A 71,834-nucleotide genomic window follows, 5' to 3' on the forward strand; every position below is an offset into this window, starting at 1 on the left:
TAATCACCCCCAGACACACCTGGCTAACTTGATGGGTCATGTAATCATTGGGCAAAGTGGAGTCTTTTGTTTAGATATGTAAATTAGCTAGATAGCTAGCTAGCAAAACAATGAACCATTATCCCAATCTATACAGTACTAGGAATACAAACCAATTGCCATAGCTAGCCACGACGCATGAAATGCTGTAGTATGAATCTGCAGGTAGCTAAAGCTAACCAACTAGGTTCCATTTTAGCTATCTAGCTAACATTAGGCTATAACTAGCAATGCAAATGATTTTTTTGAGATATATATAATATTACTAAGCAGATCATGTAATCATCTGGCGAAGTGGAGTCTTTTGTTTAGACATGTAAATTAGCTAGCTAGCTAGTTAAACAATGAAAAATTATCCCAACCAATACAGTACTAGCAATACAAACCGATTGTCATAGCTAGCCACCATGCATGAAATGCTGTAGTATGCTGAAATAATAGATCCCAGAAATGACTATATGCACAAAACGCTTATTTCTCTCAAATGTTTTGCACAAATATGTTTACATCGCTGTTAGTGAGCATTTCACCTTTGCCAAGATGATCCATCCACCTGACAGGTGTGGCATATCAAGAAGCTGATTAAAGAGCATGATCATTACATAGGTGCACCTTGTGCTGGAGACAAGAAAAGGCCACTAAAATGTGCAGTTTTGTCACACAACACAATGCTACAGATGTCTCAAGTTTTAAGGGAGAGTGCAATTGGCATGTTGACTGCAGGAATGTCCACCAGAGCTGTTGCCAGAGAATTTAATGTTCATTTCTCTACCATAAGCCACCTCCTCACCAGGGTCTTGATCTGACTGTAGTTCGGCATCGTAACCGACTTCAGTGGACAAATGCTCACCTTCGATGGCCACTGGCACGCTGGAGAAGTGTGCTTTTCACAGATTAATCCCGGTTTACACTGTACCGGGCAGATGGCAGACAGCGTGTATGAGGTTGTGTGGGTGAGCGGTTTGCTGATGTCAACGTTGTGAACACCCCATGGTGGTGGTGGGGTTATGGTATGAGCAGGCATAAGCTACGGACAACGAACACGATTGCATTTTATTGATGGCAATTTCAATGCACATAGTTACCGTGACGAGATCCTGAGGGCCATTGTCGTGCCATTCATCCGCCGCCCTCACCTCATGTTTCAGCATGATAATGCACAGCCCCATGTCGCGAGGATCTGTACACAATTCCTGGAAGCTGAAAATGTCCCAGTTCTTCCATTGCCTGCAAACTCACCATAAATGTCATCCATTGAGCATGTTTGGGATGCTCTGGATCGACGTGTACGACAGTGTGTTCCAGTACCTGCCAATATCCAGCAACTTCGCACAGCCATTGAAGAGGAGTGGGACAACATTCTACAGGCCACAATCAACAGCCTGATCAACAGCCTGATGCAAGAGGCAAATGGTGTTCACACCAGATACTGACTGGTTTTCTGATCCACGCCTCTATCTTTTTTTAAAGGTATCTGTGACCAACAGATGCATTTCTGTATTTCCAGTCATGTGAAATCCATAGATTAGGGCCTAATTATTTTATTCAATTAACTGATTTCTTTATTTGAACTGTAACTCAGTAAAATTGTTGAAATTGTTGCATATGGCGTTTATATTTTGTTCAATACTATCAGTTGAACATCATCATTGTCATCAACCCCGTATCCATCTTCCTTTCCTCCCTTCTCCCGCATTTTGAGAAAGGGGAAAGCAGAGATGACATGAGGAATCACCCAATTACAATTGAGGGTCACCCAGGGTTCGCAATCGGCATTCCTGATGCTGCTTTGAGATGGAACAATGTAGTAGTGTCACCTGTCATGTGTACTGTAGCTAACTGCCTTTATGGAAATTCGAAGTAAGCTTTATTTAAAAATGGCTTTTCAATGGCTGTATTGTTAAGTGGGTTATTTTGTAAAAAAACATATACATATTATTAGTGTAATCATGTATTATTATTATTATGAAAGAATATGAAATGATGTCAACACCAGGTTATGAAGGTTTTTCATTCCACATTCACAAATGTTTCCAAATTACCATGACTCTCTGTTGCTATGTATGGAGGCATATAGCTGTCGATGTAATTTGCATGTCATTGTCTTCACGCAGTCAGAAGCGCTGTTCACAAGTGTCACCGCAGAGAACAAGTCCATATCTTCGGCCTGTAGTAGTCTGTTAGGCGGCTCGAAAAGTGACAACAGTTTCATAACAAGGTGCGCAATGAAAAGAAAACTGCGCTGCGTAATGGCACGAAGCAGCCCGGTAGCCTCGACGCGCACCTCCGCTCCAAGGCCTCGTGTGTTTTCCACCTCGGTCAGTAATGTGGATATGTCGTGAAAACTCTTCACCACAACTTTGACCGTTGTCAAGTGGCCAGTCCATCTCTGGTTCAAGAGACGTTTCAGGGTATCGCCTTTGTACAGAATAGCCACGGTTGGCTTCCTGATGAAGTTGTACAGCATGTTGCATACTCCAAAAAAATAATCGACAGCTGCTTCACTGGACATGGCATGAATCACAACCAGATGAAGTTGGTGATTAAAGCAGTGAATATATGGTATGTTATGATCCAGCTTGTTTTGGAGCAATTTCTGCACACCACCATGCCTGCCAGACATGAGTGATGCGCCATCATAAACTTGACTCAGGATTTTGTCCGTGCTGAGTCCGGCGCTGGTGAGCTCATCAATGATGACACCTGTCAGAGCCTCTGCATCACTTTTCTCAGATGTGGCCATTACCAAGAGGCGCTCACACAGACCATAGTGTTTGTCAACAAAACGCACAACTACAGATATGTTTTCTTGGCTTAAAGGATCCCGTGTGACATCCACTTTAATACCAGCTATCGCCGACTTGTCTCACTATCTCCTCTGTCACGAGATTGCTCATCATTTCGAGAATCTCGTTTTGTATCTGTGGGCTGGTATAGCGTGCATTCTGTGGGATTGTTTTTGTAATCCGTGTCAGTTCAGGATCTTTGCGCATGGTGTACTCAAAGAGAGACAAAAACAGCCCCATTGAGCAATTATCATCTAGCACACTGGCAAAACCAGCATTATCTCCACGTAACGGCAATTGATTCACCACTAAAAACTCCAGCATATCAATTACAGCTGACATGTAGTATCTGTTGCGAGCCAGTTGCTCTAAATTTAAGAGTGGAAATCTCTTTTCCTGTCTCTCTACGTTTTTCTGAATCTCTCCACATTGCTTCACAGGCTAACTGTTCTTTTGAAGCTGCATGCTTATTTAAGCCCTTGCCTGTTCCAATTGCATGCTTCCAATCATTACATCCCTTAATGGAGAAGTTCGCGTCCGATGATACAGATTTGAATTTCCTGCACGCATAACAAAATGCGGAGTCCTTTTCCACCGAGTACTCAAGCCAGTCCCTGTTCAAATACCAGCTAGAGCAGGGGTGTCAAACGTACGGCCCGCGGGCCGGATCAGGCCCGCAAACGGGTTTAATCCGGCCCGCGAGATGATTTAAAAAATAAAATTTAAATATTTTTTAAGTATAAAAATGCGCTGCAATTTTTCAATAAAATAAACTGCTGTTCCAATTTCGTCCACTGGATGGCGCAATAGCAATTGTGTTAAGCAAGCAAACTGTTTATACCGGGGCAGAGCAAGTAGGTCAAGCACGTGCAGCCAATGAGCTACTTTATTTTGCCCGCGATATTTATTACGGCTTCTACTTTTAACATTATGTGCTTTGGCACCCTCATTGCCCCAATATGTCTCTGTCAAAAAAGTGAAAAGTGGACGCAGAGTGCAGAGTGTTCCAAGAAAAATGGTCATCCTATTTAATCACGGAATTGAATGGGAAAGCTGTATGTTTGGTGTGTTCAGAGCATGTTGCAGTGCTGAAAGAATATAACCTTCGTCGCCACTATGTGAGTCTTCATGCCGACAAATATGACAACTTTCAAGGACAGCGGAGATGAGAGAAGGTGAATGAACTGTTGGCGGGTCTGAAGAAACAGCAGTCTGTGTTTACTCACAGCCGAGACATCAGTGACGCTGCAGTGAAAGCTAGCTACCTCATTGCTAATGAAATCGCAGTGGCTTCAAAACCATTTAGTGAGGGTGAATTTGTAAAAACATGCATGATGAAGGCAGCTGAGATTTGGTGCCCTGAAAAGCGGCAGGCTTTTGCAAATATCAGCCTGACAAGAAACACAGTTGCAGACAGGATTTCCGATCTTTCAGTGGATTTGGACAGCCAGTTGAAGCAAAAAGTAAAGTCATTTATTGCGTTTTCGGTTGCAATTGATGAAAGCACGGACATTACAGATGTTGCACAACTGGCCATTTTTTCATCCGCGGAGTTGATGACACATTGACCGTCACCGAGGAGTTCGTGGAGTTGGTGCCGATGACAGATACAACGACAGCAGCTGATATTTTTACCGCACTGGTCGGCGCGCTGATCAGGGTCGGAGTGGACTGGTCCCGCGCTGTCAGCCTGGCTACAGAAGGTGCGCCCTCAATGATCGGGAAAAAAGCAGGCGTTGTGACAAAGTTCAGAGAGAAAGTGCAATCTGCAAATGGAGGACGTGATTTTTTGACTTTTCACTGTATTTTGCACCAGGAGGCTTTGTGTTGCAAGTCATTAAAGATGGATAACGTCATGAAGGTGGTCATCCAAACTGTTAATTTCATCCGATCCAGAAGCCTGAATCACCGTCAGTTTGACAGCCTTCTCAGAGAGAAAGACCACATCTATGGCCTGCCATACCACACTGAGGTAAGATGGTTAAGCCGAGGTGCTGTGCTGAGGCGTTTCTTTGATTTACGAGAAGAAATTGAACAGTTCATGGAAGAAAATGGCAAACCAGTGTTAGAATTTCATTCCGCAGAATGGATGCCGGACCTTGCATTTATGGTGGATGTTACAGAGCACCTGAATAACTTGAACAAACAGCTGCAAGGGCGCAACAAAGTTGTCACGCAGTATTATGACAGCATACGTTCTTTCAAGTTGAAGCTGTCATTGTGGGAGACGCAACTTGCCGGTGGTGATGCAGCTCACTTCCCCTGTCTGAAAAATGTGTGCGCGACCCAACATGTGGCAGACATGAAGCGGTTCAAAGATAAAATAACTGGACTGTTACGGGAGTTTGAGCAACGCTTTCAGATTTATGTTTATATGTTTTTATGTTGATGTGCTATTGTTTTTAATTGATTTTATTTTATTTGTATATTTAACCTATTCTTGACTCTGTGGTTCTTGCACTTGTTTGGGGAACAGGATTTCATTATTTTTATCTACATTTCTGCCTGAGAAATGACACCCTGATATAGTTCTGTGATCTGTGAAACAGTTCTGTTAATCACTGAGGCATTGTGTGTTTGTGTGTTCTTTTTCTTTAAAATTTTCAAATAAACTTGACGTGTTTTATGATTAATAGTGATGTTGTGCTTGTACTATTTTGGACACACTGTCCTCAGGCTCCAGCTTTATGTTGTATGTTGATCGTATTAAAACAAAGAAAACAATCTGAAGTTGTTGTTTTTAAGTTATATATACCATGATTTTTCCGGTCCGGCCCACTTGGGAATAGATTTTCCTCCATGTGGCCCCTGAGCTAAAATGAGTTTGACACCCCTGAGCTAGAGGAAAATGATCGTTTTTTTTAACCAAACATTTTGACTGAATATTTCCTCAACACAACCTGTTTGGGTTTGTCCATGCCGAGGTCACTCATACCCACTGATTCAACAGGCAGTTGTGGCCCAAATGCTGCCCCGGACTCCACGGAGCTACTAGCATCAGGCTCAGACTGTCGTCCAGGGTCTCCTTCTCCAACTACAACATCAGGAAGCGTCGGTGTCGTATCCAATTTGGCAGAGGAGACTGTTGGTGGGCTTTTCAACCACTTACGGATATATATGACGAACTGAAGCGAGTAAGCCGGCGAAAACTCATCCAGCTTTCAAAAATGCGCGGTAACTGTTGAGCGGCTACACTGACGTAGGCTACGTCACGTACGTAGCCTAACTTTCTTTTTATTAAGGCCGTGATAGGCTGTTGCAGTGTAGATTCCCATCAATCAAACAAAATCACACCATTGTTTCTTTATATTTTTTATGTTTTAATGATAAAGAATGCAACATTAATGCAACACAAAATTAGCAACTATTATAATATATATATATATATATATATATATTTTTTTTTACATTTACATTTACATTTACGTCATTTAGCAGACGCTCTTATCCAGAGCGACTTACAAAATTGGTGCATTCACCTTACAGCCAGTGGATAACCACTTTACAACCATTTTATTTTTTTATTTTTTTGTGGGGTGAGGTAAGGGGGGGGTAGAAGGATTACTTTATCCTAACCCAGGTATTCCTTAAAGAGGTGGGGTTTCAAGTGTTGTTCCACCATTGGGGTGCGAGAGCAGCGAACAGTTTTGACTGGGCTGAGCGGGAACTGTGCTTCCACAGAGGTAGGGGGGCCAGCAGGCCAGAGGTGGATGAACGCAATGCCCTCGTTTGGGTGTAGGGACTGATCAGAGCCTGAAGGTACGGAGGTGCCTTCACAGCTCCGTAGGCAAGCACCATGGTCTTGTAGCAGATGCGAGCTTCAACTGGAAGCCAGTGGAGTGTGCGGAGGAGCGGGGTGACGTGAGAGAACTTGGGAAGGTTGAACACCAGACGGGCTGCGGCATTCTGGATGAGTTGTAGGGGTTTAATGGCACAGGCAGGGAGCCCAGCCAACAGCGAGTTGCAGTAATCCAGACGGGAGATGACAAGTGCCTGGATTAGGACCTGTGCCGCTTCCTGTGTAAGGCAGGGTCGTACTCTCCAAATGTAGTAGAGCATGAACCTACAGGATCTGGTCACCGCCTTGATGTTAGCGGAGAACGACAGGGTGTTGTCCAGGGTCACGCCAAGGCTTTTTGCACTCTGGGAGGAGGACACAACAGAGTTGTCAACCGTGATGGCGAGATCATGGAACAGGCAGTCCTTCCCCGGGAGGTTCAGCTTGACGTGGTGATCCGTCATCCACACTGATATGTCTGCCAAACATGCAGAGATGCGATTCGCAACCTGGTTATCAGAAGGGGGAAAGGAGAAGATTAGTTTTGTTTCGTCTGCGTAGCAATGATAGGAGAGGCCATGTGAGGATATGACAGAGCCAAGTGACTTGGTGTATAGCGAGAATAGAAGGGGGCCTAGAACTGAGCCCTGGGGGACACCAGTGGTGAGAGCACGTGGTGCGGAGACAGATTCTTGCCACACCACTTGGTAGGAGCGACCTGTCAGGTAGGACGCAATCCAAGAGTGAGCCGCGCCGGAGATGCCCAACTCGGAGAGGGTGGAGAGGAGGATCTGATGGTTCACAGTATCAAAGGCAGCAGACAGGTCTAGAAGGACAAGAGCAGAGGAAAGAGAGTTAGCTTTGGCAGTGCGGAGAGCCTCCGTGACACAGAGAAGAGCAGTCTCAGTTGAATGACCAGTCTTGAAACCTGACTGGTTTGGATCAAGAAGGTCATTCTGAGAGAGATAGCAAGAGAGTTGGCTAAAGACGGCACGCTCAAGAGTTTTGGAGAGAAAAGAAAGAAGGGAGACTAGTCTGTAGTTGTTGACATCGGAGGGATCGAGTGTAGGTTTTTTTGAGAAGGGGGTGCAACTCTCGCTCTCTTGAAGACGGAAGGGACATAGCCAGCGGTCAAGGATGAGTTGATGAGCGAGGTGAGGTAAGGGAGAAGGTCTCCGGAAATGGTCTGGAGAAGAGAGGAGGGGATAGGGTCAAGCGGGCAGGTTGTAGGGGCGGCCGGCCGTCACAAGTCGCAAGATTTCATCTGGAGAGAGAGGGGAGAAAGAAGTCAAAGCATAGGGTAGGGCAGTGTGAGCAGGACCAGCAGTGTCATTTGACTTAACAAACGAGGATCGGATTTCGTCAACCTTCTTTTCAAAATGGATTCAGCAGGGAGGTGAAGGTGGTAAAGAGCTTCCTAGGGTTAGAGGCAGATGCTTGGAATTTAGAGTAGTAGAAAGTGGCTTTAGCAGCAGAAACAGAGGAAGAAAATGTAGAGAGGAGGGAGTGAAAAGATGCCAAACCCGCAGGGAGTCTAGTTTTCCTCCATTTCCGCTCGGCTGCCCGGAGCCCTGTTCTGTGAGCTCGCAATAAGTCGTCATGCCATGGAGCAGGAGGGGAGGACCGAGCCGGCCGGGAGGATAGGGGACATAGAGAGTCAAAGGATGCAGAAAGGGAGGAGAGGAGGGTTGAGGAGGCAGAATCAGGAGATTGGAGGGAGAAGGATTGAGCAGAGGGAAGAGATGATAGGATGGAGGAGGAGAGAGTAGTGGGAGAGAGAGAGGGAAGGTTGCGACGACGCATTACCATCTGAGTAGGGACAGAGTGAGTAGTGTTGGAGGAGAGCGAGAGAGAAAAGGATACAAAGTAGTGGTCGGAGACATGGAGGGGAGTTGCAGTGAGATTAGTAGAAGAACAGCATCTAGTAAAGATGAGGTCAAGCGTATTGCCTGCCTTGTGAGTAGGGGGGGACGGTGAGAGGGTGAGGTCAAAAGAGGAGAGGAGTGGAAAGAAGGAGGCAGAGAGAAATGCATCAAAGGTTGACGTAGGGAGGTTAAAGTCACCCAGAACTGTGAGGGGTGAGCCATCCTCAGGAAAGGAACTTATCAAGGCGTCAAGCTCATTGATGAACTCTCCAAGGGAACCTGGAGGGCGATAAATGATAAGGATGTTAAGCTTGAATGGGCTAGTGACTGTGACAGCATGAAATTCAAATGAGGAGATAGACAGATGGGTCAGGGGAAAAAGAGAGAATGTCCACTTGGGAGAGATGAGGATTCCTGTGCCACCACCCCGCTGACCAGATGCTCTCGGGGTATGCAAGAACACATGGTCAGACGAGGAGAGAGCAGTAGGAGTAGCAGTGTTTTCAGTGGTAATCCATGTTTCCGTCAGCGCCAAGAAGTCGAGGAACTGGAGGGTAGCATAGGCTGAGATGAACTCTGCCCTATTGGCCGCAGAACGGCAGTTCCAGATGCTGCCGGAGACCTGGAACTCCATGTGGGTCGTGCGCGCAGGAACCACCAGGTTAGAGTGGCAGCAGCCACGCGGTGTGAGGCGTTTGTATAGCCTGTGCGGAGAGGAGAGAACAGGGATAGACAGACGCATAGTTGACAGGCTACAGAAAATGGCTATAATAATGCAAAGGAGATCGGAATGAAATGAACTAAACATCTGGGAAAGCGAGAGAGCGGGGCCTCCTTCACTTACGTTTCACTGAAATATAACTCTCCCAACTTCCACCTCAGAAAGATCCACCTCACTTTTTAAGAGATCTGTGCCTCAAGTGGGGGTTGCCAAGCATTTTTGGGGGCGGGCCCGGCCCCCTATGGCCCGCCCATAGCGACGGGTGTGGTCCTCTTAAGCACATTATTTCAATATTTCCTAGCTCTGAATTGACGCAGGTTACACTTTTGCAAAACTACTCGGTTAAAAATAAGAGCATGAATGACAATAAAGGTATGACTTTAATTATATGCATAATGATGTAGTAAACAACATCGCTCAGCGTGGGAACTTTTGGTGGGGGGGAAGTAGCCTTTATAAGTCTCCATGGTGGGTAAAGACCATCACTTCGTTGTCTTGTTGGGAATAGTAATAATTTGTGACAGTACGCATTGTATTAGTCTAAGAGTTGTTTTTCATTTTATTTCTCACATTAAAAAGACATTTGAGAAGGATTTGAGAAGCGAATTGCTTGCAGTTGTACATATGACGCACAGACACACTAAAGCTGTACAGTGTAGTTAGAAAAGACAGTTTACATTATTTGCAGATGTGTTCCCTTTTATTTACAAATCGAAAAATTTAACATTTGAAATGAATGTGGCAGAACAGTTAAGCCAAGAGTTCCTGTGGGAGTCTTCTCCTTCAGTCTTTTTGCCTCCTATGCCTCGTTTCCCATTAGATGGGATTTTCCCAATGCCAACTTCACCTGAGACAGCCGCTATCCAGTGTCATGTGTTGCTGAATTACAGATCTCGCTATCCCAATGTCGCTGCTGTCCATGGTGCTGAAATATCCAATCTCGGCTATTTGCATACATAGGACCATTCACACTTGACACCACACAAACAAGTTAATGCTTTTTCTCTCACACACTTTTGAACATTGTACAACCTGCAACAAGACACTGAAACAACACTTAATTTCAAGTTTGTTTCTTTCTGAATAAAGATGAAATCAATGTGTGGAAGGAGATTGGACAATGTATAGGCATTCCCTATAGCTGTTTTTGACTGGAGCATGATCCGATTGCTTTGTTTGAGCCAGAATGGAAATTTGGTCTGAGAAACGACGCCCATTATAGCATGACTATTTCAGAGAGAATTAACTTTATGTTATATGTAAAAATATAAATAAGGCAGTGTTTATATGACCCCCCTTTCAAACAGTCACTTATTTATCACTTTCTTGCAGATATACAGTGCATTCAGAAAGTATTCATACCCCTTAACTTATTCCACATGTTGTTTTCTTACAGCCTGAATTCAAAATGGATTCAATTATAATATTTTCTCTCACGCAGCTACACACAATACCCCATAATGACAAAGTGAAAACACGCTTTTGAAATTTCTGCAAATGTATTGGAAATTACATACAGAAATATCTCATTTACATAAGTATTCCCACCCCTGAGTCGATTAAAGCTGTGTCTTTCTGGGTAAATCTCCAAGAGCTTTGCACAACTGGATTGTAAAATATATGCAATATACATTATATAGACAGCCATTTTTTTTTTGCCATAGGTTTTCAAGCCGAATTAAGTCAAAACTGTAACTAAGCCACTCAGAAACATTCAATGTCGTCTTGGTAAGCAACTCCAGTGAATATTTGGCCTTGTGTTTTAGGTTATTGTCCTGCTGAAGAGGGAATTTGTCTCCCAGTGTTTGTTGGAAAGCAGACTGAACCAGGTTTTCCTCTAGGAATCTGCCTGTACTTAGCTCTATGCCGTTTATTTTTATCCTAAAAAAGTATCTAGTCCTTGCCAATGACATGCATACCCATAACATGATGCAGCCACCACCATGCTTGGAAATATGAAGAGTGGTACTCAGTGATGTGTTGTGTTGGATTTGCCCAAAACATTACGCTTTGTATTCAGGGCATGAAGTTCATTTCTTTGCCACATTATTTGCAGTTTTACTTTAGTGCCTGATTGCAAACACAATGCATGTACAGGTTTCCTTCTTTTACATTTACATTTTAGTCATTTAGCAGACGCTCTTATCCAGAGCGACTTACAGTTAGTGAGTGCATACTCTGTCAATTAGGTTAGTATTGTGGAGTAACTACAATGTTGATGATTCATCCTCAGTTTTCTCCTATCAAAGCATTAAACTTTCTAACTGTTTTAAAGTCACCATTGGCCTCATGGTGAAATCCCTGAGCGTTTTCCTTCCTCTCTGGCAGCTGAGTTAGGATGGACACCTGTATTTATGTGGTGACTGGGTGTATTGATACACCATCCAAAGCGTAATTAATACCTTCACCATGCTCAAAGGAATATTCAATGTCTGCTTTTTTTGTACCCATCTACCAAAAGGTGCCCTTTTTTGCGAGGCATTGGAAAACCTCCCTGGTCTTCATGGTTGAATCTATGTTTGAAATTCACTGCTCGACTGAGGGACCTAATAGATAATTGCATGTGTGGGGTACAGAGATTGTGTAGTCGTTCAAAAATCACTATTATTGCACACATAGTGAGTCCATCTAACTGATTATGTGACTTGTTAAGCACATTTTTACTCCTGAGCTTATTTAGGCTTGCCATAACAAAGGGTTGAAAACTAATTGATTAGATTACTAGATACTAGACTCTGTCAATATGTTTTTGGAAGTGGCTCTGCATTTCTTGCATACATATCATATTTATTTAAGGATTATGACGACTTTCTAAAAGGACAAAGCTGTTTCTGTGTGCTCCCTTGTCTCCACTGTCACTCACCACATCCCTCGATGCGTGCAAACAGAGCATCTATATTAGGGATGGGCAACTCCAGTCCTCGGGACCTGATTGGTGTTAAACTTTTTCCCCAGCCCCAGCTAACACGTTTGACTCTAATAATCAAGTACTCATGGGTTTCAGTTTAGAATGCAATAAGTTTAATCATCTGTGTTTGCTAGGGATGGGGAAAAAGTGTGACACCCCTCCGACCCCCAAGGACTGGAATTGTCCATCCCTGATCTATATGGTAGGACCAGTACCAGACCTGAATGAATGTGTCTGTTTTGAATATTCACGGAGACAGAATGATGTGGTTGATAGCAGAGACGTCATGCCCAAAGGGGGCACAGGGTCACTTGCCCCCTCAGATTTGTGATGTTTAAATTTGTCTTGTTATATTTTCTCTGTCATACTACTAACCATGAAGTTGGCTTTAGCTAGCCCAGATAGGATCCCATTCTCCCAACCTAATAACTACACTGAACAAAAATATTAACGCAATATGTAAAGTGTTGGTCCCATGTTTCATGAACTGAAATAAAAATCCCAGAAATGTTCCATTCGCACAAAAAGCTTATTTTTCTCAAATTGTGTACACAAATTTGTTTACATCCCTGTAAGCGAGCATTTCTCCTTTGCCAAGATAATCCATCCACCTGACAAATATGGCATATCAAGAAGCTGATTAAACAGCATGATAATTACACAGGTGCACCTTGTGCTGAGGACAATAAAATGCCACTCTAAAATGTGCAGTTTTGTCACACAACACAATGCACAGATGTTTCAAGTTTTGAGGCAGCGTGCAATTGGCTTACGGACTGCAGGAATGTCCACCAGAGCTGTTGCCAGATACGTTTATGTTTATTTCTCAACCATAAGCCAAGGCGGCTTTAGAGAATTTGGCAGTACTTCTAACTGGCCTCACGACTTCAGACCACTTGTAAAGCAGCGTATGGGCGAGTTGTTGGCTGATGTCAACGTTGTGAATGCTCCATGGTGGCAGTGGGGTTATGGTATGGGCAGGCATAAGCTAAGGACAATGAATACAATTGCATTTTATCGATGACAATTTGAATGCACAGAGATACCGTGGGATAGTGTACGTGCACAAAGTGAATTTGTAACATGTATATCATTCTTACTTGTTGTTCTTTATATTTACTACCATTGCCTATTGTAAGTTGCCTCTCTGTGTTTTACTGTGTTGTGTAATACTCCGCAGGTAGCATTATGCCATTAATACAGCCCTTCCTTTGTTAATAGCGTTGTTGCTCTACTTGTGCTATCAGTTATTGTGCATATTCATTACCCCTGTTATCTGTCCATTACAGGACCACTATCATTCCAATACCTTTCCATGTCCATTTCATCCGTGTGTGTCAATAAAGTATCCTTGAATGTAACTCTGAGGTTGCCTTATTCCCCTCTTACCGGGGGAGGTGAAAGCGCAACCTGGTCTCAGAACATTTCGTATTATTCTGTATGTACAAAGCTGTGATCAAGGCAAAGGGTGGCTACTTTGAAGAATCTCACATCTCAAACATATTTTGATATGTGTAACACGTTTTTGGTTACTACATGATGCCATATGTGTTATTTAATAGTTTTGATGTCTTCACTATTATTCTACAATGTAGAAAATACACAAGACACAGAGGAGGAGAAACTATCCAACACCCTGGGAGAGAGAACGAGTGACCTCAGTCGAACTCACAGCCAGAAAGATGGGTTAGATACAGGAGAGGAGGAGGTTACCCCGGATGCCATCACCCCTGCTCCTGTGAGCAAGGAATGAGAGGGGAAGCCTTCTAATCAGGCCAACGGGCAGGCGGAGCGAGAGGTCATAGTGATAGTGATTCACACCCAGAGAGAGACAGACAACCCATACAACCTCTTGGCTGAGATTAACCACACAGAGGTAGAGGCAGAGGGCCTTCAGGGCAAGCCAGTCAGCCTGCCTGCTCTGATCCTCAAGTCAATTGTATTTAAATTCATATTCATTAAAGATTTTTAGTCAAGACTTGAAAAGTGCCATTTATTTCAAATGATAATTATTCAGTGTCTGCAACCCTCAAGAACCAGGGTGAGTCTGGGTCGCCCTTTAACTGGGCAAACACAACTTGCATATCGTCATAGACTAGACCGAAACGTTAATCTTTTAACCTTGCTTAAATAAAACAATGCATTTTTAATAGTGAGCAAGAGTTTTCTATGATGATTAAAGTTTTTTTGTCGCGCCCTCCACTTTTTTGTCAAATAATACATCTAAAAAAAATGTAATAAGTTAATTATTAAAAGCATTAAAATTGCGATTGGGATGTTTCCCACTTATTTATACAACCTACTCCACAAAGTTTAGAGAAATGTTCTGAAATTAATTAAGAATTAAACAGAAGAAAATCAGAATTGAAGGCAACTATAATGCAAAGAATTTAATGGTCTATGGTTCAATCCTGTTTCTGGTCTAATGAATAATTAATATTGTTCCTCCTATTCCTTGTGGCAAGCGCAGCAGCACACTGCCCTCCAAAGCCTGCAAAAAAAACGCTGGACTGCCCCTTTCCTCGCCCTGCATGGAACATCCAGGGTCACGTCCTTGGTGACGTGTGGGGTGACGTCCAGGGTGACCACAGCAACATCCTCTGGAAAGGGACAAAAGCAGGACAGAATGTAAATAAATGCAAACCGTAGGTTCTAAACACTGGCCAGTTGAATGGGATCTTTTATTTCAGCTCATGAAACATGGGACCAACACTTGACATGTTATCATGATGAACGGCACCTGTCAGAGTGCTTTCTATAAGTCTTACTCACCTGCTTGGATGTCAGATGGCAGAGTGGCGTAGACGGCCACCATGAGAGGCTTTTCTTCAGGTGTGACGTCCACAACCTCCAAGAGTGAAGAAGCAGGGTATGCATCTGTGTTAGGGGTGAGGTCCACAAGCTCCAGGTGGGAAGAAGCAGGATCTGCCTCTGTGTTTGGGGTGATGTCCACAACCTCTAGGTGGGAAGAAGCCGGGTCTGCATCTGTGTTAGGGGTGATGTCCACAAACTCCAGGTGGGAAGAAGCAGGATCTGCCTCTGTGTTTGGGGTGATGTCCACAAGCTCCAGGTGGGAGGAAGCCGGGTCTGCCTCTGTGTTAGGGATGATGTCCACAACCTCCAGGTGGGAAGATGCTGGGTCTGCCTCTGTGTTAGTGATGATGTCCACAACCTCCAGGTGGGAAGAAGCTGGCTCTGCCTCTGTGTTAGGGTTGATGTCCACAACCTTCAGGTGGGAAGAAGCCGTCTCAGCCTCTGTGTTAGGGGTGATGTTCACAACCTCCAGGTGGGAAGAAGCCAGGTGTGCCTCTTTGTTAGAATTGATGTCCGCAATCTCTAGGTGGGAAGAAGCCGGGTCTGCCTCTGTGTTAGGGGTGATGTCCACAACCTCCAGGTGGGAAGAAGCCGGGTCTGTCTCTGTGTTAGGGGTGGTTTCCACAACCTCCTGATAGGAAGAAGCCGGGTCTAACTCTGTGTTAGGGGTGATGACCACAAACTTCAGGTGGGTAGAAGCCGTCTCAGCCTCTGTGTTAGGGGTGATGTCCACAAGCTCCTTGTGGGAAGAAGCCAGGTGTGCCTCTTTGTTAGGGGTGATGTCCACAACCTCCAGGTGGGAAGAAGCAAGGTGTGCCTCTTTGTTAGGGGTGATGTCCACAACCTCCAGGTGAGAAGAAGCCGGGTCTGCCTCTGTGTTAGGGGTGATGTCCACAACCTCCAGGTGGGAAGATGCTGGGTCTGCCTCTGAGTTATGGGTGATGTCAACAACCATACGGTGGGAAGAAGCAGGGTCTGACTCTGTGTTAGGGGTGATGTCCACAAACTTCAGGTGGGTAGAAGCCGTCTCAGCCTCTGTGTTAGGGGTGACGTTCACAACCTCCATGTGGGAAGAAGCCAGGTGTGCCTCTTTGTTAGGGTTGATGACCGCAATCTCTAGGTGGGAAGAACCCGGGTCTGCCTCTGTGTTTGGGGTGATGTCCACAAGCTCCTGATGGGAAGAAGCCAGGTGTGCCTCTGTGTTAGGGGTGATGTCCTCAACTTCCAGGTGGTAAGATACTGGGTCTGCCTCTGTGCTACGGGTTTTGTCAGCAACCTCCAGGTGGGAAGAAGCCAGGTGTGCCTCTGTGTTAGGGGTGATGTCCAAAACCACTATGTGGGAAGAAGCCGGGTCTTCCTCTCTGCTACGGGTGATGTCAACAACATCTAGGTGGGGAGAAGCTGGGTCAAACTCTGTGTTAGGGGTGAATCCCTCAACCTCCAGGTGGGCAGAAGCCGGGTCTTTCTCTGTGTTAGGGGTGATGTCCACAACCTCCGGGTGGGAAGAAGCTGGGTCTGCCTCTGTGTTATGGGGGATTTCCACAACCTCCAGGTGGGAAGAAGCCTGGTCTGCATCTGTGTTAGGGGTGACAATTAAAATCCTGATTGGCTCTACTACTACAAGGCACCAGGATGTCATGACAAAAGGCATCTGTCAGAGTGCTTTCTATGAGTGCTACTCACCTGCTTGGATATCAGCTGGTAGTGTGGCGGAGAAGGCCACCACTAGGACAGGGGGAACTCGCAGGGTGTCTGCAGTAGGCTGGAAGTAGCTTTTCACCTCGTCCGCCACAAAGGCACAGACAGAGCTCATAAAAAAGGGGTCTTGAGGTCATCCAGGGAGAAGGACTGGCTGATTCTCCCGAGGATCGACCTCACAGAGTCAAAAGCAGCAGCCCGGGAGAAAGGGGTGTGAGGAGAAGAGGCCTTCAACGTGTTGGAGAGCTTCTCCCCTACGGCCACCACCATACTCACAGCCATCCCGCTTAGGAGGATGGGGTGATCTGAATGGCCTTCCTCTGGCTGAAGCCACAGGGCCAGGAGGATCCTGGGCACCAGCTCCACCACCACCTGGGATGGGCTGAGCAGGTTGCTACAGGGCTTATTGGACAGCTTGTCCAGAATGCTCCTCACAGCTCTCTCCACGATGATGTGGACCTTGGGGTCGCTGAAATCAACAAAAAGCAGCAGAGAACGCTAAACGATGTGCAATGTTCACACAGAGAACACTGCCCTAGTTATTTTCTGCATAGCTCCAGATGTGTAGATGAATGGAGCAAGCTGTATGCAGGGCAGTACATGGAACTCACATGTCAGCGCCAGCTGGAGAGGTGGTGTGCATAGAGCGGCGGAGCTTGCAGACAGCCTTGTGCTCCATGTCAATCATTTTTAGGCAGGTGTTTACTTCCCAGGTCTGCCGTAGGGAAACAGGAAGTCCCATTAGTGTAATTTCACAACAGATATATTCTGCTGTACTGACTAGTTGTTGAAAGGCTAGAAAGGAGCTCACTGACTGATAGTCTAAGTCTCTAACTCTCATTCTCTTACCAGCCGTGCGAGTTCGTTCCCCTCCTCCAGGGTTTCCTTCCACACCCTTCAAATAAAACACAAAGCATTTCAACTTTCCTGGCTTCCTATTGATCTGTTGTTTATTTTACCCACACCTCCTGGAGTGCTGCTGGTGACAGAGAATGGCAGTGAAGGTGAGAGCTGACGTGGTACTCACCTCTCCCTAAGGGATTTTTTGCCCTGAGACACCAGCCAGTCGCTCATGTGCTCCATGGTGACATGGGGCGAGACCTGGCCTCGACTCTGGAGCAGCAGATAGTGGACCATGAACTTCTTCTGCAAGATGAGGTAAGGTGTGAGACCGTGCCACTAAAGACCATATAATGTGCTTTCAGAAGGGCCTCATTTCACAACTGCTCATGTCTCACAATTTGCAAGTGATATTAAAAACTCTTATGACCATCTTCTCTAAACTGTCTTGAAATAAAACTCTTGTTTTGGGATTAAATCTATCTCTTTTTTTCTGTGGTTACTTTTTTTGTGGGATGAATCTTACCTGTTTATTGTAATATGCTTCCTCCCAGCAGGCCTGCAGAGTCTGAAAATAAAGGCTGCTTCTACAGAATTCCTTTGAAGATAATTAAAACAATTATGCTTTATTAGGTACATTATGCACAGGCATTTACAGTATGCCAAAAGGAATATCTCCTAAGATTACCTTAGTGGGACCATAAGTGAACTCAGGAATGCTCCCAACCCTATCCATGGTCAGAGGGGGACGAAATGCAGCGCTATAAATATACGGGATGCTCTAGAGATAACAGGAATGACTTAAAGTCGCGAATGATCAATGCCTGTGGAGTCGTCCAATATGCTGCGCTGAGAATTGAGTTGTAGGCGATATTTGGATATGTTTGGCGCAATTTACATGTTTACATTCTATTGCCATGGAGAAATTGAGTTTCTAGAACCTGTTTTCTTCTATGTCTTTATTTCGTGAAATATTAAGATCTTTATTTTGTCATAATGTGTATATGAGGACGTTGGAGCCCGTTCCGATTCATGACGCGGTTATCCAGGTGCATGTTGCATAGACCTACTAATCCAACCTTGGCTTACAAGTTAAATTAAATTAGTATATATGCCTATACAAATCTATTGACCACATCCATTTAAATCAATGATTGTCAATTGAAAATGTGGTAGTTGTGTTATCCTGTTGTGCGTGTCAGGGCTCCTCTTAAGCACGTTATTCCAATATTTCCTAGAATTGACGCAGGTTACACTTTTGCAAAACTACTAGGTTAAAAATAAGAGCATGAATGACAATAAAGGTATGACTTGAATTATATGTGTAGTAGTGTGATGTTGTTCCCCTAGATTATGCACCAAATTGCACACAAGGACAGTTCAAGTAGGCCAGGTCAAGAGGGGATGTTAATAAGTTAATAATAATAATAATTCAATGTGGTTTCTTTATTTAATTACAGCTGCATAGCTAATGTTATTTTTTGGTGTACAAACATTTTTATGTATCTATATTGCAAATAGACCTAATTGTAAAAGTTGTGTATATTTTGGTTTGGTCCATCGCGGGTTATCTGTATTTATGTACCCTCTTATTGTTCTCTTTTGCCTGACCTTCAACTAGCAAGGTATGTTGTCCTTGGCGCCGTAATTTGTCGATATAAAACTGTGGTAAAGTTACACAAAGTGCTGTTACGCAACTACAGGTTTTGTTACAATGTGGACAATATAAAGATGTATGTTAACAACTTTCACCGAGCTCGCTAATTAGGGTACCTATTGTAACTCGGGAGTATTTGGGTCAGTGTTTGAGTGAGTTTCTATGTGCTCACGCAGGTGCCCGAGAGCTGTGGCTGCACCAAGGGCTAAGCTATTGTGTGTTGTCTCTTCGTGTACAGGTATGTCATTTATTTTGTCAGAATTATGTTGTATATCATTTTACTTGTATTGTATAGTGTGTTGTTAGGCACTGAATGTGTGCATGCAGCACCTGTTCATTTTTGCCTGACCTTCAACTAGCAAGGTGCCCGAGAGCTGTGGCTGCACCAAGAGCTAACATATTGTGTGTTGTCTCTTCGTGTGCAGGTCGAATAAAAATTATCCAACCATCAGAATTCCAGTTGTGGCAGTGTCCTAATTACGTGACCTGCCGACTGGTCAGCCTCGACCGACCGGAGCTGTGCATGTGGATGAGGTGCACGACCTGCGCATGTGAATTTGTTGATGGCTTACTGTAAGTGAATATATACTGTAAACAGTGAAAGTGAATGTAGAATATTCATTAGATACAGGTATTCGTGCTTATTTGTATGTTTTGGATGAATTTGTTTATTGCATTAATTTTTTTTGGTATTTGAATGCACTAAATTACATTGTATTTTAGTGCTCTGTTGAGCCATGGAAGATTCTCAAATCCATAAGACGTGTTATGCTGTGGATTTTAGTGTGGGTAGAGGGAGGGGTGTCCTTCCATTTACACCAATTGTACAGTCAGCTCCTGGGAGTAGAGCGTTTGCTTGTCCTGAGTTTGCAAGCACTGGGAGGGGTAGGCTGTTTGTTCCACCTGACCAGGGTATCCCACCTCTGTCTTTTGATGTACCATCATCCACAGTACTCGGTGATAATGGGACGCCTCCGAGTCAGCTTAGTGACCTTATTAAGCAGATTGGTTCAGAGATAGGAGAATCTATCAGAGCGAGTTTACTGCAGCCTGGGGTTTCAAGTCTTTCTCCTGCCCGTCCCCCTCACCAACCCCAGCAGTTTCCCCTGCCTGAGCAGTGTGGGTCAACCTTTATTGATGCGTCCAAGCTGAATCTGGTTGTGAAGTCAGATGTTAGTGCTCCACCTCTTTTTAGGGGTGATGGCTCAGATAAGTACTCTGTCCTGGAGTGGGAGGAGTTAATGGAAGTCTACCTAGAGAAGAGGGGTTACACTGGGTCTGGGAATGTTGGGGAGGTGATGTCTAGGCTCATGGGGAGGGCACGGGATGTGACCAAAGTCTGGAAGCGTAACAACCTTGTTGTCACAGATGTTAAGGCGGTGTTCAGTGTTTTCAAGCAACACTTTGGGGATACTGTCTGCTCAGGTATGCCATTAGCTGATTTCTATTCAATCAAACCATATGCTAATGAGGGTCCAATAGATTTCTGGATTAGGCTTAACAAAGCTGCAGAGGCAGCCGAACAGTACCTTGTGAGTGAGGGCAGGACCTTACCCAATCAGTGCTCAGAGTTGGCAGTCATGTTTGTACGCAACTGTCCTGATAAAGAGTTGGCCCAAGTGTTCAAGAGCAAACCCATTCGTGACTGGACAGCCAGTGAGGTACAGGATCGGTTGGATGAACTGTTAAGGGAACGTAAAGCATGTAGAACACAACTTTCACAGCAGGTTGCTGCTGTTTTTGACTGCCCTCAGGAGGGAGTGGGTCCTGTGAAAAGACCTAATGTGTCATCTTTTTCTCAATGTGGCCGTGAACCAGACCAGGCATCATCTGTATCTGAGGGTGGGACATTAAAGAAAGTTTTGACTTTGTTAGAGAAGGCTCTGGTCAGCAATACTCAGCAATACTCAGTCTGTGAGTGGCACAGTGGTCTAAGGCACTACATCGCAGTGCTAGCTGTGCCACTAGAGATCCTGGTTTGAATCCAGGCTCTGTCGTAGCCGGCCGCGACCGGGAGACCCATGGGGCGGCACACAATTGGACCAGCGTCGCCTAGGGTAGTGGAGGGAATGGCCGGCTCAGTTCGTAGAGCATGGTGTTTGCAACGCCAGGGTTGTGGGTTCGATTCCCACGGGGGTATGAAAAAAAAAAGTAACGTATGCACTAACTGTAAGTCGCTCTGGATAAGAGCGTCTGCTAAATGACTTAAACATGTTAAATGTAGAGGGCCCCGTAAACAGTTCCACAAACTTCAGCATGAGTGCGCTGACTGTGGAAGCACTAATCACTGGACCAAAGCTCAGTGTCAGATGCACCAGCTGTGCGTCAAGTGCTTTTCTCCGGGCCACATGAGCTTTGACTGTAGTGAGGCTGGGCAGCGACAGAACCCTGGATGTGGACAGACTGGCAGGTCTCAGGAAAACTAGAAAGCCTCCGTTCTGAGGAGGGCAATGTGGGGCATTCTTATTTTTCCTCCACTGATGATGATATCCAATCTGTTTATTCTTACTTTTGTGAGTCAGTACCCAAGAACAACACAGTCATTTTTCAGAACACAATGAGAATTACTCAGAATGACAGTTTGTTTTACACCACTGTGCTAGTACAGGATAAAGTTGAGCTGAAGGGGATGTTAGATAGTGGGTCCATGGCTACTACTCTGCGCGCAGATATTGTACCTCGGTTGAGGGAGGCAGGAGTGGTAGAGGGGAACTTTCTAGCTCCTTCAGACATCATCCTGGTGGGTTGTGGTGGGAACAAACTAGCCCAGTGGGCATGTGTGACTTAAAAATTCAACTTTATGGCTTCTGTTATGTAGTCCCAGTGCTTATTGTTGATGGGCAGGTTGATGAACTCATTGTGGGAACTAATGTGTTGAAGTCTCTGATTAGACAGTGAGTTTCTATGTGCTCACGCAGGTGCCCGAGAGCTGTGGCTGCACCAAGGGCTAAGCTATTGTGTGTTGTCTCTTCGTGTACAGGTATGTCATTTATTTTGTCAGAATTATGTTGTATATCATTTTACTTGTATTGTATAGTGTGTTGTTAGGCACTGAATGTGTCCCCTGTCGGTCTGTCCCCCTGTCGGTCTGTCACCTGTTTTTCTGTCTGTGTCCCAGGAGCCAGAGTAAATGCCAAAGACAACAAGTGGCTCACTCCTCTGCACCGGGCCTTGGCTTCCTGCAGTGAGGTACGTGTAGTGATACTGTCAGCCCTCACACACACTCCTGTGCATATGTGTTTGACTGTTAAGTGTGTTGTGATTTTTAAATGCACTTTAAACAAAGTTGAACATGATTTGAACTGTGTTCCTGTAGGAGGCTGTCCAGGTGTTATTGAAACACTCTACTGACGTGAACGCCAGGGACAAGAACTGGCAAACGCCGCTCCACATCGCTGCGGCCAATAAGGCAGTCCGCTGTGCCGAGGCCCTGGTCCCTCTCCTCAGCAACGTGAACGTGTCAGACCGGGCCGGGCGCACGGCGCTGCACCATGCAGCCTTCAGTGGACACCAGGAGGTTAGCAATTAGCATGGACATGATTACACACTGTAGTCTACACTTTATACCTGCCCTATCCCCACGTTGAGCTTACTGTGCATCCGATTACTTACAATGGTTGTATGTAGGGCTGTGACGGTAATTGGATAACCGTGACATTGACGGTTTTGGATGAAGAACACCATGAAAATAAAATTACCGTCAAAACCAAAAAGAAGTATGATTTTCTCTCCATAAAATGTTTTATCACCTTTATTTTAATGTAGATATACTTTATCCATAGCGGGAGTGTTAACTATTGATTATATGGTATTGTTTTGCTGACTTAGTTGGAGGAGATATAGACAGTTTAATAGATGGACTATCTTTTGATGCACCGCAATCACCAAATCTGCTCTATGCGCGAATAGGAGAGAATCTTTGAAGGTCAATTCAGGTTAATTGAAGAGGGGGGGAGGTGAAAAGTGGGGACCGGGGGTAACTATAGTACCTCTAGATCTATAGCCTACAGGCTGGGGGTGGGTGGGTAGCCTCTGACCTCTGACCTTCACCTCTGACTTTTTCATTGTTACAGTAGATCAGAGGAGTGAGGTGAAAAAGATGGCTCTCATTGCAAAAAAACCCCATAACAACCTGTTTGGGCACATTTCAGTTTCACACCTAACGACGATGGAGAACCAGATGACTTGGCCAGCCTGTTTGCAGAATATGCGAAAAACCCATAGGCTCTCTAAGAAACCCCCCCAAAACCGGAATGTCTCAAACAGCGGTCCCTACCTTGTTCAACAAGGTGAAGGGGGAGGTTCAGGCAGAGCTAAAGGACGTAGATTTGTTTATTTTTGCACTGAATATGGACATGTGGTCAAGTGTAAATATGACTCCTTACATGAACCTAACAGTGCACTATCTGACGAAAGACTGGACACTGAAATCCAACTGTTTGGAAACAACCTACATTCCGGAATTCCTTGACTGGGCCCTTGACGAAAATCTAATGTCCTGTATCGCCACAGACAACAGGGCCAACATTGTGGCTGAAGTGAGGCAACTGAACTGGCCTTGGCTAAATTGCTTTGGCCACAATCTCCATCTCGCTGTCACCATCAATGTGAAGCCAGAGCACAGGCCGTGTTCTAGGCCTATGTAGAACTCTGGTGGGCACTTTTTAGCAGAGCTGGCGATTTAAAAGAGGGACCTAGTAAGGCCCAGACCGAGCTGAACCTCCCAATTCACAACCTCATTCTTGTGAGAAATGAAGTTTTAATAACTAAGCTGTAATAACCATTTATAGGCTATTCAATGTTAAAAGAATAAGCTATGCAAAATTATTGTTCATGAATAATTGTAATTCAGATGCCCGAGCAAATAAACAAACAAAATAGGCTAGTTTCCTTGAATCACTTAATGTTGCATTACCATAGGCCCATTGTTTTATTTAGCCAATCATACTCTAATTAAACCACTGATTATAATGAGTTAATAATGAGAATATAGAACATATTCTGGGAATCCTACATGTTACGTGTGTATACTATACCAGAAAGCATGATCATTAGCTTCTTCTGGATTGTTTTAAATCGCGTAGCCTGTCGGAAGGCAGCGGGTGCGGCGAATAGGCTTCCAAATAGATGACTGTTGAGTTGTGAATGTCAGTGAAAGAGAGGCTCAACCAGGCATATCGCAATTTTTCAAAATACAATGGAGGGAAAACAGTTTGGAAAGCAATTGGCTTATTGCTTCAAAGAGAAGAAGATGAAAATACTAATGTCTTTTTAATGATCAAAATCCTCAACTTAATTGAGGGAACAGTATTATTGGCATCGGCTATACCCCGGTGAGTGTGCATATTCACTGTCTTTATCACTGGGTCAGTGCCACTTGAAAGTCGTGTTGAAAAAGATTCTGCTAATCTCTCTAGTCATATAAAGTGTAGTAGAATTGCGTGATTTTAAAATAATAAAAGGCCACATTTTTCCAGTGAAAAGAAACCTACTCCACCACCCGCTGCATTGAACAGCCTGTGATTGAGTTATATTATTAGCCTAAATTATGACTATCCAATTTACTAATCACATTAGGAATAGTCAGCTATTTTACATAAGTTCCGAGCTGGTCATGGGTGCACTTCAGCCACGCTCAAGGTCCTAAACGATATTATAACCGCAATTGATAATAGACAGTACTGTGCAGCCGTCTTCATCGACCTGGCCAAGGCTTTCGACTCTGTCAACCACCGCATTCTTATTGGCAGACTAAATAGCCTTGGTTTCTCAAATGACTGCCTCGCCTGGTTCACCAACTACTTCTCAGATAGAGTTCAGTGTGTCAAATCGGAGGGCCTGTTGTCTGGACCTATGGCAGTCTCTATGGGGGTGCCACAGGGTTCAATTCTTGGGCCGACACTTTTCTCCGTGTATATCAATGATGTCGCTCTTGCTGCTGGTGACTCTCAGATCCACCTCTACGCAGACGACACCATTTTGTATACATCTGGCCCTTCATTGGACACTGTGTTAACAAACCTCCAAACGAGCTTCAATGCCATACAACACTCCTTCAGTAGCCTCCAACTGCTCTTAAACACTAGTAAAACTAAATGTATGCTTTTCAATCGAACGCTGCTGGCACCCGCCCACCCGACTAGAATCACCACTCTCGACGGGTCTGACCTAGAGTATGTGGACAACTACAAATACCTAGGTGTCTGGTTAGACTGTAAACTCTCCTTCCAGACTCACATAAAGAATCTCCAATCCAAAGTTAAATCTAGAATCGGCTTCCTATTTCGCAAACAAAGCCTCCTTCACTCATGCTGCCAAACATGCCCTCGTAAAACTGACTATCCTACCGATCCTTGACTTCGGCGATGTCATTTACAAAATAGCCTCCAACACTCTACTCAGCAAACTGGATGTAGTCTATCACAGTGCCATCCGTTTTGTCTCCAAAGCCCCATACACTACCCACCACTGTGACCTGTACGCTCTTGTTGGCTGGTCCTCACTACATGTTCGTCGTCAAACCCACTGGCTCCAGGCCATCTATAAATCACTGCTAGGCAAATCCCCGCCTTATCTTAGCTCATTGGTCACCATAGCAGCACCCACCCGTAGTCTGCGCTCCAGCAGGTATATCTCACTGGTCATTCCCAAAGCCAACACCTCCTTTGGCCGCCATTCCTTCCAGTTCTCTGCTGCCAATGACTGGAACGAATTGCAAAAATCTCTGAAGCTGGAGACTCTTATCTCCCTCAATAACTTTAAGCATCAGTTGTCAGAGCACCTTACCGATCACTGCACCTGTACACAGCCCATCTGAAATTAGCCCACCCAACTACCTCATCCCTATATTGTTATTTATTTTGCTCTTTTGCACCCCGGTATCTCTATTTGCACATAATCTCTTGCACATCTAGCATTCCAGTGTTAATACTATTGTAATTATTCTGCACTATAGCCTATTTATTGCCTTACCTCCATAACTTGCTACATTTGCACACACTGTATATATATTTTCTGTTGTATTTTTGACTTTATGTTTTTTTACCCCAAATGTAACTCTGTGTTGTTTTTATCGCACTGCTTTGCTTTATCTTGGCCAGGTCGCAGTTGTAAATGAGAACTTGTTCTCAACTGGCTTACCTGGTTAAATAAAGGTGAACAATTTTATTTATTTTTTATAAGTTTGCAAATGTGATGATGCATGGAATGCTTGATATTTTTCATGGAGAAAATTAGCTTCCCCAAACTTGAGAGCAAGACTGGCCTAAACGCGCTAATGTTTTCCTTTGCTAATGTCCGTCCCGCCCCCCTGTCAGCTGTCAGTTTTGTCGATGACCACGTACATAAGACACGCCAATCACCGACACCTGAAGTTCCATGACCATCACAGCCCTAGTTGTATGCTTGAGTTTGTTCAGAGGAGGCTTTGAATAAAATCCGATCTGAGTGTGAAATGCCTTACTGAGGGTAAATGGAAGCTCCTCTTGTGCCCGGCTCAGCCTTATACAGTTTAAGGTACTTTACCGTATCCATTTCAGTAAGGCCAGATTGTCCAAATTCTACCCAAATATTGATGGTACATGTGACAGGTGTAAAAGCTCCTTGGCGGACTTGACCCACATGTTCTGGTCCTGTCCCCGTCTGGCAGATTATTTGTCCACTATTTAAAACCCTTTCTGAAGCATTTGATATAAAGTTGCAGCCTAGTGCAGAAATTGCTATTTTTGGAGTACCAAACAACAATCCTTCTCTGACCAATAGACAGCTAGATGCCATTGCCTTTGCCTCCATGTTAGCCCGCAGAAGGATTTTATTGGATTGGAAATCTATCAATCCTCCCTTAGCCTCTCTTTGGCTCAAAGATCTGAAGCTGTTCCTAAAATGAGAAAAAATGAAGTTACCATTCGAGGGTCAACCAACTCATTTTATTCCTCCTGGGACCCGATGATATCCTATTTTGAACAGCTCCAAACACTTCCTCCAGATTAGTACTCTTGGCCCCACCTTGAGATTACTGCTATATAGGCCTATAAAATCACTTAATCACCTGAAATTGTTAGGCTATTACATTTTTGCTTGAAGTAACGTTGTTGTATACTTTTGTTTTGTTTTCTGACATGTAACTCAATTACTTTCCCTTTCTTTTTAAATGTGTTTGGAGGCATTCTGGGGGAGGGGGAGGTCAAAGGGGGACTAAAAGGGGAGAAATGTACCATGTCTTTACATGTTATCTTTCATTCATTGTGAATACAAAATATATAATTTTAAAGGGAAGGCTTTGAAGCCAGATTTAGCGGATTTTGCTGTTTAGTTTTCCTCAACCTGTGTTTTGTTTCTCTCTCCTCTCCCTGTTAGATGGTGAGGCTGCTTCTCTCCAGAGGAGCCAACATTAATGCCTTTGACAAGAAGGATCGCCGAGCAATCCACTGGGCTGCTTACATGGGTGATGAGTTTACCACATCATTTACATTCTGACTAATGTCCTTTATACCAATGAATGAATGAATGAATGGACTGTGTGTTAGTCTCACAGCTCAGCTGTATGAGCCACGTCTAGTGTGTTATTATGTCAGAATCATGTACTAAGTAGGTTGATTAGATGTTTTCAGTTGTACTAACATGATGTAGGTGTTGCTTATGGTGCTGTGTACCACTGTAAACTAATCTATCTCTCCCTCTCTCTGCCTATCTCTCTGTGTTTGTATCTCTGTTTCTCTCTTAACCCCCTTACTATCTCCCTCCTCTCTCTCTCTCTTTTCTCTCTCTCTCTCTCTCTCTCTCTCTCTCTCTCTCTCTCTCTCTCTCTCTCTCTATTTATCCCTCCCCTTCTCTCTCTACCATAGGGCACATTGAGGTGGTGAAACTGCTGGCCTCTCATGGATCAGAGGTGTCCTGTAAAAACAAGAAGGCCTACACCCCTCTCCACTCTGCAGCCTCCAGTGGAATGATCAGTGTGGTCAAGTACCTCCTGGACCTTGGTGTGGATGTGAGTCAACACGCATTCAAATGTGTAGGGGGTTTTCATAATAGTAATGAAGAGAGAGAGGTTAGAGCAGTATTGGACCAGGGGTTTTCATAACCAAGTAATGAAGAGAGAGAGGTTGGACCAGGGGGTTTTCAGTAACCAAGTAATGAAGAGAGAGAGGTTGGACCAGGGGGTTTTCAGAACCAAGTAATGAAGAGAGAGAGGTTGGACCAGGGGGTTTTCATAACCAAGTAATGAAGAGAGAGAGGTTGGACCAGGGGGTTTTCATAACCAAGTAATGAAGAGAGAGAGGTTGGACCAGGGGGTTTTCATAACCAAGTAATGAAGAGAGAGAGGTTGGACCAGGGGGTTTTCATAACCAAGTAATGAAGAGAGAGAGGTTGGACCAGGGGGTTTTCATAACCAAGTAATGAAGAGAGAGAGGTTGGACCAGGGGGTTTTCAGAACCAAGTAATGAAGAGAGAGAGGTTGGACCAGGGGGGTTTTCATAACCAAGTAATGAAGAGAGAGAGGTTGGACCAGGGGGTTTTCATAACCAAGTAATGAAGAGAGAGAGGTTGGACCAGGGGGTTTTCAGAACCAAGTAATGAAGAGAGAGAGGTTGGACCAGGGGGTTTTCAGAACCAAGTGACCTGATCAGGAATGTATTGTTTTGTTCCCCCCCTCTCTCTCTCTCTCCACTCTTTTCCCTCCCTTGCTCCCTCCAGATAAATTAGCCCAATGGGTACGGTAACACCCCCTCCACGTGGCATGCTACAACGGGCAGGATGTGGTGGTGAATGAGCTGATCGAGTGTGGCGCCAACGTGAACCAGGTGTACGAGAAGGGTTTCGCCCCACTCCACTTCACGGCCGCCTCGCGCCATGGGGCGCTCTGCCTGGAGCTGCTGGTGGGCAACGGGGCCCTCGTCAACATCAAGGTGAGGAGACCGGATGACCAACACTGTGTCTGAACTAAATAACACCCTATTCCCTATGTAGTGCACTACTTTTGACCAGGGGCCCATAGAGCAAGGAGCCGTGATGACACTGCCTGTGTCCCAAATGGCACCCTGTTCCCTTTATAAGTACACTACTTTGGTTCAAAAAGTAGTGTACTTATAAATAGGGTGCCATTTGGGACGCACACACTGACGCAGCACATGGCTTAGTATTTGGCCCTGGTCTACATTCAAATACCAATGGAATAGGCCTAACAATGCAAACTAAATGCCATCAAGCGCTCCTCCAATACGTGTTTGATTTTGCCTGTGGTCAGCAGCACAGACTGCCGTGTGAACCATCTTTGTCTTTCTATCTGCAGAGTAAAGATGGAAAGACCCCCCCTCCACATGACGGCCATCCACGGACGCTTCTCCAGATCTCAAGCCATCATCCAGAATGGTGAGTCGCTGTGAATGCTCTCAACTGAATATATATGAACCAGTAGGCTCTTCAGCATTGTCTTTTGTCTTCAAACCATGATTCACTGGCACAGAGCAATGTTACTTGCAATGTGGTTGAACATGAAGCTTCATGAGGCCTCTAGGGTCAAGTGGTTGACGTGTGTGTGTGTCTGTGTGTGTGTATGTGTGTGTATGTGTGTGTGTGTGTCTGTGTGTGTCTGTGTGTGTCTGTGTGTGTGTGTGTGTGTGTGTTCTGTAGGTGCTGAGATCGACTGTGAAGAAAAGAATGGAAACACACCTCTGCACATCTCTGCTCGCTACGGCCATGAGTTACTCATCAATACACTCATCACGAACGGAGCTGACACAGCCAAGTGAGAACACACACAGTTTCCAGCAAAAATGCAACATGCATCTGCAATTCTGTCATTGACCGAATTCCCGCTTGGAGACTATGCTCAACACATTGTGGTGTGGGGGGGGTTGATAGACAGGGCATTGCAGCATGCTGATGTGTTGATCTGCTGTGGGGTTTAATGAGGACTGTGATGTGGTGCTGTTTCCAATCTTAGCTGAATCAACTGTAAGTCGCTCTGGATAAGAGTGTCTGCTTAAAGTCTAAAATGTAAAAATGTGTTGCAGGCGAGGCGTCCATGGGATGTTCCGCCTCCACCTGTCTGCTCTCAGTGGGTTCTCTGACTGCTGTCGGAAGCTCCTCTCATCAGGCTTTGATATAGACACCCCTGACGACTTTGGAAGGACCTGTTTACATGCTGCAGCAGCTGTTGGGTGAGTGGACTGGTCCAGGCTTTACACCAAGGAATATTTAGTTCATGAACTGGAAAGCCACCAGAAAGAACAAACACATATTCACACTCTTACATTTCACATTGTTTAGCAGTATAAAAAAATCGTATAGATCATTAGTGCGGTATAATTTCTGTATAATGTGGTTCCATGCCATGGTGGTATTGACTTGCGCTCTGGTCTAAATTGTCTTTATATCTTCTTGAAAGAGAAGAGAAACCTGCAAACTGTTCTTGCTAGTATAACTTTTTATTATTGCTTTTATTAGCATTATAAAAACAGTGATACTAGCAAGAGCAGTGTACGGGTTTCTCTTTTCTTTAAGGTTCTCATTGTTACCATCCACCTGATAGCTCAGATGTGAAAGGGCCTTTCTGAACTTGATATCTTGTTACCATCCACCTGATAGCTCAGATGTACGAGAGCCTTTCTGAACTTGATATCTTGTTACCATCCACCTGATAGCTCAGATGTACGAGAGCCTTTCTGAACTTGATATCTTTTACATTCACTGATAGCTCAGATGTACGAGAGCCTTTCTGAACTTGATATCTTGTTACCATTCACCTGATAGCTCAGATGTACGAGGGCCTTTCTGAACTTGATATCTTGTTACCAGGAACCTGGACTGTCTGAATCTGCTGCTCAACACAGGGGCAGACTTCAACAGAAAGGACAGCTTCGGAAGGTCTGTCTGTGGCATCAAATAACTTTCATATGTGATCTTTATGATAATGGGGAATATAGTATAGGGGCATATAGGAATTATTAGGGGAAATATTGGGCGGCAGGTAGCCTAGCGGTTAAGAGCGTTGGGTCAGTAACCGAAAGGTTGCTGGTTCAAATCCCCTAGCTGACTAGGTGAAAAATGTGTCTATGTGCACTGCAGCAAGGCACTTAACGCTAATTGCTCCTGTAAGTCGCACTGGATAAGAGTGTCTGCTAAATGACGTAAATGTAAAATGTAAATGTTTTACAGCTCCAATAAGTTGTTTCTGTTGTTGATGTTGAATGGTTTCTGTGCGTTCTTCTAGGAGTCCTCTGCATTATGCGGCAGCCAATTGTAACTACCAGTGTCTGTTTGCCTTGGTGGGGTCTGGGGCCAGTGTGAACGATCTGGATAAAAGGGGTTGCACCCCGCTCCACTACGCTGCTGCCTCCGACACAGACGGAAAGTACGTCTCACACCTCTCTTACTGTTGTGTGTGTTGTGGTGCCATGACCTTTCACATTTCACTGTAGTCTGGAGAGTATGTTGTGGTGCCATGACCTTTCACATTTCACTGTAGTCTGGAGAGTATGTTGTGGTGCCATGACCTTTCACATTTCACTGTAGTCTGGAGAGTATGTTGTGGTGCCATGACCTTTCACATTTCACTGTAGTCTAGAGTATGTTGTTGGCCGTGTTTGAATACATACTAGTGTTAAATCTGCAGTGTGAAAGCTTGGCCACGTCTCCTTTGGGAAAGTGTCTCTGCTTGCTTATCTGTCTGTCTTGATGTTGGTATAATGATTAGTGAACTCTTGACCTCTGACCTCTAGGTGTCTGGAATATTTGCTGCGAAACGACGCTAACCCAGGGATCAGGGACAATCAGGGCTACAACGCAGTCCATTACGCGTCTGCGTACGGACACCGCCTCTGTCTGGAGCTGGTGAGTCAGAACCACAGGGGACTAGACGCCCTGCATTCACAGACCATTTTGTCTGCGTCCCAAATGGATGTAGGGCCCATAGGGCTCTGGTCAAAAGTAATGCACTATATAGGGAATAGGGTGCCATTTGGGACAGACGTTGATATTCAGTAGGTTTTAAGGTGTGGTTGCATGTTTGTCGTGGGCCGCATCGTCACTCTTGATGTTCTTTTTCCAGATTGCAAGTGAAACACCTTTAGATGTGGTAAGTACCAGTTGGTTACTTTTCCTCACACTAGCTTGTTTAAGATACGAATGCAACACCCCAGTATGTCTGCAGGGGCTGGTCACTGAGATTTACAACATGAAACATGCTACTAGACTAACCTTCAAAGTAAATATGTTACAAGTCTAAACTGGCCCGTCCTTGTCTTTCCCCAGCTAATGGAAACCTCAGGGACAGACATCCTGAACGACTCTGATGTCAGAGCTCCCATCAGCCCCCTACACTTAGCTGTGAGTAAAGCCTACCTGCTCCTGTAGGGGTCTCGCCACATGACAAATGGCACCCTATTCCCTATTTAGTGCACTACTTTTGACCAGAACCTTATGGGCCCAGATCAAAAGTACTGCACTACATGGGAAATAGGGTGCTATCTGGGATGCAGGCATGGTGTTGTTTTTCCACGAAAAGTTGATTGTCCAGACACTCACACACCATGTTCCTATCTGTTCCTGATTAGTGTAAAATACATGCATATTTTGACACGGTGATGATGAGGATGATTTCCTTATTTTGCCATTTGAGTTAATCAACCTCCAACAGAGGAGTAGTAGTGTGTTTGTTTCTAAATCTCACGCTTGGCAGGGACCTTCGATGTTGATGCTGGGCGGGAGAAAAAATGGGCACCCGATTTGAGAGACACTGGTCTACTTTAGAGGTCTAGGACTGTTTCTGTTCAGGCATACCACTGGTCTACTATAGGACATTGAATATATTAAGAGTGTATATCTGTTCAGGCGTACCACTGGTCTACTATAGGACATTGATTATATTAGGAGTGTATTTCTGTTCAGGCATACCACTGGTCTACTATAGGACATTGATTATATTAGGAGTGTATATCTGTTCTGGCATACCACTGGTCTACTATAGGACATTGATTATATTAGGAGTGTATATCTGTTCTGGCATACCACTGGTCTACTATAGGACATTGATTATATTAGGAGTGTATATCTGTTCAGGCATACCACTGGACTTTGCTTCAGACTGTGTGTTTGTTTCCATTCAGGCGTACCACGGCCACCACCATGCTATGGAGGTCCTGGTTCAGTCTCTGCTGGATCTAGACGTGAGGAACAGCCAGGGGCGCACCCCTCTGGACCTGAATGCCTTTAAAGGCCATGTGGAGTGTGTTGACGTCCTCATCAACCAGGGAGCCTCCATCCTGGTTAAAGACTTCACCCTGAAGAGGACCCCCATCCACGCTGCAGGTACGCATAGGATATCACGTAAGACCTAGAGATTCTGTAATTCAAAAGTTTTCCTTACCAAGATGGACATTTGTTTGGTCATGTTGCTAGGACGCCAATGTCCACTCTAGGGATATTATATAGCATAGTGTGAAAATGCCCACTACACACTGATCTAAGGTCATTTTTTGTCATTATTGCTGAGGATCTGGGGAGGGTAAGCTGATCCTAGATCAGTGCACAGGGGGACTTCTATCCAGAGCCAGGTACACAGCTAGCAGGTGACAGGCTTCGAGGGCCTCAGTCCCAAAATGTTTTATTATCTGCTGTGTTAACATCATGAGGATGTCATCTACCAATACCACTGTTCTAGAAATCTGTCTGTTCATGTGAAGGTAATAGTCGTCCAGCAATCAGCTCATATCCTCTCTGTTTAGCCTCCTCTAGCTACCAACGGTCAATCATCTCACATTCTTATATCCTCTCTGTTTATCCTCCTCTAGCTACCAATGGTCAATCATCTCACATTCTTATATCCTCTCTGTTTATCCTCCTCTAGCTACCAACGGTCATTCGGAGTGTTTGCGTTTGCTGATTGGAAATGCTGACCTCCAGAGTCCAGTGGACGTTCAAGACGGGAATGGACAGTAAGTCAATTGGGTTTTGGATACAATTCCTGAAATAAAGAGATTTTGACACTAGTTCTACGTCCCAAATGGCACCCTATGCCCTACTTGGTGCACTACTTTAAACCAGAACCCTATGGGCTCGGGTCAAAAGTAGTGTACCATATAGGGAATAGGTTGCCATTTGGGACTCAGCCTGGTTATTACCAGTTTGTAATATGACCTTGTTGTCTTGTGTATCAGAACCCCTCTGATGCTGTCGGTGCTGAGCGGACACACAGACTGTGTGTACTCACTGCTCAACAAGGGAGCCAGCGTAGAAGCCAAAGACAAGTGGGGCAGAACAGCGCTACACAGAGGGGGTGAGGAGGAGAGCTGGCTGTATACGCTCACACACAGAAAGAGACGGGGAGGCTCAAATATACATATTATCTTCAGAAAAGTAGTTGTCCATGGGTAGTGGTGTATTCATCCCTGTAGGGGACCTGTCTCCAGACATCATTTGTAATAATTGATGATTCATTATTATATCATTGATTATTAGTTATTCAAATCCATTCTTGTCTCCCCGCCCTTCCTCCCAGGCGTTGACGGGTCATGAGGAGTGTGTGGAGGCCCTGCTGCAGCACAGCGCCAGCTTCCTGGTTCGGGACTGTAAGGGGCGGACCCCTGTCCACCTGGTGGCGGCATCCGGACACATCGGGGTGCTGGGGGGGGCTCCTACACGCCGCCCAGTCAGTGGAGACCCTCCCCGTCATCACAGACAACCAGGGCTACACGCCACTACACTGGGCCTGCTACAACGGTACGTACTGGACTAACGGAACACTAGATCTTTTCTGATTTTCTCTCTTCAGCACCGTAAACATGTCCCTGAATTAGGCAGGCCATACAACTAGGGGTGTAACGATTCGATTTGTATCACGATTCGTGGTTGTCGATACGATTCAAGGGACGATATTGGTTCATTTAGAACGATACGATCCGAAACGATTCAGTGACTTGAAATCGATTCAGTAACCTTTTAGCCAAAAAATTCAACCAGTGTGACTGAAATAAATACCTGGATACTGGACAGTGCAGGTGAAGTTTCCTAGATTCCTGTTTCTTGTAAGGACCGCAATGGTGGCTTGATAATTTCTCGCTCGTCGGCTTCTCCTCTGTCGTCCGCCATGCTATGTTTTGTTGTCTTTGCGCCTTTGCGCTGCTGCTGGCGTGGGGCGATGACGTCACGGATAGGCAGACTGAATCGAGTAATGTTTAAAGCCTTTATCATTAAAAGTGCTAAGAAAAAACATCCATATAAAGTCTGACGTGCTTAAATCCAATGGGTTATTTCCTAGTATCGATACAATCGATTTATTACATTTTAAAACGATGTTAGAGTGATATATGTTGTCCAAAAGGCCAACTCGCCGAGCACAGATCGATGTAGTTGGATCATAGGAATATAAATCGATACATCGATGTAGTAGATGGATCGTTACACCCCTACATACAACGGTACGTACTGACTAACTGGACTGTAGCTCTGTTCTCTCCTCCATGAAGTGTACACTCATTCACTCCCTCTTGTGGCTTGAAAAGCATTCGATTGGTGTGGACGGAGCCATGTGGGGGGAATGAACAAGACTACAACAGAATTAGGGGTTATGACTCTCAGTGGAGGACCTTACACTGAAACAGGACTTTGTCAGGGATTGACATAGCATATGTTGTAGCTAAAACATATTTTGTGACTTCACCATTGTCAGATGTGTAGCTTTCTCTGAGAGTATTGTTGTGGTCTGCAGCGACGTCATCTTTTTCCGGTATGAATCAATCTTCCACTAGGCCATGACACGTGTGTAGAGGTGCTGCTGGAACAGGAGGTTTTCCACAAGACCGAGGGCAACCTCGTTCAGCCCCCTCCACTGAGCTGTGATCAATGACAACGAGGGGGCTGCAGAGATGCTGATTGACACTCTGGGGCCGGCCATTGTCAACGCCACTGACACCAAGAACGGGTAACTACAGCACATGACAAAGTCCTTTTCTTCTGGAGAATAATGTTGTCTTGGGAATAAAATGACCTCTGGGGTTGGATGAGGGATTGTAGATTACTTTTAATACATCTATTAGTGATTTTATATTTCTATGGTATAAACAGGGTTAATTGAACAAACTTGTTTATAACAGTCCTACATGATATCGGTGAAATAAGTTTCCTCTCTCTCCAGGACCCCCCTGCATGCGGCGGCTTTCACGGACCACGTGGAGTGTCTTCAGCTGCTGCTAGGCCACAACGCCCAGGTCAACTCCCCCGATGCCTCCGGGAAGACCTCCCTCATGATGGCTGCTGAGAACGGACAAACCAACGCTGTCGGTACGCAGCCCCCTCTCCTCCGCTTTGCCTCGCCCAGCCGGCTTAAGTTCAACATGTCTGTTTTACATTTTAATAAGTCGCTTAATTTCCTAATTGAGTTTCTTTATGTTTCTCTGTCTGTGTCAGAGCTGTTGGTGAGCAGTGCCAAAGCAGAGCTCACCCTGCAGGATGCAGTCAAGAACACTGCTCTTCATCTGGCCTGCAGTAAGGTGAGCATCCCCACATGAAGATGACGTTCATCTGAACAGTTGGCTCTCTCTGGTTGAAATTTTGGTCTGACATGTTTGACTCTGGTTTTTAAAGGGGCATGAAACCAGTGCTTTGTTGATATTGGAGAAGATTACAGACAGGAACCTCATCAACTCGACTAACGCAGCCTTACAGACGTACGTATGGTTCAGCTGTATTAATTGGGCCAGAAGAATTAGAAGAAGTGCACTATATAGGGAATAGTCTGGCATTTGGGAGGTATCCTCATTTGCTGCTGGCTAATCTGACGGTACTTTCTCCTCAGGCCGTTACACGTTGCAGCCAGAAATGGTCTGACGGTGGTGGTTCAGGAGCTACTAGTGAAGGGTGCTAGCGTGCTAGCAGTCGATGAGAATGGTAAGATCCATAACGCTAACACCGTTTTCTTCTGTACTTCTCTTCTCAATGTGTCCACAAATGTTTCTCTCTAGTCCACTGCTTGGTTATTGTCTTAACTTTGTATCTCCTAGCCTGCTGTTATTTCATGTTTTTCACCAAAAGTGTTATAGTAAACGGTGATGCTCCTGAAGTGACCCTCTGCTGTTCTGTTTGAACCCCTCAGGTTACACGCCTGCCTTGGCCTGCGCCCCCAACAAAGACGTGGCGGACTGCCTGGCGCTGATCCTGGCCACCATGATGCCCGTGTCCCCCTGCAACCCGGCGCCCAGCCTGTCCTTCAGTGCCATTAACCACTACACCACCAGCCCCTCCAAGAGTGTGACCTTCGACAGCCTGCCCGTGCTGCGCAGCGAGCACAGCTCCTACTGCAGCTTCAACAACATCGGCCACCGCGACCACGATGGAGGCTTCTACAAGGATGAGGAACTCAACGACTCAGACTCAGAGACATACTGAGGGGGGTGGTGGTCGCTGCCCAGGAGGGGAGCCAAGGGCAGGCGGATGGACAGTGAAGTGGGGCAGAGGCCACAAACAAATCCACACATACACACCGTGTCTTAAATCACCACAGCCAGCTTTGGGAGGGCACGAGCCGAGACAGTCCGCACAGGAGCCTTAAGAGTCCCGCAGTTGGAGAGAGAGAAATGGAGGGAGGGAGGGAGGGGGGAGGCACAACAGGCTGGCTGGCCACACTCATCCTCTCGTACCACCAGGTGTCCTTCCAGCAGATACTGGACTTCGGACCTGGAACTGCTGCTGCTATACCCCACCTTTACCTTTACCCACAAAGGTCCTAAACGGTAGAAACTGTCCAGCCAACAGACAGACGGACACCTTATGGCGGCAATAACCTGTAGTCCAAGGGGATAGTAGCACTTCACTGAGTGAAAAACAGACATGGACCAAAAGATGTGGAAGAAGCCTTTTCAAAACCTGTTTTGACAGTAGAAATGGGATTGAGCGTTTTGGGCTGAGAAAAAACATAAGGAGTGATGTTTCATTTAAGTTTTATGAGAGTGATGGTCATGTTTATCCGCACACTAAGACAGTCAGAACGCACCTAGCCTCTTGTCTGTAATCCATGTGGGAGGAGGGGAAATCATTTATTTTTTATGAACAAACATTTTAATAAAATCATTCATGTCTTAAGCTCCTGACCCTCTGTGGGAACCAAAGAATCGTAGTATTTGCTCTCATGAGTAATTTCAAAGAATTTCCATCCCCAATGGCACCCTATTCCCTTTATAGTACACTACTTTTGACCAGGGCCATAGGGTTCTGGTCAAAAGTAGTGTACTCTATAAAGAATAGGGTGCCATTTAGATTTTGCATTTGTATGTGAGCGACAGGACTTTTTACATTTGCGTTATTAAACCTACCTGTCCTTTGCCCTCTAGAAAATATTTTAGAAAGTAAATTATTAATTCATGTATTCTTTCTTGTGATATTTATGTCATCATTTTGTGCCTTCTTTAGTTACTGAGGGGAGGTTAGGAGAGTAGGGGCAGCTGTATGAGCGAAAACAATGATGCACACTAAGTACTACAACGTTTGTGAAAAGCACTGATACTATTCCGAGGCATACGAGGGGGGAAAACATGCCTCCCTTGGAGAGGAGAAACACTGTAAACCAATGGTAGGACAGCAGCATTTAGATTTTCTTCTGTTGAAAAAAAATATATATATATTATTTGTCTTGGTCTTATAATCAATGTATTTTGACAGGTTTTGCTTGCTTAACTTCTTCAAAAAAATGAAACCACTCAATCCTTTTATGTGATTGCTTGTTCAAACCCCCGTTTTTGTCTCTTTTTGAAAATAATTTTAACTGGAAATATGTACAATACATATGCTATGTTCGTCAAATCAGGATCAGGAGGTTCACAGGTTTTTTCGTGTCCTTTTTTTTTCTTTAAAAGGATGAAACTAGCATGTACATATGAAATAGTGACTGAATTCGAAACTCCCATGAATTCTTTCAGTATCTGAAGATTGCTGTATATTTTATGAGTAATAAAATAAAGAAATGAGTTATGTTATTTAATAATGAACTATGGGTTATCTGTTTTATGTGACAACCGCAGTATCAATTTCTAGGTGACAGTGGTGCTAATCCCAAAAGAAAGGCTACATACAAAAAGGAACAAGAAGTCTATTGGCAAAGTGATGAATATTGCATGTACCTTGGCCTAACGGTGTGGGTTATGTATTTTATTTTTCATGGCGTCCTCAACATTACAGTTTTAAGGGCAACAATAGCCTAAATTTGTTTACAACTCGCAGGATTTCCATACGTGAGCTTTCAACAACACAGAGTGTTGCATCAGCACGAGATCGAAAGTGCGTCAAATCTGTACAGCATTGTTACGTCATCACTGATAAATGTTGAAACTGATCAAAAACCGCTGGAGCGAGTGCTGGAGGATTGCGTTTGTTTTCGCTTTGGATGCGCGTTCATTTTGGCAAGGAAATGTGCTGATTTTGCAAGGAGATGGAGAATAAAGAGTTCAAGGTAGACATGTTATTTATTTTTAAATCTTCAATTATATTAATTACTGTGTAATATTTATTTATTTAATTTATTTATTTAATATTATTACAAAGTAATATTGTTTAACAAATGAAATAATGTGCTATTCATGCTGTAATATCAAACTAGAAAGTATATGGCCGGGGAGTCATGAGAGTTGGCTAAAGGTACAGTAGGGTCAAATGGGGGTCAAAGGTTATGACAGCACCTTCATAAATTCGTCCAAAATGGCACCCTATTCCCTATGTAGGCTAGTGTACTACTTTTGACCAGGAGCCATAGAAGGGTTGGCTGACGTCACGAAAATGATGCTCGCGCATCGATGGCCGGAAGTCGTGTATCTTGTTATGATTCTGTACCTCAGCTAACAACAAGCTGCCATGTGGGGAATCGTAGCTCTATGGCATGTTTCAGCTCGTTGTATGGTGTTATTGATACCATGTCTTGTTTTGAGGTGTTTTGACTGATATCATGTCTATGCAATGACTAAAATTCGCTACCTAGCTAACCAACAACAACTGTAACAATGTATTTGAGACGAGTTCATTGTTCAAATGTATTTATGTTTGCATTAAACATTTAGAGACTAAATATAGTTTACATGTTGTCTAAGTCAAACCCTGTCTATTTTGCCCCATAGTTGCATGCCAGTTTTGTTGCTAAACAACCAACCCCTCTATAGAGTGTTACAGTGGAGGTGTGATAATACCCATAAAACCTAGCGGTCAAACAGGGAAATGGTTCCAATCGTTTTTCCACCATTAATTTTTCCCATAGGCGATTTTAGAAACACATAAAATATTTTATTTTATTTATTTTTTTATTTTATTTCACCTTTATTTAACCAGGTAAGCCAGTTGAGAACAGGTTCTCATTTACAACTGCGACCTGGCCAAGATAAAGCAAAGTAGTGCAATAAAAACAACACAGAGTTACATATGGGGTAAAAAAACATAAAGTCAGAAATACAACAGAAAATATATATACAGTGTGTGCAAATGTAGCAAGTTATGGAGGTAAGGCAATAAATAGGCTATAGTGCAGAATAATTACAATAGTATTAACACTGGAATGCTAGATGTGCAAGAGATTATGTGCAAATAGAGCTACTGAGGTGCAAAAGAGCAAAATAAATAACAATATAGGGATGAGGTAGTTGGGTGGGCTAATTTCAGATGGGCTGTGTACAGGTGCAGTGATCGGTAAGGTGCTCTGACAACTGATGCTTAAAGTTATTGAGGGAGATAAGAGTCTCCAGCTTCAGAGATTTTTGCAATTCGTTCCAGTCATTGGCAGCAGAGAACTGGAAGGAATGGCGGCCAAAGGAGGTGTTGGCTTTGGGAATGACCAGTGAGATATACCTGCTGGAGCGCAGACTACGGGTGGGTGCTGCTATGGTGACCAATGAGCTAAGATAAGGCGGGGATTTGCCTAGCAGTGATTTATAGATGGCCTGGAGCCAGTGGGTTTGACGACGAACATGTAGTGAGGACCAGCCAACAAGAGCGTACAGGTCACAGTGGTGGGTAGTGTATGGGGCTTTGGAGACAAAACGGATGGCACTGTGATAGACTACATCCAATTTGCTGAGTAGAGTGTTGGAGGCTATTTTGTAAATGACATCGCCGAAGTCAAGGATCGGTAGGATAGTCAGTTTTACGAGGGCATGTTTGGCAGCATGAGTGAAGGAGGCTTTGTTGCGAAATAGGAAGCCGATTCTAGATTTAACTTTGGATTGGAGATTCTTTATGTGAGTCTGGAAGTTGAGTTTACAGTCTAACCAGACACCTAGATATTTGTAGTTGTCCACATACTCTAGGTCAGACCCGTCGAGAGTGGTGATTCTAGTTGGGTGGGCGGGTGCTAGCAGCGTTCGATTGAAAAGCATGCATTTAGTTTTACTAGTGTTTAAGAGCAGTTGAAGGCTACTGAAGGATTGTTGTATGGCATTGAAGCTCGTTTGGAGGTTTGTTAACACAGTGTCCAATGAAGGGCCAGATGTATACAAAATGGTGTCGTCTGCGTAGAGGTGGATCTGAGAGTCACCAGCAGCAAGAGCGACATCATTGATATACACGGAGAAAAGTGTCGGCCCAAGAATTGAACCCTGTGGCACCCCCATAGAGACTGCCATAGGTCCAGACAACAGGCCCTCCGATTTGACACACTGAACTCTATCTGAGAAGTAGTTGGTGAACCAGGCGAGGCAGTCATTTGAGAAACCAAGGCTATTTAGTCTGCCAATAAGAATGCGGTGGTTGACAGAGTCGAAAGCCTTGGCCAGGTCGATGAAGACGGCTGCACAGTACTGTCTATTATCAATCGCGGTTATAATATCGTTTAGGACCTTGAGCGTGGCTGAAGTGCACCCGTGACCAGCTCGGAAACCGGATTGCATAGCGGAGAAGGTACGGTGGTATTCGAAATGGTCGATGATCTGTTTGTTAACTTGGCTTTCGAATACTTTCGAAAGGCAGGGCAGGATGGATATAGGTCTGTAGCAGTTTGGATCTAGAGTGTCACCCCCTTTGAAGAGGGGGATGACCGCGGCAGCTTTCCAATCTCTGGGGATCTCAGACGTTATGAAAGAGAGGTTGAACAGACTAGTAATAGGGGTTGCGACAATTTCGGCGGCTAGTTTTAGAAAGAAAGGGTCCAGATTGTCTAGCCCAGCTGATTTGTAGGGGTCCAGATTTTGCAGCGCTTTCAAAACATCAGCTGTCTGAATTTGTGTGAAGGAGAAGCGGGGGGGGCATGGGCAAGTTGCAGCAGAGGGTGCAGAGTTGGTGGCCGGGTTAGTGGTAGCCAGATGGAAAGCATGGCCAGCTGTAGCAAAATGCTTGTTGAAATTCTCGATTATTGTAGATTTATCGGTGGTGATAGTGTTTCCTAGCCTCAGTGCAGTGGGCAGCTGGGAGGAAGTGCTCTTATTCTCCATGGACTTTACAGTGTCCCAAAACTTTTTGGAGTTAGTGCTACAGGATGCAAATTTCTGTTTGAAAAAGTTAGCCTTTGCTTTCCTGACTGCTTGTGTATATTGGTTCCTAACTTCCCTGAAAAGTTGCATATCGCGGGGGCTATTTGATGCTAATGCTGTACGCCACAGGATGTTTTTGTGCTGGTCAAGGGCAGTCAAGTCTGAGGAGAACCAGGGGCTATATCGGTTCTTAGTTCTGTATTTTTTGAATGGGGCATGTTTATTTAAGATTGAGAGGAAATTACTTTTAAGGAACAACCAGGCATCCTCTACTGACGGAATGAGATCTATATCCATCCAGGATACCTGGGCCAGGTCAATTAGGAAGGCCTCCTCGCTAAAGTGTTTTAGGGAGCGTTTGACAGTGATGAGGGGTGGTCGTTTGACCGCGGACCCGTTACGGACGCAGGCAATAAGGCAGTGATCGCTGAGATCCTGGTTGAAGACAGCTGAGGTGTATTTAGAGGGTATGTTAGTCAGGATGATATCTATGAGGGTACCCATGTTTACGGATTTAGGGTTGTACCTGGTAGTTTCGTTGATAATTTGCGTGAGGTTGAGGGCATCTAGCTTGGATTGTAGGATGGCTGGGGTATTAAGCATATCCCAATTTAGGTCACCAAGCAGTACAAACTCTGAGGATAAATGGGGGGCAATCAATTCACATATGGTGTCCAGGGCACAGCTGGGGGCTGAGGGGGGTCTGTAGCAAGCGGCAACAGTGAGAGACTTATTTCTGGAAAGGTGGATTTTTAGAAGTAGAAGCTCAAACTGTTTGGGCACAGACCTGGATAGTATGATAGAGCTCTGCAGGCTATCTCTACAGTAGATTGCAACTCCACCCCCTTTGGCAGTTCTATCTAGACGGAAAATGTTATAGTTGGGGATGGAAATTTCAGAATTTCTGGTGGCCTTCCTGAGCCAGGATTCAGACACTGCTAGAACATCAGGGTTGGCAGAGTGTGCTAACGCAGTGAATAACTCAAACTTAGGAAGTAGACTTCTGATATTTATGTGCAAGAAACCAAGACTTTTGCGATTACAGAAGTCATCAAATGATAGCGCCTGGGGAGTAGGAGTGATACTGAGGGCTGCAGGGCCTGGGTTAGCCTCTACATCACCAGAGGAACAGAGGAGGACTAGAATAAGGATACGGCTAAAGGCTTTAAGAACTGGTCTTCTAGTGCGTTGGGTACATAGAATAAAGGGGGCAGATTTCCGGGTGTTATAGAAAAGATTCAGGGCATTATGTACAGACAAGGATATGGAAGGATATGAGTAAAGTGGAGGTAAACCTAAGCGTTGGGTAACAATGAAAGAGATAGCATCGCTGGAGTCATCAATTGAGTCGGTCTCCGCGTGTATAGGGGGAGGTGCAAAGGAGCTATCTAAGGCAGGTTTAGCTAGGCTGGGGGGTCTACAGTGATATAGTACAATTAGAAATAACCGAAACAACAATAAACTAACCATGTTTGGGCTGAGGCTAAACATAAACAGGATGTAGTACCGTAAAAAGGAACAGTCCAGCAGATATCAGCTGTATAGCTGAGTTATCATAAGGTCCGGTGGTGAAGCACTAGTAAGAGGCCACGGCTAGCGTGTGCTAGCGGGCCAGGGCTAGCAGATGGATGGAATCTTCGTGGTTAACGTCGTAACCACATCAGACGATTTCGTCGGCAGACCAGTCGTGTAGGATCGGCGGGGCTCCGTGTCAACACTAGGTGGTCCCGTCCGGTTGACAGAGAGGTAGATAGCCGGGAGATGGGCCTAGCTCAGGATGATTAGCCAGACCACAGCGTCCGTTTTGTTGTAGCCAGCTGGTAGCGATGAATCCGGAGTTAAAGGTCCAGTGATTCAGTGATTCCGGCGGAAAAACTGATATGTTCTGGGTCGATAACGCGCTGTGTTTTTTCCCGCGGAAAAAAATCCAATGTTCTGGGTGAAACACCGCTAGCTGTGGCTAATAGCAAGTAGCTAGTTAGCTGGCTAGCTAGTTTCAACTGGAGATTCTAGATTCTAGATAAAGGTAAGTCGATAATAGAATCCGTTCCACATTGAGTGAGGCGGGTTGCAGGAAAGTATATTTTGTAGAAGGATGAAAAGTCTGATAGGGAAATATGTACGAAAAATACAAAAAACAGGGTATTTACAGGCTATTTACAGACACACGACAGAAACAGGACTGCACTACTTCGCCATCTTGGAAAAAAAGTGGCGTGACGTTTTTGTAACCATGTAAATCTCTGTCGGACAAGTTGATGTATTTGATGTATTTTTCTATTACATGTATGACATTTCATTGAGATATTTTGTGTTTTAATGACGCAAAATTGAATTACAGCCTAACTCTGCTTTCTGTTGTCGCCAGCAGGCTGCAGTGGTGACCTTCACTACCGTGACCCACAAGGATGAAACTTCCCAGACCAGCCTCACCCTCAGCAGGGGAAAGAGAAGCTACCCAGACCTACACACCTTTGTGCAGGGCATGAAGGACGAGTAAGTTGCTCTTTGGCTTCCCCATGCATCCCCTAGATATGTTCCCTATCTCAATTGCATACTCCTCGTGTCCTCTCTTCTCAAAACCCATTGGATGAGAAAGCCAGAGGTCCCGCCCTTCTGACCTTCTCATCCAATGGGTTTTGAGAAGGAGGCGAGGAGATTGAGAGTCTCCCATAGTCTCGGGCCAATACAAAGGACTCAACGGACCAAATAACCAATCAGGGATGTCTGGGTGTGGCCTAGTTCCATAGAGGTCCATCCATAACGTAGTCTAAGATAATAGAGGTAATGTCCATCCATAACGTAATCTAAGATAATAGAGGTAATGTCCATCCATAACGTAATCTAAAATAATAGAGGTAATGTCCATCCATAACGTAATCTAAAATAATAGAGGTAATGTCCATCCATAACGTAATCTAAAATAATAGAGGTAATGTCCATCCATAACGTAATCTAAAATCATAGAGGTAATGTCCATCCATAACGTAATCTAAAATAATAGAGGTAATGTCCATCCATAACGTAGTCTAAGATAATAGAGGTAATGTCATGTAGTTCATTGTGTACTTGCATTTATTTACTTTTCAGCCATTGGAATCTGCTGAGTGAGAATATGCGTGCCGGGGTGAGTTATAGTCACCTCTAAAGTAGTTAATGTTGGTAAAATGGACCAAACATTAATTTGTGGAAATCCTGCAGGACCTTTAATCCTGAACCACTGCTTTAATTGACTAGCTTGAGTAAATGGTTCTACGTTTTATATCAGTGCAGCCCCTTTAACAAACTAACTCTGTATGGTCTTTTAACATTGCAGATGAGCAGACATGAGTTTAGTGCCAAGTGCATGGATATTGTAGCATGGGTGATGGAGTCTACATCCACTGTGGTTGTTCCCGCCCTTGACCTCACCATGCAGATAGAGCTCTCTGATTCGCCAAGCTCTTCTGGATCAGGAAGTAATGAGGCAGGAGAGGTGACCTCTCTTGGCCGCAGCGTCAGATTCAGCTGTAGTGGAGGACCCAGCAGGTGCACCAGCGCCAGAACCGCCTGCAGCACACGCACTCCCACGCCTTTCCCCTCCTCTCACAGGTACCTAGCCCTATCCATGCCTCTAACAGGTACCTAGCCCTATCCATGCCTCTCACAGGTACCTAGCCCTATCCGCTCCTCTCAAAGGTACCTAGCCCTATCCTCTCCTCGCACAGGTACCTAGCCCTATCCCCTCCTCTCAAAGGTACCTACCCCTATCCCCTCCTCTCACAGGTACCTACCCCTATCCACGCCTCTCAAAGGTACCTAGCCCTATCCCCTCCTCTCACAGGTACCTACCCCTATCCACGCCTCTCAAAGGTACCTAGCCCTATCCCCTCCTTTCACAGGTACCTAGCCCTATCCCCTCCTCTCACAGGTACCTACCCCTATCCACGCCTCTCACAGGTACCTAGCCCTATCCCCTCCTCTCACAGGTACCTAGCCCTATCCCCTCCTCTCACAGGTACCTAGCCCTATCCCCTCCTCTCACAGGTACCTACCCCTATCCCCTCCTCTCACAGGTACCTACCCCTATCCACGCCTCTCACAGGTACCTAGCCCTATCCCCTCCTCTCACAGGTACCTACCCCTATCCACGCCTCTCACAGGTACCTAGCCCTATCCCCTCCTCTCACAGGTACCTAGCCCTATCCCCTCCTCTCACAGGTACCTAGCCCTATCCATGCCTCTAACAGGTACCTAGCCCTATCACCTCCTCTCACAGGTACCTAGCCCTATCCACGCCTCTCACAGGTACCTAGCCTTATCCATGCCTCTCACAGGTACCTAGCCCTATCCATGCCTCTAACAGGTACCTAGCCCTATCCATGCCTCTCACAGGTACCTAGCCCTATCCCCTCCTCTCAAAGGTACCTAGCCCTATCCTCTCCTCTCACAGGTACCTAGCCCTATCCCCCTCCTCTCAAAGGTACCTAGCCCTATCCTCTCCTCTCACAGGTACCTACCCCTATCCCCTCCTCTCACAGGTACCTACCCCTATCCACGCCTCTCAAAGGTACCTAGCCCTATCCCCTCCTCTCACAGGTACCTACCCCTATCCACGCCTCTCAAAGGTACCTAGCCCTATCCCCTCCTTTCACAGGTACCTAGCCCTATCCCCTCCTCTCACAGGTACCTACCCCTATCCACGCCTCTCACAGGTACCTAGCCCTATCCCCTCCTCTCACAGGTACCTAGCCCTATCCCCTCCTCTCACAGGTACGTAGCCCTATCCCCTCCTCTCACAGGTATCTAGCCCTATCCCCTCCTCTCACAGATACCTAGCTCTATCCCCTCCTCTTTTTGCAGGTATTTCCTGTTATAGGTACAAATATCCATTCCAGATCCACTTAGTGAGAAATACTACTTAGATACTACACAACCACTCTAAAACGTTTACTCTGAATGTTAATGTTTGCTCTGAGTGTGGTTTGAGATGGTTCACAATGCTTCCTTTGAATAACAATAACAAGGTTGAGTTTGTGTCCCAAATTCTTGGATCATATTTTTTATTTTGTTACCATATACTATTCATTTATGTTGTGCATTCTGCAGGTCCATGACCTCTTTGCTAAGTGAGAATGAAGAGCGATATGTCTCCTCACCTGAGGGTGGCGATAGAGAGATGAGACACAGACAACACTCAGCACCACTGAGATCTGTGTTTGGCATCTCTGAGGACTCTGTCTTCGACATGGTCCAGAGCGGCCAGTCGCAGGGTGACATCGTACCGCTGCCCAAACGGAGTAGACAGGAGAAATACAGACCTAGCAAAATGTCAACGGATGGCAAGTTTATGATGGGTATTGTCGAGTTGGTTATAAACCTTCTCAACTCCAGATTGGCTGAGCTAATGCGAAGTGTCAGTCAGGGAACTCTAGTTCTGCTGACTGGAAGTATCTCAGCAAGTCAACAGTTTGCCCAAGAGATGCTAAGCATGGCGACTTCTAAGATGTATTCCCATGCCATAGAGCATATTGCGCTCGGCCACAAGTCTCCCCTTGAGTTAGAGAGGGAGCTTGAGGCCATCTTGGGTCCTCTGGCTGGACAGGTCATAGTCATCATCATAGATAGCATCATCAAGGCTAAAGCCAACGGAGGAAATGAGGGGAGAGCGTCCAGCCCCTTGACCTATTTTCTAACTGCCATTTCGGCAGAAATACAAAGCCTAGTGGTTCACAGATCGGCTAGCAGACCATCCACCAGACTGTCCAACAACGACCCACTGCTGAACATTTCCAAGTCAAAGGTCTTAAGATCAGTTCTGCTCAAAATGGCAGAGCTCTTTGGCCAAGGTCCAAGTGAAACCTGTCTAGTTCCACTAGTCCAGAGTCAGTCCAACAACTCAATTTGCGACTGGACTGTGAATGCAGGCACCATTCATCCAAGTACATTTCTGTCCGACAACAGAGTGACAGAAGTGTCATCCGATGTTGTGGATCTTGTACTTGAGGTTTTTTGGATAACAGGATTTTTGGATAACAGGAACCCGTCAAGGCCACAGAGTGCCTGCTCCCACAACTCAGCTAGTGGAGCAATAGATATGAGAGCTCTTGCTGGGGACTTGGTCAGACAGGTGTCTGTCAAACTCAGCCCATTTGTCTCTGAGAGTCAACTCTCCACCATGTCCATGACAGATCTGTCATCATCTTTTTCTGACTCCACCTTGAAGCAGTTGTGTTCTCGCTCTGTTGTTGCTCTGGCAACTGCCTGTCAAGCAATCAAAACAGAGCTCGAGAACCAGAGACCTACCAACCTGGCAGCCAGAGACCTACTATCGTCTCTGGTAGAGACCATTGAGGACATGGATATCTCTGACATCCTCCAGGGCCCGTCGGCCATTTTGGAGGAGGCTGCTGTGATAAAGCACCCAGAGATGTCCACCTCGACAATATACAGATCTCTGCTTCTCGACTCATCTCTCGCCTCCTCTAAGATGGTCACTGAGAGCATTATCTTCAACAACCCATGCCCATCAGAGGAGAATGTGAGTATTCAGAAGGAGCTCCCTGCTGATAAAGTTGACATCCTCCATGGTCAACCAGTGGAGGAGTATATTGTCAAAGCTGAGCAATGCATCACTCAGGTCATTCAGGATGCAGCTGTGACATATACTGCTGCGCTGGATAAAACCGACACTTGTGGAAAACTGTCGGAAATCCTATCTGTCCATGTTTCCTCAGAGAATATTGAGGAGGCATCCTCTGATCTCTTTGGTGGAATTATTTCCGAACTGCATGAGGTATCTGAGGTCAATAAGGCCTCCATGCGTACGAAATCAGGTCGCAAAATGTTCTGGGTGGAAGTGAGTTCAGGTTCCCAGAAGATTTATACCAAAACCCTGGACAAACTAAGGAAGCTGTTCACCTCCCACCATCTCACTGAGGGAAAAAAATACTCCTGTGCAAATCGAGCTTTCTGCAACTGGACTACTTGTAACTGAGGCCACTGTGCAGGAATCTCCTGTAACTGAGGCCACTTTGGCAGTGTCTCCTGTACAGAAGACAGACAGTAAGACCCCTTCTAAGTCCCCAGCCTCAGCCTACCAGCTCACCCTCGACACCTGCACTAAAGGGGTAATCAAACAGGTGATCTCGGTGCTGAGGGTGGACACTTCAAAGGAAGACTGCTCCGCTTCCGTTGGGGAGAGCACGTCAAATTCATCCTTCGACTTCAACCAGAAGTTGGACTCGATAATTTCGAAATTGGAGGACCTCACCATTTCGAGTGATGTGACGTCAGCCGAGATTGCCACACTCACGCGATCTCTTAGTGCAGCCAGCAGAACCTCTAACATTTCCATCCAGAGCTTTCACAGTGCTGAGTTCCGAGCTAAGGCCAAACACATTGTGAGTGAGACCATTCTCAGAGCTGCTAGCAAAGCCAGCCATTCTTTGCTACAGAGCATGCCTAGCACCACCTTCTCACACCATGCGGTTTCTACAGCCGAAGATATAGTAAATATTATCATGCAAGACCTTGAAAGTGTATCCCAGTACACTGTGGACGACGCAGACTCCTTCCCACTAGGATAGAAAAAGCTGGAGTTCCAGCTCAAACCCAGAGTTGTCTTTGACAACTTATTGGATGCTGCTCAAACCATGTACCACAGAGTAAAGGATAGACTGAACATCTTTTTCTCTTTTCCACCAGTGTCAGTCACCACAGCCAAATATGTGCTGGACTCCGCCCCTGTGGAGACACTCAGACGTTCTAAGTCCGCTGACACTGCTCTTGTTGAGGACAGGAGCCGCCCTCCGTCTGTGAGAAGTGAGAAGCCTTTGTCAAAAGTCTGTTTGGCTAAAAGGTCTAAAACCCTTCTGTCTTCGAGTGGCTCTTCAACAGACCACCATGTAATTGACACATGCAGTGAGGATGTCACTCTGCCCACCAGGAGTATGTCAGTTGTGAGCAACAACAGTTTGAAGAGAGCCTCTCCTCTCCACGGCAGTGGATTGAGTGAAAATTGCAAACCTCTTGTGGCTCTAAAAGACGTAACAGTGGCAGTCAGCCAAGAAGGCTTTAGCAAAACTGCAAAGAAGACGCTCAGCTTGATCCTAAATGTGATCAAGTGTAGAGTGGCCAACTCTGAGAGTTCATCTGTTGGGCAGATTGCAAGTGAGGAGTGTCTGATAGCCACTAACATGTTAGACTCTGTACTGGAGAGCCTTGACCAGTTGCCTGACATGAGCGCTGCCGATGAAATCACAAGGACAGAATCCCATACCTCTATCGCAATGGACGAGACAGGTTCACGGTCAACGCTTGTGAGCCAACAAGAAATAAACATATCTGACACCAATATCATAGTGAAAACTATAATGGACACATTGAAGACGGACGACCCAGAGATGACTTCAGCAGAAGAACATCTGGATAGGCTCCTGTCAGTTGAAGCCCTTCAAGGTGCATCTGGCAACCTGATCGCAAAGGTCCATGGTCTCATTCAGGAGATAACCATAAACCGCCAGCTTCAATCCATGGTTGGCCACAGAAGCCTCTCTCAACCAGCGCTGCCTAAACCAGCCCTGAGGAAGCTGTCAAAGGACGATGCCTCAGAGCTCATTTACAACTTTGCCCAGACTTCTGTTAGGAGACTCCTGGGGCAGTGTATGGGAAGGCCTATGCCACCATCGGCTGAAATGGTTTTGGATCAGGTCATCAAGTTGATGACAGACGTGGTGATGGACAGCCTGACTTATGTGTCCAAGTCTACAATGGAGGATGGTAAGTGAAAGTACCTATTTTCATCTGCATAGGACTTAATTGTAACATGATGCTCAATACATTGCGTTTTATGATGTGAAATTCACTGGTTGTGTCCAAAATGGCACCTTCTTCCATATTTAGTGCACTACTTTTGACCAGACCCTATGGGCCCTGGTCAAAAGTAGTGCACTATAAAGTGAAGAGAATGCCATTTGGGATGCAGTGACTGACTTCAATGGCTGCGTCCTCTTCTCCCAGTTATTGTACACAGGTCGGTCACACTAGCGTGCTCTTCTCACTCAGACACCAGCAATGCCACAAGTGACATCACTCATGGTGTTGTAGCTGACCTTAATGCTACTGAGGAATTCCCTGCCAGGAGCCTTAGCCCGGCTGATGTAAAGGCTGACGGCATGGCCCGTCTTCCCTCTGCCAGAGGGGAAGAGACTAAGAAGAACAGGAAGTGGCGTTTCCTACCGAAAATGCATAAGTTTCCAAAGATCATGATTAAGGTAGGGTGCTCTGTGTTTTGAGATTACCTCTGTAAGGCAGGGCTGAAATTTACCCTACAGATTCACTACACCCCTATTGTCTCTCAGCATTAGAACAAAACTGTTGTCATTGTCTTTAGGAGGTTGAGTGAGGACGCTGTAATGCAATCCTAATACACATGGGAGAGAGTCAATGGTTATGTCCCAAATGGCACCCTATTCCCTATATAGTGCACGACTTTTTACCAGAGCTCTCTGGGCCCTTGTCAAAAGTAGTGCCTTACGTAGCGAATAGGGTGCCTTTTAGGATGCACACTCTGTATTTTACACAGGCTCAGTTGTCCTGATGTGTTTTGTCAACAGCTGTTCAAGACAAAAGGGAAACCGAAGAGACATCCAGAACAGGATGCTCTGCCTACCAAACGTCTCAGAGAGACTCATATTTCACAGGGTAAGTGATAAGCATCGATAATGTCATATTGATGTATCACCCTATGACAAGCTTGTTAAAACAGTGACAACAGATACAGGCAGACCGACGGACAGACATGCAGACAGACAGGCAGACTGACAGGCAGACGGACGGGCAGACAGACAGACAGGCAGACAAAAAGACAGGCAAACAGGCAGACAGACAGACGGACAGGCAGACGGACAGGCAGGCAGGCAGACAGACAGACAGACAGACAGACAGACAGACTGACGGACAGACAGACAGACAGGCAGACAGGCATACAGACGGACAGACAGGCAGACGGACAGACAGGCAGACAGGCAGACAGACGGACAGGCAGACGGACAGACGGACAGACGGACAGACACAAACACACACATTCATTTTCTGATTATGAAATGTTCTTATGACAGATGCTGAGTGTGAGGTTCCAGAGGTTCCATCCACTTCCCCACCCAAGGAGGACCTGACAACCACACCGGCCCCTGCTCCCCAGGAGTCCCAGTCCCGTAAACGCCCACTCATAGTCAGGGTGTTACACGCTCTCTCCAGAGCCATCTCCAAACCATTCAGAGGAGCTTCTGGGAAGAAGAATTAGCCAAATGCCTGATTTTATTAATATGATATTTTAATCAGAGCCTTTATTTAATAAAACATTACTGCATTGATTTCTGTCTATAGTAGTCTTCATGTATGTGCAAGATAACGGTAAAGTACTTCAAACCACATAGTCAAAAGTATTCATAGTGAAGTACCGTTTATGATTATTGATTGTGGAAATACACATAATACAGAAAAGTTGTTGTCACATATAAAGACAGACATAAAGGAGAACTCCGTAGACCAGTCACATTCTCAAGCCATAACTAAATCCATGAATGGATCTCCTATAAGATGACAGGAGAACATTTGTAACACTTTCTATGAAGCCTATATCTATAATGCATACACTCAAGTCATTTACATTTTACATTTTAGTCATTTAGCAGAAGCTCTTATCCAGAGCGACTTACAGTTAGTGAGTGCATACATTTTTTTTTCATACTGTCATACACTCATAATGACTTAATTGAGTTAAGTGTTAAGTAAAGTGCAGTTATAAACACATAATGAGGGCTTATTATGTATTTCTTGCAATAAAAAAAGAAAAATGCTACTAGTTTATTAAATATTCATGACTGCTATTGCACGGCTCATGTCCACACTTCTGTACAATAGGGGGCAGTAATGCACCATAACGTTGGATGCCAACTGCCTATAAACCCCACTGAAGAAGAAAAAGCTACTCATGTAATGCATGCTGGAAAGCAGACAAAACTAATGATTTGCAAGAGATCTAAACACGATTTATAAGCTACTGAACAACAAGTCCAAGAAATCATTGCTAACCGCGTTTGCACTTTGAACAGATTTCTCGACAATAATAATGGAAGATGTGACTGGGGCTCAGCTCATTGCAGAGGCACTAAAAGCTCAGGTGAAGTGTGTGCAATATATATAAAAGAGTGTTATACTGTGTAACCGTGTTGCTAATAATATATTAGTCGCTGATCATGTCCTTGGCAGTGAGAATGTAACACTATGAGTTGTGAAAGTGTGCCATAGGTCATTGCACTGGTATAGCTAACTATTAATATTGTTGTAGAAAAACATTTAGATGTTTATGTGGAATAGTATATGTTAACACCCTTGTTGATGCATGCCAATGTGTGTGTCAATGCAAAGAAAATCTAAACTACATTGTAACAATTCATATACAATTCAGTATGAAAATGTATGCACTCACTAACTGTAAATCGCTCTGGATAAGAGCGTCTGCTAAATGACTAAAAATGTTTAAAAAAAAGGTAAATATACTGTATCTACATGTAACTCTCTACAGAATGTAGAATATATGTTTGGAATAGTTGGTGTTCCAGTCATTGAAGTAGCTAAGGCAGCTCAAGCCTCAGGAATCAAGTATGTGGGAATGCGCAATGAACAAGCCATAAGCCACCTTTTTATTACTAAACCAGCTCTCCCCAAATCATGTGATATTAACTACCCGTACATAGACTACAGGAGCGTGTAGTGTGTGAGGGTCAGTTTCATAGCTTTTTTGCATTGCTAATTATGTCTGCCTGTCTGTCTGACCCTTTGTGTGTCTTATTTTTCCTCCACTGATGATGATATCCAATCTGTTTATTCTTACTTTTGTGAGTCAGTACCCAAGAACAACACAGTCATTTTTCAGAACACAATGAGAATTTCTCAGAATGACAGTTTGTTTTACACCACTGTGCTAGTACAGGATAAAGTTGAGCTGAAGGGGATGTTAGATAGTGGGTCCATGGCTACTACTCTGCGCGCAGATATTGTACCTCGGTTGAGGGAGGCAGGAGTGGTAGAGGGGAACTTTCTAGCTCCTTCAGACATCATCCTGGTGGGTTGTAGTGGGAACAAACTAGCCCAGTGGGCATGTGTGACTTAAAAATTCAACTTTATGGCTTCTGTTATGTAGTCCCAGTGCTTATTGTTGATGGGAAGGTTGATGAACTCATTGTGGGAACTAATGTGTTGAAGTCTCTGATTAGACAGTGAGTTTCTATGTGCTCACGCAGGTGCCCGAGAGCTGTGGCTGCACCAAGGGCTAAGCTATTGTGTGTTGTCTCTTCGTGTACAGGTATGTCATTTATTTTGTCAGAATTATGTTGTATATCATTTTACTTGTATTGTATAGTGTGTTGTTAGGCACTGAATGTGTGCATGCAGCACCTGTTCTCTTTGCCTGACCTTCAACTAGCAAGGTGCCCGAGAGCTGTGGCTGCACCAAGAGCTAACATATTGTGTGTTGTCTCTTCGTGTGCAGGTCGAATAAAAATTATCCAACCATCAGAATTCCAGTTGTGGCAGTGTCCTAATTACGTGACCTGCCGACTGGTCAGCTCAAGCCGACTGCCGGAGCTGTGCATGTGGATGAGGTGCACGACCTGCGCATGTGAATTTGTTGATGGCTTACTGTAAGTGAATATATACTGTAAACAGTGAAAGTGAATGTAGCATATTCATTAAATACAGGTATTCGTGCTTATTTGTATGTTTTGGATGAATTTGTTTATTGCATTAATTTTTTTTGGTATTTGAATGCACTAAATTACATTGTATTTTAGTGCTCTGTTGAGCCATGGAAGATTCTCAAATCCATAAGACGTGTTATGCTGGGGATTTTAGTGTGGGTAGAGGGAGGGGTGTCCTTCCATTTACACCAATTGTACAGTCAGCTCCTGGGAGTAGAGCGTTTGCTAGTCCTGAGTTTGCAAGCACTGGGAGGGGTAGGCTGTTTGTTCCACCTGACCAGGGTATCCCACCTCTGTCTTTTGATGTACCATCATCCACAGTACTCGGTGATAATGGGACTCCTCCGAGTCAGCTTAGTGACCTTATTAAGCAGATTGGTTCAGAGATAGGAGAATCTATCAGAGCGAGTTTACTGCAGCCTGGGGTTTCAAGTCTTTCTCCTGCCCGTCCCCCTCACCAACCCCAGCAGTTTCCCCTGCCTGAGCAGTGTGGGTCAACCTTTATTGATGCGTCCAAGCTGAATCTGGTTGTGAAGTCAGATGTTAGTGCTCCACCTCTTTTTAGGGGTGATGGCTCAGATAAGTACTCTGTCCTGGAGTGGGAGGAGTTAATGGAAGTCTACCTAGAGAAGAGGGGTTACACTGGGTCTGGGAATGTTGGGGAGGTGATGTCTAGGCTCATGGGGAGGGCACGGGATGTGACCAAAGTCTGGAAGCGTAACAACCTTGTTGTCACAGATGTTAAGGCGGTGTTCAGTGTTTTCAAGCAACACTTTGGGGATACTGTCTGCTCAGGTATGCCATTAGCTGATTTCTATTCAATCAAACCATATGCTAATGAGGGTCCAATAGATTTCTGGATTAGGCTTAACAAAGCTGCAGAGGCAGCCGAACAGTACCTTGTGAGTGAGGGCAGGACCTTACCCAATCAGTGCTCAGAGTTGGCAGTCATGTTTGTACGCAACTGTCCTGATAAAGAGTTGGCCCAAGTGTTCAAGAGCAAACCCATTCGTGACTGGACAGCCAGTGAGGTACAGGATCGGTTGGATGAACTGTTAAGGGAACGTAAAGCATGTAGAACACAACTTTCACAGCAGGTTGCTGCTGTTTTTGACTGCCCTCAGGAGGGAGTGGGTCCTGTGAAAAGACCTAATGTGTCATCTTTTTCTCAATGTGGCCGTGAACCAGACCAGGCACCATCTGTATCTGAGGGTGGGACATTAAAGAAAGTTTTGACTTTGTTAGAGAAGGCTCTGGTCAGCAATACTCAGTCTGTGAGTGGCGCAGTGGTCTAAGGCACTACATCGCAGTGCTAGCTGTGCCACTAGAGATCCTGGTTCGAATCCAGGCTCTGTCGTAGCCGGCCGCGACCGGGAGACCCATGGGGCGGCGCACAATTGGACCAGCGTCGCCTAGGGTAGTGGAGGGAATGGCCGGCTCAGTTCGTAGAGCATGGTGTTTGCAACGCCAGGGTTGTGGGTTCGATTCCCACGGGGGGTATGAAAAAAATTAATAACGTATGCACTAACTGTAAGTTGCTCTGGATAAGAGCGTCTGCTAAATGAGGGCAATGTGGGGCATTCTTATTTTTCCTCCACTGATGATGATATCCAATCTGTTTATTCTTACTTTTGTGAGTCAGTACCCAAGAACAACACAGTCATTTTTCAGAACACAATCAGAATGACAGTTTGTTTTACACCACTGTGCTAGTACAGGATAAAGTTGAGCTGAAGGGGATGTTAGATAGTGGGTCCATGGCTACTACTCTGCGCGCAGATATTGTACCTCGGTTGAGGGAGGCAGGAGTGGTAGAGGGGAACTTTCTAGCTCCTTCAGACATCATCCTGGTGGGTTGTGGTGGGAACAAACTAGCCCAGTGGGCATGTGTGACTTAAAAATTCAACTTTATGGCTTCTGTTATGTAGTCCCAGTGCTTATTGTTGATGGGCAGGTTGATGAACTCATTGTGGGAACTAATGTGTTGAAGTCTCTGATTAGACAGTTCAAATCAAATGACAGCTACTGGCGGGTGGCGGGTACACCAGGTTCCTCTAGCCAGTGTGATGTCAAATCTGGAGAGATGGAGAGGAGACTCCATCCCAGATAAAGTGGGCACCATTAAGTTGAAGATAGCAGTAACGCTCCAACCCATGAGTGAGCATCTGGTGTGGGGCCGCCTACCGCCAAAGACAAAACTCTCTGTGGGCAGTACTGTTGTTGTCGAGCCCAGCACGTCTCGTTGTGTGAATCGACACATACTAGTGGGGGAGAGTAGTTACGCCTCTGTGGGGGGGATGGATGGCTCCCTGTGAAGATTGTGAATCCAACAACATCGCCAGTTACCCTGAGACGAAATGCTAAAGTGGCGGATGTGTACCCTTGCATTGCATTGGAGTATTTTAATGATGTCAAGCAGCAAGCAGCTCATCAGAATGTGGCAAAGGCTCAATGTGACAGATCACATGGCAGTCTGACAGCTAAGAGTTCAGTTGGTGGCAGTGTAGATAATGGCAACAGTACACTGAGGAATCTTGGACTTCAAGGCCTGTCTGTTGAGGAGTGTCCAGTTTCACAGTTCTGGAAAGATAAACTTGTCAACTTAATTGGGAAGTATGACACAGTGTTCTCTAGACATAGCCTAGATTGTGGCGAGGCAAAGGAGTTCTGCCTTCGCATACGGCTGACTGATGACCGCCCATTTCGATGACCTTATCGTAGGCTGTCTCCAGCTCATTACCAAAAACTCAGGGAAACACTGGATGATATGGAGGAAAAGGAAATCGTCAGAAAATCCAGCAGCGAGTATGCCTCACCATTGGTGCTGGTATGGAAAAAGAAGGGATTGCGCCTATGTACTGACTTCAGTGGTTAAATGCCCGCACAGTAAAGGATGCTCATCCCCTGCCTCATCAGGCTGATGTACTGGCCGCGCTGGGAGGTAATGCCTTCTTCAGCACAATGGATTTGACGTCAGGGTATTACAACGTGCCACTGCATGAAGAGGACAAGAAATACACTGCCTTTTCCTCCCCTTTAGGTCTGCACGAGTACAATCGGTTACCTCAGGGCCTCTGCAACAGCCCGGCTACTTTTATGAGAATGATGCTGACCATCTTTGGTGACCAAAACGTTCTAAGTCTCCTTTGTTACTTGGATGATCTGATGGTTTTTGCTAAGACGGAGGAAGAGAGTCTGCAGAGACTTGAGATGGTTTTTCAGCGGTTGCAGGCGCACAACCTTAAACTGTCTCCGTCTAAGTGCAAGTTTCTGAGGAGGTCTGTAAAGTTTTTGGGCCACATCATTTCTCAGGAGGGTGTAGCCACTGACCCTGCTAAAGTTCAAACCATTTTGAATGTGACTGAGAGTGAAGCTGAGAGTGAAGCTGATGGTGTCACACCGTCTCCTATCAAAATAGGTTCTTTCCTTGGTATGGTAGTATACTATTAGCACTACATTGAGAATTGTTCCATGGTTGCTAGGCCATTGTTTCAGCTAACTACAGGTCAGAAGAAGCCTAGGAGAGGCAAGGGTAGGAAGAGGCCTGGTCCCCCTCGCAGGCTCACTGCTGCAGACTGGACTGCCGAATGTCGACTCGCTTTTGAAGCTTTGAAATCAGCACTAGTTGACCAGGCACTGCTGGTTCATCCAGATTTTTCTCAGCCATTTCTACTTTCCGTGGATGCATCTACTAGTGGTTTGGGAGCTGTACTATCACAAGTGCAAGATGGGAAGGACATAGCCAGGCCGATAGCTTTTGCTAGTAAATCTCTTAATCATGCACAATCCAAGTATCCTGCTCACCGGCTGGAATTTCTAGCCATGAAATGGGCCATTCATGATAAATTCAGCCATTGGCTGCGAGGGCATAAGTTTACTGTGTGGACCGACAACGATCCACTCAAATATATTCTTACAAAGCCGAGACGATGCATGCGAGCAGAGATGGGTTGCAAAGCTGGCACCCTTTGAGTGGCGCAGTGGTCTAAGGCACTGCATCGCAGTGCTAGCTGTGCCACTAGAGATTCTGGTTCGAATCCAGGCTCTGTCGTAGCCGGCTGCGACCGGGAGACCCATGGGGCGCCGCACAATTGGCCCAGCGTTGTCCAGGGTAGGGGAGGGAATGGCCGGCAGGGATGTTGCTCAGTTGGTAGAGCATGGCGTTTGCAACGCCAGGGTTGTGGGTTCGATTCCCACGGGGGGCCAGTATGAAAAATAAAAATGATGTATGCACTCACTAACTGTAAGTCGCTCTGGATAAGAGCGTCTGCTAAATGACTAAAAATGTAAAATAAAAATGATATCCAGTACATACAGTGGGGAGAACAAGTATTTGATACACTGCTGATTTTGCAGGTTTTCCTACTTACAAAGCATGTAGAGGTCTGTAATTTTTATCATACATACACTTCAACTGTGAGAGACGGAATGTAAAACAAAAATCCAGAAAATCACATTGTATGATTTTTAAGTAATTAATTTGCATTTTATTGCATGACATAAGTATTTGATACATCAGAAAAGCAGAACTTATTATTTGGTACAGAAACCTTTGTTTGCAATTACAGAGATCATACGTTTCCTGTAGGTCTTGACCAGGTTTGCACACACTGCAGCAGGGATTTTGGCCCGCTCCTCCATACAGACCTTCTCCAGATCCTTCAGGTTTCGGGGCTGAGATCCCCAAAGCCTACAAGAATTCTGATAGTGAAACTCCACTCAGCTGGGATGGTGCTGTGCCTGATGTTGTTAACTTGGTTGAAGATGCTTTGTCAGTCTGGTCTGTGACAATCTACCAGGATTCTGATCAGTCGTCTGACACTACTAGTGTTGAGTCGGAAATTGAAAGTGTGCTGGCTCCGGATATGCTGATCTGTAGTACTCCCCAACCTGAGGTTAGACCTTTGAGCACGGTTGGTGCTGTCCGTGACATTCCTGCTAGGTTTTTGGGTGAGGGTGTTCGGACTAGACTAGGTAGATTTATTAATCCAGTGAATAGGCTAATCCAAACTATGTCTACACAGGAAATGAAACAATTCTTGGTTTCTCAGTGACGGTAGGATATTGCCTACCTTTTCTTTGTTATGTGTATGTGGTAATCTAAGTGGGTCTTAGAGTGATTTGTGGGTTTGTCTAATATTTTTGACAATTCATGTAACTTTGTGTGTAGTTCATCAGCATAAAATGTATTTGGCATTTTTTGTATAGGGTTGAATAAGGGATTAGCTACCTCTTATTTTTCCTAATCCTTCACGGGATAGCTTTCCAGCTGATCGACCATTTGTGGGTCTAGAATTAAGGGACTACACTGGGTTACTCTGTCGCCCTGTGGGTGTGGAATGTTTTTTTTCTTTCTTTGCTTTGTTACCTTCGAGGTAATGTGTTTTGTTTTGTGTTTATAATATAGTGTAAAACAGTAGGGGTGAATGTAGTAGTGTGATGTTGTTCCCCTAGATTATGCACCAAGTTGCACACAAGGACAGTTCAACTAGGCCAGGTCAAGAGGGGATGTTAATAAGTTAATAATAATAATAATAATAATATTAATTCAATGTGGTTTTTATTTAATTACAGCTGCATAGCTAATGTAATTTTTTGGTGTACAAACATTTTTATATATCTATATTGTAAATACACCTAATTGTAAAAGTTTTGTATATTTTGGTTTGGTCCATCGCGGGTTATCTGTATTTATGTACCCTCTTATTGTTCTCTTTTGGCTGTCCTTCAACTAGCAAGGTATGTTGTCCTTGGCGCCGTAATTTGTCAATATAAAACTGTGGTAAAGTTACACAAAGTGCTGTTACGCAACTATAGGTTTTGTTACAATGTGGACAATATAAAGATTTATGTTAACAACTTTCACCAAGCTCGCTAATTTGGGTACCTATTGTAACTCGGGAGTATTTGGGTCAGTGTTTGAGTGAGTTTCTATGTGCTCACGCAGGTGCCCGAGAGCTGTGGCTGCACCAAGGGCTAACCTATTGTGTGTTGTCTCTTCGTGTACAGGTATGTCATTTATTTTGTCAGAATTATGTTGAATATCATTTTACTTGTATTGTATAGTGTGTTGTTAGGCACTGAATGTGTGCATGCAGCACCTGTTCTCTTTTGCCTGACCTTCAACTAGCAAGGTGCCCGAGAGCTGTGGCTGCACCAAGGGCTAACATAATTTTTTTGTCTCTTCGTGTGCAGGTCGAATAAAAATTATCCAACCATCAGAATTCCAGTTGTGGCAGTGTCCTAATTAAAAGTACACAACGCAGAACGAACCACGCTACATATGCATAATGATGTAGTAAACAACATCGCTCTGCGTGGGAACTTTTGGTGGGGGGGAAGTAGCCTTTATGAGTCTCCATGGTGGGTAAAGACCATCACTTCGTTGTCTTGTTGGGAATAGTAATAATTTGTGACAGTACGCATTGTATTAGTCTAACGGTTGTTTTTAATTTAGTTTCTCACATTAAACAGACATTTGAGAAGGATTTGAGAAGCGAATTGCTTGCAGTTGTACCTATGACACACAGACACACTAAAGCTGTACAGTGTAGTTAGAAAAGTCAATTTACATTATTTGCAGATGTGTTCCCTTTTATTTACAAATCGAAAAATGTAACATTTGAAATGAATGTGGCAGAACAGTTAAGCATAGAGTTCCTGTGGGAGTCTTCTCCTTCAGTCTTTTTGACTCCTATGCCTCGTTTCCTATTAGATGGGATTTTCCCAATGCCAAGTTCACCTGAGACAGCCGCTATCCAGTGTCATGTGTTGCTGAATTACAGATCTCGCTATCCCAATGTCGCTGCTGTCCATGGTGCTGAAATATCCAATCTCGGCTATTTGCATACATAGGACCATCCACACTTGACACCACACACACAAGTTAATGCTAATATCACACACACTTTTGAACATTGCACAACCTGCAACAAGACACTGAAACAGCACTTAATTTCAAGTTTGTTTGTTTCTGAATAAAGATGCGAAGAATGAAATCAATGTGTGGAAGGAGATTGGACAATGTATAGGCATTCCCTATAGCTGTATTTGACTGGAGCATGATCAGATTGCTTTGTTTCAGCCAGAATGGAAATTTGGTCTGAGAAACTATGCCCATTATAGCATGACTATTTCAGACAGAATTCACTTAATATTGTCTGTAAAAATATAAATAAGGCAATGTTTATATGACCCCCTTTCAAACATTCACATATTTATCATTTTCTTGCAGATATACAGTACATTCAGAAAGTATTCATACCCCTTAACTTATTCCACATGTTGTTTTCTTACAGCCTGAATTCAAAATGGATTCAATTATAATATTTTCTCTCACGCAGCTACATACAATACCCCATAATGACAAAGTGAAAACACGTTTTTGAAATTTTTGCAAATGTATTGGAAATGAAATATAGAAATATCTCATTTATATAAGTATTCACACCCCTGAGTCGATTAAAGCTGTGTCTTTCTGGGTAAGTCTCCAAGAGCTTTGCACAACTGGATTGTAAAATATATGCAATATACATTATATAGACAGCCATTTTTTTTTTTTTGCCATAAGTTTTCAAGCCGAATTAAGTCAAAACTGTAACTAAGCCACTCAGGAACATTCAATGTCATCTTGGTAAGCAACTCCAGTGAATATTTGGCCTTGTGTTTTAGGTTATTGTCCTGCTGAAGAGGGAATTTGTCTCCCAGTGTCTGTTGGAAAGCAGACTGAACCAGGTTTTCCTCTAGGATTCTGACTGTACTTAGCTCTATTCTGTTTCTTTTTATCCTAAAAAAGTCTCTAGTCCTTGCCAATGACATGCATACCCATAACATGATGCAGCCACCACCATGCTTGGAAATATGAAGAGTGGTACTCAGTGATGTGTTGTGTTGGATTTGCCCCAAACATTACACTTTGTATTCAGGACATAAAGTTAATTTCTTTGCCACATTATTTGCAGTTTTACTTTAGTGCCTTATTGCAAACACAATGCATGTAAGGTTTCCTTCTTTTACATTTACATTTTAGTCATTTAGCAGACGCTCTTATCCAGAGCGACTTACAGTTAGTGAGTGCATACTCTGTCAATTAGGTTAGTATTGTGGAGTAACTACAATGTTGATGATTCATCCTCAGTTTTCTCCTATCAAAGCCATTAAACTTTCTAACTGTTTTAAAGCCACCATTGGCCTCATGGTGAAATCCCTGATAGTTTTCCTTCCTCTCCGGCAGCTGAGTTAGGAAGGACGCCTGTATTTTTGTAGTGACTGGGTGTATTAATACACCATCCAAAGCGTAATTAATACCTTCACCATGCTCAAAGGAATATTCAATGTCTGCTTTAATTGTACCCATCTACCAAAAGGTGCCCTACTTTGCGAGGCATTGGAAAACCTCCCTGGTCTTTGTGGTTGAATCTATGTTTCAAATTCACTGCTGGACTGAGGGACCTTATAGATAATTGTATGTGTGGGGTACAGAGATTATGTAGTCATTTGAAAATCACTATTATTGCACACATAGTGAGTCCATCTAACTGATTATGTGACTTGTTAAGCACATTTTTACTCCTGAGATTATTTAGGCTTGCCATAACAAAGGGGTCGAAAACTAATTGATTAGATTACTAGATACTAGACTCTGTCAATATGTTTTTGGAAGTGGCTCTGCATTTCTTGCATACACATCATATTTATGTAAGGATTATGACGACCTTCTAAAAGGACAAAGCTGTTTATGTGTGTTCCCTTGTCTGCACTGTCACCACATCCCTCGATGTGTGCAAACAGAGCATCTATATCAGGGATGGGCAACTCCAGTCCTCGGGACCTGATTGGTGTTACACTTGTTCCCCAGCCCCAGCTAACACATTTGACTCTAATAATCAAGTACTCATGGGCTTCAGTTTAGAATGCAATAAGTTTAATCAGCTGTGTTTGCTAGGGATGGGGGAAAAAGTGTGACACCACTCCGACCCCCAAGGACTGGAATTGTCCATGCCTGATCTATATGGTAGGACCAGTACCAGATTAATATGGAGGCGAAAGAAACGCACACCTATTTAGGCGAGGTGCTGGCTATCGGAGTAGAACACTTGAAAAAGAAAAGGAGAGCCGCACACTCTAGGAGCTCAGATGCAATAATTTAATAACTTAATAACCAACGTCAGGATACCCTGATGAAGACAGCTTGTCTGTCGAAACTTTGGTTATTAGGTTATTAAATTATTGCATCTGAGCTCCTAGAGTGTGCGGAAAAAGTGTGACACCACTCCGGCCCCCAAGGACAGGAATTGTCCATCCTTGATCTATATGGTAGGAACTGTACCAGACCTGAATGAATGTGTCTGTTTTGAATATTCACGGAGACAGAATGATGTGGTTGATAGCAGAGACGTCATGCCCAAAGGGGGCACAGGGTCACCTACCCCCTCAGATTTGTGATGTTTAAATTTGTCTTGTTATTTTTTCTCTGTCATACTACTAACCATGAAGTTGGCTTTAGCTAGCCCAGATAGGATCCCATTCTCCCAACCTAATAACTACACTGAACAAAAATATTAACGCAATATGTAAAGTGTTGGTCCCATGTTTCATGAGCTGAAATAAAAGCGTGAAATATTTTGTTCGCACAAAAAGCTTATTTTTCTCAAATTGTGTGCACAAATTTGTTTACATCCCTGTAAGCGAGCATTTCTCCTTTGCCAAGATAATCCATCCACCTGACAAATATGGCATATCAAGAAGCTGATTAAACAGCATGATAATTACACAGGTGCACCTTGTGCTGAGGATAATAAAATGCCACTCTAAAATGTGCAGTTTTGTCACACAACACAATGCACAGATGTTTCAAGTTTTGAGGCAGCGTGCAATTGGCTTACGGACTGCAGGAATGTCCACCAGAGCTGTTAACAGATACGTTTATGTTAATTTCTCAACCATAAGCCAAGGCGGCTTTAGAGAATTTGGCAGTACTTCTAACTGGCCTCACGACTTCAGACCACTTGTAAAGCAGCGTATGGGCGAGCTGTTGGCTGATGTCAACGTTGTGAATGCCCCATGGTGGCAGTGGGGTTATGGTATGGGCAGGCATAAGCTACGGACAATGAACACAATTGCATTTATCGATGACAATTTGAATGCACAGATATACCGTGGGATAGTGTACGTGCACAAAGTGAGTTTGTAACATGTATATCATTCTTACTTGTTGTTCTTTATATTTACTACCATTGCCTATTGTAAGTTGCCTCTCTGTGTTTTACTGTGTTGTGTAATACTCCGCAGGTAGCATTATGCCATTAATACAGCCCTTCCTTTGTTAATAGCGTTGTTGCTCTACTTGTGCTATCAGTTATTGTGCATATTCATTACCCCTGTTATCTGTCCATTACAGGACCACTATCATTCCACTACCTTTCCATGTCCATTTCATCCGTGTGTGTCAATAAAGTATCCTTGAATGTAACTCTGAGGTTGCCTTATTCCCCTCTTACCGGGGGAGGTGAAAGCGCAACCTGGTCTCAGAACATTTCGTATTATTCTGTATGTACAAAGCTGTGATCAAGGCAAAGGGTGGCTACTTTGAAGAATCTCAAATCTGAAATATATTTTGATATGTGTAACACATTTTGGGTTACTACATGATGCCATATGTGTTATTTAATAGTTTTGATGTCTTCACTATTATTCTACAATGTAGAAAATACACAAGACACAGAGGAGGAGAAACTATCCAACACCCTGGGAGAGAGAACGAGTGACCTCAGTCGAACTCACAGCCAGAAAGATGGGTTAGATACAGGAGAGGAGGAGGTTACCCCGGATGCCATCACCCCTGCTCCTGTGAGCAAGGAATGAGAGGGGAAGCCTTCTAATCAGGCCAACGGGCAGGCGGAGCGAGAGGTCATAGTGATAGTGATTCACACCCAGAGAGAGACAGACAACCCATACAACCTCTTGGCTGAGATTAACCACACAGAGGTAGAGGCAGAGGGCCTTCAGGGCAAGCCAGTCAGCCTGCCTGCTCTGATCCTCAAGTCAATTGTATTTAAATTCATATTCATTAAAGATTTTTAGTCAAGACTTGAAAAGTGCCATTTATTTCAAATGATAATTATTCAGTGTCTGCAACCCTCAAGAACCAGGGTGAGTCTGGGTCCCCCTTTAACTGGGCAAACACAACTTGCATATTGTCATAGACTAGGCCGAAACGTTAATCTTTTAACCTTGCTTAAATAAAACAATGCATTTTTAATAGTGAGCAAGAGTTTTCTATGATGATTAAAGTTTTTTTGTCGCGCCCTCCACTTTTTTGTCAAATAATACATCTAAAAAAAATGTAATAAGTTAATTATTAAAAGCATTAAAATTGGGATTGGGATGTTTCCCACCTATTTATACAACCTACTCCACAAAGTTTAGAGAAATGTTCTGAAATTAATTAAGAATTAAACAGAAGAAAATCAGAATTGAAGGCAACTATAATGCAAAGAATTTAATGGTATATGGTTCAATCCTGTTTCTGGTCTAATGAATAGTTAATATTGTTCCTCCTCTTCCTTGTGGCAAGCGCAGCAGCACACTGCCCTCCAAAGCCTGCAAAAAAACGCTGGACTGCCCCTTTCCTCGCCCTGGATGGAACATCCAGGGTCACGTCCTTGGTGACGTGTGGGGTGACGTCCAGGGTGACCACAGCAACATCCTCTGGAAAGGGACAAAAGCGGGACAGAATGTAAATAAATGCAAACCGTAGGTTCTAAACACTGGCCAGTTGAATGGGATCTTTTATTTCAGCTCATGAAACATGGGACCAACACTTTACATGTTATCATGATGAACGGCACCTGTCAGAGTGCTTTCTATAAGTCTTACTCACCTGCTTGGATGTCAGATGGCAGAGTGGCGTAGACGGCCACCATGAGAGGCTTTTCTTCAGGTGTGACGTCCACAACCTCCAAGAGTGAAGAAGCAGGGTATGCATCTGTGTTAGGGGTGAGGTCCACAAGCTCCAGGTGGGAAGAAGCAGGATCTGCCTCTGTGTTTGGGGTGATGTCCACAACCTCTAGGTGGGAAGAAGCCGGGTCTGCATCTGTGTTAGGGGTGATGTCCACAAACTCCAGGTGGGAAGAAGCAGGATCTGCCTCTGTGTTAGGGTTGATGTCCACAACCTTCAGGTGGGAAGAAGCCGGGTCTGCCTCTTTGTTAGGGGTGATGTTCACAACCTCCAGGTGGGAAGAAGCCAGGTGTGCCTCTTTGTTAGAATTGATGTCCGCAATCTCTAGGTGGGAAGAAGCCGGGTCTGCCTCTGTGTTTGGGGTGATGTCCACAAGCTCCAGGTGGGAAGAAGCCGGGTCTGTCTCTGTGTTAGGGGTGGTTTCCACAACCTCCTGATAGGAAGAAGCCGGGTCTAACTCTGTGTTAGGGGTGATGACCACAAACTTCAGGTGGGTAGAAGCCGTCTCAGCCTCTGTGTTAGGGGTGATGTCCACAAGCTCCTTGTGGGAAGAAGCCAGGTGTGCCTCTTTGTTAGGGGTGATGTCCACAACCTCCAGGTGGGAAGAAGCAAGGTGTGCCTCTTTGTTAGGGGTGATGTCCACAACCTCCAGGTGAGAAGAAGCCGGGTCTGCCTCTGTGTTAGGGGTGATGTCCACAACCTCCAGGTGGGAAGATGCTGGGTCTGCCTCTGAGTTATGGGTGATGTCAACAACCATACGGTGGGAAGAAGCAGGGTCTGACTCTGTGTTAGGGGTGATGTCCACAAACTTCAGGTGGGTAGAAACCGTCTCAGCCTCTGTGTTAGGGGTGACGTTCACAACCTCCAGGTGGGAAGAAGCCAGGTGTATCTCTTTGTTAGGGTTGATGACCGCAATCTCTAGGTGGGAAGAACCCGGGTCTGCCTCTGTGTTTGGGGTGATGTCCACAAGCTCCTGATGGGAAGAAGCCAGGTGTGCCTCTGTGTTAGGGGTGATGTCCTCAACTTCCAGGTGGTAAGATACCGGGTCTGCCTCTGTGCTACGGGTTTTGTCAGCAACCTCCAGGTGGGAAGAAGCCAGGTGTGCCTCTGTGTTAGGGGTGATGTCCAAAACCACTATGTGGGAAGAAGCCGGGTCTTCCTCTCTGCTACGGGTGATGTCAACAACATCTAGGTGGGGAGAAGCTGGGTCAAACTCTGTGTTAGGGGTGAATCCCTCAACCTCCAGGTGGGCAGAAGCCGGGTCTTTCTCTGTGTTAGGGGTGATGTCCACAACCTCCGGGTGGGAAGAAGCTGGGTCTGCCTCTTTGTTATCGGGGATTTCCACAACCTCCAGGTGGGAAGAAGCCTGGTCTGCATCTGTGTTAGGGGTGACAATTAAAATCCTGATTGGCTCTACTACTACAAGGCACCAGGATGTCATGACAAAAGGCATCTGTCAGAGTGCTTTCTATGAGTGCTACTCACCTGCTTGGATATCAGCTGGTAGTGTGGCGGAGAAGGCCACCACTAGGACAGGGGGAACTCGCAGGGTGTCTGCAGTAGGCTGGAAGTAGCTTTTCACCTCGTCCGCCACAAAGGCACAGACAGAGCTCATAAAAAAAGGGGGTCTTGAGGTCATCCAGGGAGAAGGACTGGCTGATTCTCCCGAGGATCGACCTCACAGAGTCAAAAGCAGCAGCCCGGGAGAAAGGGGTGTGAGGAGAAGAGGCCTTCAACGTGTTGGAGAGCTTCTCCCCTACGGCCACCACCATACTCACAGCCATCCCGCTTAGGAGGATGGGGTGATCTGAATGGCCTTCCTCTGGCTGAAGCCACAGGGCCAGGAGGATCCTGGGCACCAGCTCCACCACCACCTGGGATGGGCTGAGCAGGTTGCTACAGGGCTTATTGGACAGCTTGTCCAGAATGCTCCTCACAGCTCTCTCCACGATGATGTGGACCTTGGGGTCGCTGAAATCAACAAAAAGCAGCAGAGAAAGCTAAACGATGTGCAATGTTCACACAGAGAACACTGCCCTAGTTATTTTCTGCATAGCTCCAGATGTGTAGATGAATGGAGCAAGCTGTATGCAGGGCAGTACATGGAACTCACATGTCAGCGCCAGCTGGAGAGGTGGTGTGCATAGAGCGGCGGAGCTTGCAGACAGCCTTGTGCTCCATGTCAATCATTTTTAGGCAGGTGTTTACTTCCCAGGTCTGCCGTAGGAAACAGGAAGTCCCATTAGTGTAATTTCACAACAGATATATTCTGCTGTACTGACTAGTTGTTGAAAGGCTAGAAAGGAGCTCACTGACTGATAGTCTAAGTCTCTAACTCTCATTCTCTTACCAGCCGAGCGAGTTCGTTCCCCTCCTCCAGGGTTTCCTTCCACACCCTTCAAATAAAACACAAAGCATTTCAACTTTCCTGGCTTCCTATTTATCTGTTGTTTATTTTACCCACACCTCCTGGAGTGCTGCTGGTGACAGAGAATGGCAGTGAAGGTGAGAGCTGACGTGGTACTCACCTCTCCCTAAGGGATTTTTTGCCCTGAGACACCAGCCAGTCGCTCATGTGCTCCATGGTGACATGGGGCGAGACCTGGCCTCGACTCTGGAGCAGCAGATAGTGGACCATGAACTTCTTCTGCAAGATGAGGTAAGGTGTGAGACCGTGCCACTAAAGACCATATAATGTGCTTTCAGAAGGGCCTCTCGCAACATTTCACAACTGCTCATGTCTCACAATTTGCAAGTGATATTAAAAACTCTTATGACCATCTTCTCTAAACTGTCTTGAAATAAAACTCTTGTTTTGGGATTAAATCTATCTCTTTTTTTCTGTGGTTACTTTTTTTGTGGGATGAATCTTACCTGTTTATTGTAATATGCTTCCTCCCAGCAGGCCTGCAGAGTCTGAAAATAAAGGCTGCTTCTACAGAATTCCTTTGAAGATAATTAAAACAATTATGCTTTATTAGGTACATTATGCACAGGCATTTACAGTATGCCAAAAGGAATATCTCCTAAGATTACCTTAGTGGGACCATAAGTGAACTCAGGAATGCTCCCAACCCTATCCATGGTCAGAGGGGGGACGAAATGCAGCGCTATAAATATACGGGATGCTCTAGAGATAACAGGAATGACTTAAAGTCGCGAATGATCAATGCCTGTGGAGTCGTCCAATATGCTGCGCTGAGAATTGAGTTGTAGACGATATTTGGATATGTTTGGCGCAATTTACATGTTTACATTCTATTGCCATGGAGAAATTGAGTTTCTAGAACCTGTTTTCTTCTATGTCTTTATTTCGTGAAATATTAAGATCTTTATTTTGTCATAATGTGTATATGAGGACGTTGGAGCCCGTTCCGATTCATGACGCGGTTATCCAGGTGCATGTTGCATAGACCTACTAATCCAACCTTGGCTTACAAGTTAAATTAAATTAGTATATATGCCTATACAAATCTATTGACCACATCCATTTAAATCAATGATTGTCAATTGAAAATGTGGTAGTTGTGTTATCCTGTTGTGCGTGTCAGGGCTCCTCTTAAGCACGTTATTCCAATATTTCCTAGAATTGACGCAGGTTACACTTTTGCAAAACTACTAGGTTAAAAATAAGAGCATGAATGACAATAAAGGTATGACTTGAATTATATGTGTAGTAGTGTGATGTTGTTCCCCTAGATTATGCACCAAATTGCACACAAGGACAGTTCAAGTAGGCCAGGTCAAGAGGGGATGTTAATAAGTTAATAATAATAATAATTCAATGTGGTTTCTTTATTTAATTACAGCTGCATAGCTAATGTTATTTTTTGGTGTACAAACATTTTTATGTATCTATATTGCAAATAGACCTAATTGTAAAAGTTGTGTATATTTTGGTTTGGTCCATCGCGGGTTATCTGTATTTATGTACCCTCTTATTGTTCTCTTTTGCCTGACCTTCAACTAGCAAGGTATGTTGTCCTTGGCGCCGTAATTTGTCGATATAAAACTGTGGTAAAGTTACACAAAGTGCTGTTACGCAACTACAGGTTTTGTTACAATGTGGACAATATAAAGATGTATGTTAACAACTTTCACCGAGCTCGCTAATTAGGGTACCTATTGTAACTCGGGAGTATTTGGGTCAGTGTTTGAGTGAGTTTCTATGTGCTCACGCAGGTGCCCGAGTATGGAGGACTAAAAGTGCCACAATTAAATAAATAAATACACCATTAAATAATTACTTAAATGTGTCATTAATTAATTAAATGTGTCATTAATTAATTAAAATTAGAATTAAATACATAAATGTGTAATTAAATGTATCATTAATTAATTCAAATACCGATTCATTTTATGTAAAATACATATATAATTATTTCACTATTTACATTTACATTTCATGATCCTGCATTGCAGTGATTCATGAATTACTTAAAACTGTCAAACTGACCCATCAAAGTCAGTGGGCGGGGCTAACGCGAATCTAGTCTGATCCATTGCTTTGGTCTGAAGTAGAGTAGGCCAACCTGGATAGAGACAATGGAGGATCTCCGTGAACTTTCCAGGGAGTTGGTTAGAGACATTTTAA

At 44.7% G+C, this 71,834-nt stretch overlaps 2 protein-coding genes and 1 pseudogene across 4 annotated transcripts; all 3 read left to right on the forward strand.

The window, feature by feature from the left end:
* The first annotated feature begins 22,076 nt into the window (after window positions 1-22,076).
* LOC121564211 lies at window positions 22,077-37,681 on the forward strand (annotated as a pseudogene).
* A 1,774-nt stretch (window positions 37,682-39,455) lies between these two features.
* On the forward strand, window positions 39,456-49,520 carry LOC123487276. 2 transcript variants are annotated; one of them, XM_045218455.1, is made up of 5 exons: window positions 39,456-39,543; window positions 44,907-45,034; window positions 45,629-45,665; window positions 45,855-46,129; window positions 47,627-49,520. In XM_045218455.1, the coding sequence occupies exons 1-5, from the start codon at window positions 39,523-39,525 to the stop codon at window positions 49,512-49,514; spliced, it is 2,349 nt and encodes a 782-aa protein (XP_045074390.1). In that variant the 5' UTR covers window positions 39,456-39,522; the 3' UTR covers window positions 49,515-49,520. The 2 variants fall into 2 exon arrangements, with proteins under 2 accessions (XP_045074390.1, XP_045074391.1); XM_045218456.1 differs by having other exon boundaries at window positions 39,467-39,543; window positions 44,910-45,034.
* A 23-nt stretch (window positions 49,521-49,543) lies between these two features.
* Window positions 49,544-52,893, forward strand: LOC121560579. 2 transcript variants are annotated; one of them, XM_045218458.1, is made up of 4 exons: window positions 49,544-51,298; window positions 51,584-51,792; window positions 52,135-52,222; window positions 52,639-52,893. In XM_045218458.1, the coding sequence occupies exons 1-4, from the start codon at window positions 50,173-50,175 to the stop codon at window positions 52,821-52,823; spliced, it is 1,608 nt and encodes a 535-aa protein (XP_045074393.1). In that variant the 5' UTR covers window positions 49,544-50,172; the 3' UTR covers window positions 52,824-52,893. The 2 variants fall into 2 exon arrangements, with proteins under 2 accessions (XP_045074393.1, XP_045074392.1); XM_045218457.1 differs by having other exon boundaries at window positions 50,100-51,298; window positions 51,539-51,792.
* The last annotated feature ends 18,941 nt before the right edge of the window (window positions 52,894-71,834 follow it).

Source organism: Coregonus clupeaformis, unplaced genomic scaffold (genome assembly GCF_020615455.1).
Source record: "Coregonus clupeaformis isolate EN_2021a unplaced genomic scaffold, ASM2061545v1 scaf1593, whole genome shotgun sequence".
Classification (NCBI taxonomy): domain Eukaryota; kingdom Metazoa; phylum Chordata; class Actinopteri; order Salmoniformes; family Salmonidae; genus Coregonus; species Coregonus clupeaformis.

What these genes read in the sequence shown, in the direction of transcription:
- LOC123487276 (XM_045218455.1), top strand. Translation starts at nt 39,523, where the DNA reads ATGGAGAATAAAGAGTTCAAG. An exon ending in GTGCAGGGCATGAAGGACGA is followed by an intron (nt 45,035 to 45,628) that starts GTAAGTTGCTCT and finishes TTTACTTTTCAG; the next exon opens with CCATTGGAATCTGCTGAGTG. An exon ending in GTGAGAATATGCGTGCCGGG is followed by an intron (nt 45,666 to 45,854) that starts GTGAGTTATAGT and finishes TTAACATTGCAG; the next exon opens with ATGAGCAGACATGAGTTTAG.
- LOC121560579 (XM_045218457.1), top strand. Translation starts at nt 50,173, where the DNA reads ATGTACCACAGAGTAAAGGATAGACTGAACATCTTTTTCTCTTTTCCA. An exon ending in TTCCAAAGATCATGATTAAG is followed by an intron (nt 51,793 to 52,134) that starts GTAGGGTGCTCT and finishes TTTTGTCAACAG; the next exon opens with CTGTTCAAGACAAAAGGGAA. An exon ending in AGAGACTCATATTTCACAGG is followed by an intron (nt 52,223 to 52,638) that starts GTAAGTGATAAG and finishes TTCTTATGACAG; the next exon opens with ATGCTGAGTGTGAGGTTCCA.